Here is a 72,089-nt window from a genome sequence, read left to right as displayed (position 1 = left end):
TCTAAAAATTCATTGCATAACCTTCTTGATTATGTCTACTTGCAGGGAAATCGATATTTCCGTAAATCAGTATTTAGAAAAATCACATATTTTCGTTCACAGGAAATGAGGATGATTTTGATGTCTTTGCCAACTGTGTTGGGCCGACCCCGACCGATAGACTCTTTGTGCAAGGCTGTTCTTTTTCATACTCTAGGCAGCCGACATATGTGCAGTCACAAAGCTGCTCACCTTCATAGGAAGCATAGATGACTCAGAAAGTTTCAGTGTTGAGGTCCGATTGAAAAGGCTCCGTATTGGCACACCTGATACTGATATGCGCTTCTTCTTCTTTGGTCTTCAGCTGAACTCGGGTATTCTAAGCAAGGAGGCAACCTAAACTTCGTAAAGATGAGTTTTAAAGAACTATTACCTCTGTTTTAAAATGTAGCATTTTAAAAAGGCTTATATTTTTAAACTGAGGTAGTACTTCAGAAGGTCATCCCAAACATCACTGGATTTCCTATTTTTTTATGTGTTATTCAAAGGGTCAACATAGAAAGAACGGTCAATTTCGGAATTCCAAGCTGACAGGTGTGCGCACACAAGTGAAGGCTAAATATCTCGGAACAACAGTTAAGAACTGGGAATGAGAAATAGAAGAAAATAAATACATGTGAAGTCCAATGCTAGGTAGGACATTTTTAAAAGTACATTTTTAAAAATATAAACCTACTGGAACTCACAAGTGTAGAAACCAAACTATCACACGTAAAGAAACCAAACTATCAGTTATCCCATATATCACGCAACAATTTCCACACTTATTAGATTGTACAGTTCGCCATGTTAAGAAACTTAAGAAGTCATACATTTCAAGCACGAGTTTCTAGACTTGATTGCAAAGCTCGCCATGTTAGAAAACATAAGAACTGGTACATTGGAGGCCATGGATTGTGCTAAACCCAGAACACAACGCACAATTGGCCAGCTGGAGGTCTAGAGGAGGACAATGGGATGACACGCTAAGATAATTTTCCTGGTACATTATTTGTCTTGGTAAGCATCAGCATCATGTTCGTCGTCTTCATATTTGGAGGAGAGCAGATTACCTCCTTCCCTTAGACGGAGGAGCTGCCTTTGTGGTGGCAATAGATTGGGTCGACTTGATCGACTCTTCAATGGCGCAGTTGATGCGCGCCTTTTCTTCTGACACTTCGCCATGAGCTCCACCTGCTTGGTTTCTATCTATAAAAAAAAGAATAGCCTCGTGTAAAAGTTGGTATCTATATAAAAAAAATATAGGCTCGTCTGAGATGGTGGCGGAGTGTATTGTGCAGAACACAAGAAAGAACATTATCTGGGATACACTAAAATACACATTTGTCATCTAAGCAGAGAACATGAAAACTTGAGCATAAAACAATGCACATCACACTTAGCGTCATATAAAAAAAAGATAGAAAATTAAGATGCAAGTATTTTAATTTTCTCGTGTGTTTTTCTCATGTTAACTATAGCTAAGATAAAATAGAAAACCTGAAAACAGATGCGAAGGCTTTAAGAAGGAAAGGTGACAATTCTCGTAGAATACAAACTTGGCAGAATCAAAGAGTCCTAAGTTGGCATTCCATTTCTGTTATAAGGTTAGATAGATGTGTCTTTCTAATTAAAAAGTATTTCCTCTGTCTATCTATTCTCTGCAGGCTTTACTGAAAATAAAGTCAATTTTTATACGGATGCAGATGCAAGCATAGAGGTAGAGCACCAAGAATCTGATGGTATGCTATATTGCACCCCATCACAGCACTTAGAACTCTTCAATAACAAATTTGAGGAGGGATAAGAGCATATCATTGCCTTGGACACTGCTTTCAACAAAACCACAAAACCAAGTGTTTAGAATTCTTCATTAGAAACTCTGATTGATAACAACATATAATTGTATTGTACACTGCCTACAACATGCGTATACTATTCAAGTATGGACCATGCTCTGCCCTTCTTAAGATCTTTGCTCTAACATATTTAACAAATAGAACCATGGAAGTTGGTAAAGCATCTGGGTATATCAAATTTCAATGAGAAACTGATATATAGCAGGAAGTGAAGTGTCCTATGGAAATAACAACAGTAGCCATCCTCAACTCTGAAAGGTTCTGGTGAAACCCACATCATACATTCAAATCCTTTTGAGGTGCACTGTATATTCAATAACTAAGGATGAATTAATAGAGTAATGCTTGAAGAAAGAAGCACCGTGCGCCCTTGATGGTGTATTTTTTGGTGTATATAGTTAAATATAAATTCCACATCGACTTAAGACTTCTACATGCTGAAATAAAAGGACAAAAGAAAGGACAAAACAAAGAAAGGGGGCGAACCAGGGAGAAGAGTAGCAGTAGAGGCCTCCCTAGAATTGGAACATAGACCAGTTTCAGATCCTGCGCCGTGGGAGCTGCAAGAATAGGTGAGATCAGGACAATAAGGAGCCAGAGAGAGGGTACTCTAGGTTTACAAAGGAAAAAAATGGTCGCACAAAATAGTAGAAAAAACTGGGCGAACTTGATGGGCCTCATACTTAGTTGTAACCGGCCGGTTAGTGGGTTGAGTTCATAGATTCAGATCAAGTACAACACTGGCTTACATCTATTTTTTCATCACCACTCAAAAAATGTTTCTCCTATCATTTTTTCTACTCTTCTTTATGTTGTTCCAGTGCTTTCTCTGTTGAAATCATTTTCTGTCGCAAATGGAGGCGATGTGAGGTGATAGAGCTTCTTCCAACCATCTTGTTCTGATCAATCGCTATGTTCCTTCGTCTTCTCCATTATTCTGGGTACTATAGGAGATGTCAATAGTGAGTAGGCAAGATTGGGAGGGTGATAATGACGGGTGTGGAGGGGATCTGTTGCAGATGGAGAGAATTTATATGGAGAGCATGGTTGTACAGGCCGCTGGGACAGCGACCTTGATGGCGTAGGTGAAGCGCCGGTACTCGGCTCCACCAAGAAGAGACAGTAGGCGACGCAGCGGGTGATGGCAATGCAAATCTACTGCTGCAGATTGTGGACACGCAGGCGTCCTCTTGGTCAACATCACTTATCATCGCATATGTTAGGTAAACATGCTCTGGAATATTATGTATAGAATAACTGAGATAATTAGCAATAAATTGAATAGATGTGTAATACTGACTGCCCCCTTATTCATATAACTGCGCAGTTGGATAAATTCAGAACCGTGAAAATTTCTAATCAAACAGGATCAAAATGTAGAGGGCAGTGGCATTTTATTTGCTAAGGCTTATACACATTAAAAGCACAAAGAACAACATTGTTCACAGGTAGCATAAAAGTAATACACTACTATTCAATACACGGCTGCCAGCTTATAGCAAAGTCCACAGAACATAACTCAGCTCCATCAAAGGGAAAACAGAACACTGTTATGCCACATAAAAGTTCAGGTTATTGCATAACAGATACAAACTAAGCACTGCACTGTCTGTATTATTAGGTAAATGAACGGTAACCATCGATCAGTCAAAAAAGAATAGCATGAATAGTCAGCATTAAGTAGGTAGCAACATCATATCAAACCAAATCCATATGTTCTAGATGTAACGACATGTACATACATGAGATGCACAAGTGAAACTACTGACCATAGCATAATATGAAACCAGCTACTGATGAAAAGTACAGGTAATATAGCTTTACTACCATTATAGTGTTTTCTGAAGACACATCAACTCATGTGGGTAGCTTAAGCACTCAATGGTTGCAGATGCTATCTGTAGATATATGAACTTAGCTGTCTTAGCATTACCTTGCTCCTCCAAGTAGTCACGAATAGTCAGTTCATGGTTTGTCTGAATTATAGTCTTGACCCTACTGTCAATTTCACATAATCAATCCTTATTACTCTGTACATACCAATGGCAATCGTTGCATCAATCAATATACATAAACTTACCATAGCAGTAGTTAGGGAGAAAACGTGGCGTCTGGAATAACCTTAACCTAGGAAAAAATAATAATGAATAGAAATCTCACCATGGAAAAACGTACGCTCTGTTGGTGCAAGTAGGAGGCGGAGTCACAACTTTGGCAAGCATCAGCGATACCATTGCATTACTGGCTACTGACATCTCTCTAAATTTGGTGGAGATGTGCCCAGCATCAACAGATGGCTAAGGCCCTTCCCTCGGCGATTTTGTTGGACCTGCACGCGGACCTCTACCATAGTGCAGATAAGCCCGAGAGATAATGCCAGAAACAGAGGAGATCGTACCTGCGCTGATGCCGGCCTTCCGGCACCCCTTCTGATCGATGTTGAAGAAGCTTTCCGGGAAGGGCTTGATAGTGTCGATCGAGACCTCGTCCGCTAGCCATGTTGTTGTTCTTCTTGCCCCCTCCTCCTGCTCCTCCACCGGGCTCTCGACGCGAGGCGGTCCATGGCCGCGGGCATCGCGTGTTCCTCTTTCGGTGCCGAGGCCGCTTGTGTCGGAGTGCGCTGGCGCGGCGACGATGTCGGAGGAAGACTGATCCCAGGGCAAGGCTGCCGGTCACGAAGAAGCTCGTCCGAGATGAGAAAGGGGAGAGCTCACCCGGGTAATAGATCAGGTAGACGGGTCCACGGTCCTCGCGGCGTCGCAGCTGCATCAGCCATCGATGCAGAGCGTGCTCCACCTCTACCCACCGCCCCCCTCGCCTGCGCTCCTCCACAATTCTTCTCCTCTAGCGCTACTACTACTCCCCTTTGCTACCATGGCAGCCGGTGCTCGACGCGGATGTCCGTGACCACGTCGGCTTGCCCTGGCCAACATCTGGTTGACATCGACATGGACCGCAATTCCAACCCGCATCTACCTTGCCGTCCAAGCGGAAGTACGTCTGGGCCTAATACCTGTAAAAAGCAAACTAAGAAAATCAAGTACTCCGTACTTTGGATTCAGTTTGGGGGATTTAGAAATTGAAGAGGAACAAAAAATTTGTGGCTTCTCCATAGATGGGACTTGGAAGAGAAAGAGTTCGAGGCAGAGCGCCTACGAAGAGGAGAGGAGGCAGGCAGCAGCAGCGCCGGGCGAGGATATCTAGTAGCAAGCACTCACCATCTTCTTGCCGGAGTCAAACGCCAGGGTGGCGGCCGGGTCGTCGATGGGGAGGCGCCGGAGCCGCGGCACCGTGCGGTGGCACTGGGCGTGGCCAGGCCGCCAGGGAGAGGGTTGCGGGGCAGCGCTCCGGCCATGAAGCAGCAAGGCGGAATGCAAACTGGATGGTCGGTGTCGATGAACAGCGGAGCTTTGGATTATTCACCGTCGGAACCTGCACACCGCTTTGACTGCTTTTGGCAACGCTACAGCCACACGCCAAAACACCAAAAGCAGCCCACATTGAAGTAGTATGAAGAAAGGTAGAGAGATGAAGTTTTACAGAGCACTGAACGTGTACACGGAAAGAAATCAACCCAATTAGTATAACAGGTGTCGCAACCGCGTTAATTCTCAAGGAGGCCCAAAATTCTGTAAAATATCGAGGCTGTTCACGAATTAGTATAGTATTATTTGTTTCTATCTGCATGTACTGGTTAGGATCATGTAGTTACTTCAGCCGGTGTGCAGGGTGAGATGCCTATAGGCCGTGCGAAGCGGTGAGAATGGCGAGATGCCGAGCAGTGGCGAGAAGCTGCTGTACATGCCAGCGATGACTAACTGCATGTTCATGCATGCTAGCCGGCGAATGCCTTTCCTGGAGCGAATCTAGGAAGAGCAGGTGAGCTGTTAGTGCAGTACGTGTATGAGTTAGTGGGTTCAGAGTTAGTGGAGTAGTGGGTGAGTGTGTGCATCCTATCGTGTAGTGTGTGAGTCTATTTAATCATCTGTAAGCATGTTTACTTAGAGCCACACCAGAGAAATAGAGAAAGGAAAAAAGGTCAGGCTGCGTCACACTGCTGACACCAAAAACATTTCTTGTGTTCTTTCTTCTCTTCGTGAGTTAGCTGTGAGAGATAGCTGAGAGGTAGAAGAAGAGGGGCTGCAATGCAGCCCCAACAATGTGTTTGTAGTAGAAAAAACAACTTCAGATTGTTTCAGGAGATGTAACTATTTTCCTTTCAGTCTGCTTCTATCTTTTACAATATATCACGGTTTATATTTATACATTTAAAGTTAGCCAGAATTCTACAAGTGATTGTGAGTGTACTTGCATGACCAAGCAGTTATGTATGCTCCTACAGTTAATTATGGCACATGAACCATTCATGTAAGTTTCTCCATAACAGGAACATTTCTTAGGCTTAGGTCAGATTTCTTTAACTGTTGTCGAGCAGACATGTCTATATCACTATCCCTTTCGTTTGAGACATCAGCAGGTTTACAAACAAATGGTAAAGGACGGCCTTCATTATTCATGTAGTAAGGATGGCCCTTGGTACTAAAGGAAACCGTACCTTTTCAATTAATATCATACACAGACTTCATTTGTTGGAAAAATGTCATGGAACTTCACAAATGAATTAGTTACTACAATTGTTTCATCGGTTTGACAAGCCTCATGTGTCGCTCAGTTTCTGTATTTATAGTTTGTAGAACTAACGCAATCTGGAATAATCAATTGAGTATGGCAGTTACTTCACGACACAGCCTAAATTTTTATTGACAAGCCTTCTTCTTATACATTTGCAAAAGCTCAACAATGCCATAATTAGAGGTCAAATTATTTGTGACATTTTTGCTATTATCTTTTATTTGTCATTTAACAGTGCAGCTCAACACTTTGAAGTGTTTGGCTTTAATATCCCGCAGCAACGCGCGGGGTGTTGTCTAGTATGTATAGTTAGTGGTTACACAATTCTACTCATACCTATACCCACGGTTTATATATTTTAGCCACACCCATACCCGACGATACCCGTACCTATTTGGTACCTAGCGGGTAGATCAAAAAATACACAAGTCATTCACAATTTCACATTCATCAATACCATACTTTACAAAAGAAAATTTTAACTATCTCAACTCAATAATTAGTTGTCAACATGACAGTTATTAAAATTTAAAATCACAATCTCATACTCAGAACTCATAAGACATTAAAAGTAGACGAGTTACAATGCAAATTGACATTTGATGACAATTGATGGTCGTTTTGTCTATATATTGGATCTCTATGGGTATTGTATATATGTCAATATAAATGGGTATGTATGGGTACACCCACGGCTACAAGGCTATATTTGTGCCCCTACCATGACTTAGCGGGTAGGGTATGATGAGTTCAATCCACGGAAATAAAAGTGTGTTCATATCGTGTTTATATCTTTTATCTCTAAATAGGAACACCACACTATCTGATTTCTCTGAGCTAGCTGTGGTGAGTCCATGTCACCCATTTTACTTACCCAGTCGGTTGTGACCTTGTCATCCTCCGTGCAGCGGTACAGTAGGTTCAACGTTCCAGGCTTGCGACATGACCTTAACATTAGGCAGAGCTTTAGTCCATCCGCTGTTGGTTAAGAGCATCTCCAACAGACGCGCGCATCTTTGACGCGCTAATTTTTTTTATACATGGCCGGTTTTTGCTCTTTTTGGGCGCGGATGCGTCTGTGGGTTTTCCAGAAGCACGAAAAAATACAGCGCGGAAATAGCGTTTTATCATACGTGCTAACATACAACATCAGAAACTAGTTTTGCATCTATATTGATTAAAAATAAGGGTCAAACATACTACTAAAATAGGTTTATAAAACAATGACAAGAACGACAATTAAACGTATACAATAGAAACATCTAATCGAAGAAGTCGTAGTCCGATTCCGACGACTTCGGCGGCTCGCTCAAGAACATATCCATCCAACGGTCGTCGTTGTCGTCGATCATCGACGGGCTGGCTTCCTGCGCCTCGATGAACCGCTTGCGCGCTTGAATGGTGTCCTTCTTCATCCTCTGCTCTGCTTTCTTCTACGCGTAGAAGACGCGCTTGTCGAGGACATCCTGCGGGAAGGCGACAGCCCACGACTCCATGGCGCGCTCATCTGACTGCGCAATGGCGAGGCGGTGTTGAAGCTGTTGGAGCGCATTTTTCAGCGCCGGCGCACTAAACTCGCGGTTTTACCGGTGCCTTTTAGGGCATCTGTTGAAAATGCTCTAATCTATTCGTCAGTTCATCTTCCTGCTGCCATTTCCTCACAATTTCCGACTGCTCCGTTCCTCTTCCTCATCGCCTCTTAACTGCAGCCAAAACACTCTACAAGAAGTTGATCTGAAATCGAATTAGGGAGTCGACCAGTCCACGATCTCCACTAAAAAGGTAGCTGATCAGCCTTATTTTCCCTTTTAAAGACCCAGGCGAGAGGCGAGACACCACAACACTGCCGCAGATCTTCGTCTCGCTCCCTTCCCCCTTGATCTAGATCCGGTCGGCAAGGACCAGCAAGTCCAGTCCTCAAACCGGCGAGGTGTCACCGCGCCACAAACAGAGAGCCTGGCCGGCAAGCTCCGTCACTATACGCACGCCCGGCGCACACCATGAGACTGACTCACGTTACGTGATCAGAGCATGATTGTTCGTTGGAGGGGCATCCGTTCTCTACTACTGCAGTGGAATGGTCATCGGTTATGACTTATGCATCTGGAGGCCCGTGTTTATACTATTTTTTTTATTTCACCTCATATGAGTTGTCTATGTGTGGAGATCTCGTGCTTGATTTCAACATTTCAAGTTCTGATTCTGAGTCAACTTTGTTTATTCTGAAGTGCAGATTCAATCTTGACCTCACATCGGTGAAAATTTTGTGTACATGTCCTCTGCTAAGTACTTTAATTATCAATCTTGGTATCACAAAATTTCAGTAGATAAGTAACACCGTCAGGCTTCATACTCGAGACATGGCCGTCATTATGAATAACCCAAGGTGCTCCAGTAGTCCAATCTCCCCATTTGCTCTTTTTTTCATGAAGCATAAGCGCATATTGCAGTGTGTTGTTGCAGCCACCTCTGGTAATTTCAACATTCCTACTGTATTCTATGAATTAGAAGAAACCATTCTGCATGTCAATCCCCTAATCAGGTATCAACCATGTTCTTCTATTTCTATTGCATTCCATTATCTACTTAATCTGGAATCACATGTTTTATGAATAACATGCAGGTGTAACTATTAGTATGTCAAATCCAGATTGTCAAACTGTCCCGTTAATTTCTATTCTTTCCTATTATGACCAAATCCCAATTGGTAGATCTGAGTACCGCAAGTTGTACAGACTAAACCCTCCAGGCTCAACTCTCATTACAGTTATCGCACGCCGTGAGCATCGCTTCATGTTCGGGTTTGCAAATACAATGGGTTGTTTTCTTCAGGTGACGATTCTAGCTGAAACAAGGTGTGCTTTCCTTTCTTATTGTTCCTCCTAGATAAAGAACTGGAAAACACCAACTTTAATTTATATTCCTGTAATATGTGCTGCTACTTAACTTCTGTTACCACATACGCATTTCTCACAAATATTATTTGTTGAAATCCGAGTGATAAGTTACTACTGATCAACTATTGTTCATGTTCGCTATAACAATGACTGTTTCAATTGCTCACACTTACATTTGATACTTTGTTCACCCTGTAAAATCTCGTACCGCTTTATTTTCAGTAGTCATCGTAATGCATCTCATGATCTAGTGTTATTTATTTGAAGATGCTCTTTGGCTCTTTCATGAAATCAATCTAGAAATGACTCCTCCGTTGGTTTCATAAATGACTGGAAGTCTGGAACAGCATCCGACCTCTTTGGCTCCACATTATGATTCCTTTTTAATCAATTGCAATAAAAAAGGTGCCATTTAGGTGAAGACTAAAAGGAGATGGTGCCAATATAGGACAACCAAAATGAAGTCGTGCGTGTAACTATGCATCTCCGAAGTTTCATTTTTTCTTCTACAAGTGTATAGAGTGTAATTGGTGAAGGCGCCCATGAAAGTAATATAGTGAAATTCCAACGATATGTATCATGATGTTTGTTCCTTTTTTCATTTTTTAAATCATGAAAACTTCAGAATTTTTTGCTACGTCATCACATTTTTTTAAACTTATATCTAGTCCTGCGGGATATTATCTAGTAAAAGTAACGTACGTACCCACAAATATCCATATCTATGAGTAAAATTGCCATCTTTATATGCACGGGTGTCACGCGCATTACGCTGAACTAATCTTTCCAAAGGATGCTCTTCGTGTAGTTGTACCCGTCGTGCCCTCAACAAAAAACAAATTTTTTTTCCTAAAAATATAAAAGGTGTCGGGCTGTAGCATGACTTCAGCGAGAGGAGCAAGTCTGCGCATGTTCAGGAACACGGACACATTGATTTGAGGGCATAATGATTCGCCTTTTTGTTGATTGAACTGTCAAAGCTCAATGGACATTTCCCTGAGACACAGCCGTCAGAGTTTAAGAAAGCAGCGTTGAAGTATGGAGTTAACTAGCTGTATGTAATTTGGTATTCTATCAGTTTCAGCTGGTTTGACAGGGGTACAGGAGAAATGGATTTCCTACGCCAAAGGTCGGCCGGATAGAGTACAACTTTTTGGGTCCATTCATGTCTCTCTAATCTACTGTGTAGCAATCATGTAGAACAGACTGTCATCAGCTGGAAAAAAAGAAAGACAACGACTCTCATCGCAACCTCTAGTTTTTGTAACAATTTTATTTTGTCGAAATTGTATCTTATAATTCGAGTTTAAATACACATGCACTTCTAAGTAAACTGTGATATAGATTTGATCTCCAGGGGATCCCCAAATTTTTGCCACAAAAGACCACATGACTCAATGAATTGTCAAAAAAGACCACCTACGAGTGTGAATGCCAAAAAAGACCACCATGCTGCCACAAGCTCCGGCGGCATGGTGCGCCGTGTCACCTGGGGGCCGTGCTGCCACGACGCTGGTGATCTTTTTTGGCATTCAGGTGGTCTTTTCTGCTAATTCACTGAGCCATGTGATCGTTTGTGGCAAAAATTCGGGATCCCCTATATTTTGACTCCTTTGGAAGTGGAGAGACACAGAATTTGCAGTGAAAGCGAGGGAGAAGACAGAAGACAGTGGATTCTCTTCTCCAGCAGCTTCACTAAAATTTGCTCCATTAAAGTTTTTGTTGTCTACAACCATACAACATTGAAATACTTCATGCACCTAAACAGTATTAATTTCGTGGTTACAAATTGGATGAGAATAACAATAGTACCCAATCCATGTCGTAGGGCAAATTTCCTTCTCGAGAGAATATCTTTGTGATCTTTTTCATCTTCAACCTAGTTGCAGCTACCATGATCTTGTGATTACAGGAAATATCCGCCAAATGAAAATCTATTTGCATATTTTCTTCTTCAGATCTATTTTTATCTTCTTCGACCTTCTCCATCGCTTCCTCTATCTTCTGAGTTGCCTCGCGAGATCTAGCTCTAGCTTCTCTTCGACCTGCTTCTTATCATTGATTATGCAGTTCAGATCTTTGAAAATAAACTTTTTTCTTTGACTCAAAATATTTATACTCTTCTTTCACACCCCGAATATCGCATTCACACGTCGATTCCTAGAACACGATGCGTAAATCAAATCCAATTTGAATAATGTGGCAAAACAAAAAATTGTGCAAACTCTGTGAATTACACATCGCCATACTCGGAAGTGGTGTTTCTGACACCTTCCAGGGGATCGTCGTCCCTGTCGTAAGACTACGAGAGCGGCGACCTGACGAAGATAACGACAGAGAGCGGCGATTCAGCGAAATTGCCTATCGGGGAGTAGGCGCGGCAGAGAGAAAGGGAGTCGTAGAAGAGAGCAGATCGGGCATGGGGCGGGTTCGGTACAGACGAGGAAGGGTGGAAGAGCCAGGTGGTGGAGGCGTATGTGATTGTGGAGGAGAGAGAGCTTGGTGGTTGTGGAAATGGGGGCATGGCTCGATGGGGGTCTTCGGTGGAAATTGAGTATGGGAGGGGAGATAGTGGCTTGGGGGAGTGGCCTATCAGCTCGGTGGAGGCGGACGTGGCAGTAGTGTAGGCCGTCGGTGGCGGGAGTCGAGTAACTCGGTAGTTTTCAGCATTGCTTTGGCCTCCCACTTGTACCAAGAAAAAATAGGGTGTATCTTTTGGAGTACTTATTTGAAGGTGGTGTTTTTAGGAACACTAATAATGAGGGCCGTTTAGGGATTTTATTGAGTTTTTTTCATGATTTTGCTAATTATAAATCGAATATAAATTAAGTTAGAGCTCAGTTGACTCCTTAGGGTTGGTGAGGGTTGGATCTAAATCACGATTTGTGCTGTCATGTGAGTTATACTAGTGGGTTGCAACTGAGATATGCTTGGTTCCAACTGAGCTTTTCCTAGCTACTTAGTTAGGATGATGCTATTTAACTAAAAATGTTAATAATTTGCCAAGCCAAATTTAGCTGCCATAGTTTATTTGGCATGTGTTTGGTTTTTTCCACATTTTAGCTTGCCACACTTTATTGCATATATAGTTTATTTTTCATAGACTCAACTTTTTTGCCATTTTTTTATCAAAGTTTGGCTTCAATATTTTAAGTCACATTTTTTGGGCTAGCCACAAAGTAAATTATGGCTAGAAAGCAAACATGCCCTAATTGTCAACTGAAAAACTCATCGTTTTCTTTTTTCTTTTAAAATTTGTTCAAGGAGCGGTGACGGCCTTATAGGAATTGTGAGTAGATTTAGGTGCTCATGATCCACTAGTTAGTTGGCGAATTTAATTTGGATGGAAAGTTAAAATACGTGTACAGTCATCCATACACGAATCAAACCAAACTTGCTAGTATCTCTATCTGGATGCAGTAGTTAATCAGGAGCGACATATATAATCGATGGTGCCAGCTAGATAGGTGAATGACAGTTTTGTTACCCAACCTGCAGTTCTGTCAGCAAACAAAAGCTGAAAAGCACCGGGACATGAAATTCCCAGAACAAGTACCAAGTACATACGTACTTGATCGATGAATGTAATCGGTCACTAGCGCTAGATGACCTCTTCAACGATACTATGTTTGTTTGTTGCCTCACTTGCTTCTGTACTGGTGCCAACTGCCGCAACTACCTAGCCCCCTTGACTGAGCAAGCAAGCTAAGGTCTCTCACTGCATTTCATTCCAATATATGCATCAACAAAAGCTGGGCTACTTCTACTTCTCTAGCTACGACGGAGCTCACGCCTGATGCCAAATGGTCCCTTATTCGTTAACTAGCATTCCGACCTCCAAATGGCCGACTCTGAATTGGAGATAAACTAAAGAACGTATGTAGAATAAGCGCTGTACGTGCATGTAAACATCGATCCATATATAGACAAGAGACAGAGCAACGCAATCGCAAAGACTTAACTGTATCCCAGCCATTTGGGCCATCTGCATACATGCTAGTTCTGCAATACTGAACCCAGATCGCCAACGAGAATGGCTGCTCTCTTGTCTCCGGAGCGCCACCGAGCTGCTGCCATCCTGCCATTCCTACGCACACTGTACGAAGAGTTCCCTCTCGATCGACCAAATTCCTGTTGCTCCTTAATAACTCATTTGGGGTTTGATGCATGATCATGATGCGCCTATTGTTTGCAGAGGAGATGACGGTGCATCTGCAAGGAAGAGGCCGACGGCGAGCTCCTCCTCCTCCTCAAAGAGCGGCAAGAAGAAGAAGCTGGCGATCACCTTGGCGCTCTTCGTCTCCTCCACCTTGCTCATGCTGGCCATCCTCAAGACCAGGACCCTTCTTTACGGCCGGATACTGAAGCTTCACCATCGTCCAGCTCCTAGGATTACTGTTCCCAACGCCCCCTACGCCACACATCGGCACGTCCACTGGGGCAGCGTCGCCGCTTCCCTGTCAGACACGACGAGAACGGCAGCGGCGTCGGTGGCTCTGCTCAACTTCAGTCCGTCGGAGGTGAAGCGGTGGAGGAAGCTGAAGCTGACCGGCGGTTCATCGGCAGTTCGAGCGGTGCGTTTGCAGCCTGTGGACACCAGCGTCGTCACCTGGGCCTCACTGTACCCCGAGTGGATCGACGAGAGCACCAACAGCAGCAGCACGTGCCCCACCCTCCCCGACCCCGAACATCTAGGAGGCCAGCGCTTCGACCTCGTCGCCGTCAACCTCCCCTGCGAAAACACTAGCAGCAGCACCAGGGACGTGGCCAGGCTGCATCTACAGCTCGCCGCCGCCAAGCTCGCCGTGGAGGTGCATTCCTCGCAGGTCCTCGTCGTTTCCGACTGCACCCCTCTCCCCAACCTCTTCCCCTGCAAGCACCTCCTCCGCCGCCGTGGCCACGCATCGCTCTACGCGACCCGCCCCGCATACCTCCGCCGCCGCGTCCGCCTCCCCGTCGGCTCGTGCGGCCTCGCCGTACGCCTTCCCACTCCCGACGAACACCGTGATCAGACGTCGAAGCGGCGTCGAGAGGCTTACGCGACGGTGCTGCACTCGTCGGACGCGTACGTGTGCGGCGCCATCGCGCTGGCGCAGAGCATCCGGCAGCAGTCCGGCACGAGCAGGGACCTGGTGGCGCTGGTGGACTACAGCAGCGTGGGTCCCGAGCAGAGGGCCGGCCTGGCGGCGGCCGGGTGGCAGGTGCGGGCCATGGAGCGCATCCGCAACCCGCGCGCCGTGCCCGGCTCGTACAACGAGTGGAACTACAGCAAGCTCCGGCTGTGGCAGCAGCTCACCGACTACCGCAGGGTGGTCTTCGTGGACGCCGACCAGCTCGTGCTCCGCAGCGTCGACTTCCTCTTCGACGCGCCGGAGGTGAGCGCCACGGCCAACTGCCGGACGCTCTTCAACTCGGGCGTCATGGTGCTGGAGCCCTGCAACTGCACCTTCGACATGCTCATGGCGCGCGTCGACGACGTCCGCTCCTACAACGGCGGCGACCAGGGGTTCCTCAACGAGGTCTTCACCTGGTGGCACCGCCTGCCGCGCGCCGTCAACGTCCTCAAGTACTACCACCACCAACGAGACGGCCATGACGCCGCCTCGCCGCCATCGGCAACGTCGGAGGAGGAGGAGAAGCCGTACGTGATGCACTACCTGGGTATCAAGCCGTGGCTGTGCTTCCGCGACTACGACTGCAACTGGAACGTGCCGTGGCTGCAGCGGTTCGCCAGCGACGAGGCGCACGCTCGGTGGTGGGCGGTGCACGACCGGATCGAGCCCAAGGAGCTGGCCACCAGATTCTGCGCCCTGGAGGCGAGGCAACGGGAGGCGCTGGAGTCTGACCGGAGGCAGGCGGAGATGGCCAACGCCAGTGACATGCACTGGAACCGCACCATCACCGACCCAAGGAAACTCTCTCCTTTCACAATGACATTGGCACCCACCGCTTAAGTAATACTACTTGCATGCTTGCTTGGATGCACGGCACGGTGGTACTTGTAAATTTTATGTATTCTAAAAATTATAGCTCTTGCTTTCAAATTTTAGTTCCCTTTGAACAGCCTTCAACTTTAGTGGTTAGGAGGGGGAGAGGGAGAAGCCAAAACACACCTCAAAAATTATGTATATAGGTCGATCAAGCCTATGCACGGAGTTACACAAACGTGACCACCCAGTGAAATTCTCCAAACTCTGTCCGACAGATGCACAGCTATACACCTTAAGACATGAGATCGATGAAATGAGACATCTATTTGGCACACAACCGACCCCTGTGTCCTCCTTCACGTGGGCGACACGGGGAACCCAACTTTCGACGGGGCGTCCTTGTTTCCTTTTTTGCTTGCCCTAGCAACTTCTCCTATCTCCACTCCAATCTCGATATGGTATGCTAGTCGTCCGAGAGAACCTGACCACCACGACCATGGCGCCAATCCCTGCGTGGACCATGGCATTCGGCGACAATTAGGTAAGGCACACGCCCTCCAACCATGGTTGTCCTTATTGACAAAAGCGAGGGGCGTGATGCCTACCGTGGCCGTCCAAAGATGTTTCTCATTTGGTCGTGAGTCCCCCGATCAAGCTCTTCGGCTCTGCGCACGGTTGTGTGCAAGGGGGGTCACCATGACGAGGTTCCACTGATGGCGCCACCGCATCGCAATATCCACTATGTGCATCAAGCGCCTCGCCTCGTCTGGCAAGGTTTCACCATGGTACTAATGGAGGTGGCCATGTAAAGGTGGATCGAAGGCCAGAGGATCTCCACGCTCATATTGAGTGAGATCTCTAGGTGATGGGGGTGAGGTAACAAGAACACTACATTGGCTTGATCGGGGAAGTATGTGCATTAGTCAATCGGCGGGTTGCAGGATTGATCTCGACGAGTGGGGCGACGACACTAGCATATTTTCACTAGTACAAACTCGCTACTTAGAGACTGCCCAGGTGACTCGGTTTTGTCCCAAGTTATTAAAAGCCGACTATGCGATACACCCTCAGACAGTCGTCCAGGATCAAACCACTCTAAAACTTTTAAAGACCCTGATAAACTCTGCCCGCATGAAAGAAGTGGGGCAATTGAGACGGACAATAAAAGTGACCGTCTAACATATCTGTCTTAGGCTGTTATTAAAATTATTCGCCTCAAAGAAGCGGGGAATAGAGACGGACAATAAAGGCGATCGACTAACACATCTGCCTTAGGAGGTTATTAAATTGAACCGCCTCAAAGAGAATCGCATACACGGCTTTGACTAACAATCGCCTGGGCGACAAATCTAAAAATGTACGCCCGCCAGTTCCAGCGACGACGGCACTACGATAACCTCCGCCAGTTCATCCTCTTGGTTTTCTCCAATCATTCGTCGATTACTCGTACTCGTACGCTTAAGTACAATGTTCATCTACATTTCGTTCAATCTAGTTTTTTTGCCACATTGATTTGAGATATTTTCCCTCTACATTTTCCCCATTTCGGATAGGGTTTTCTCAGTTCATGTTTTTCTGATTTTCTTCTCAATCTTCTTCTGGTACAACTTCTTCTTGTATTTCAACGATGGAGATTTGTCGCGTCCGCAACCAGTCATAGGAGAACTGATTCCGTCAAAGAGGGATGTAGAATCGTTCATCATCGTCATCAACTCCGTGCAATTTGAGAACATTGTGGTGAGTTATTTTTAGCCTCAATCAGAAAAATAATGATTTATTCTAGATCATGAGATTAGTAGTGACATCCTACGTCTCAGTAATATAAGTTAGTTTCGCGTATGTTTATCTCCGTGAAGAATTTTTTTAAGATTTCAGGAGTTGTTATCACCAGATTTTGGCCAAATCAGGAGATAGGCCGTAAGGGAGATGGGCTTAGAAGATATACGCGTGGAGGATCTCTGAAGCGGCCTTGCACGAGACTTTGGGCTAAATTGCCCGTGTATTTGTATTATAGTAGATCGCATCTTAGTTTGGAAGTTAGAGTTTAACCCGTGCACGGTTTGGTGCACGCCTGAATTAGAAAGTCCCCAGGACTATAAATATGTATCTAGGGTTTATGAAATAAACAACAATCATCGTTCACAACAAACACAAACCAGGCGCATCGCCACCCCTTCTTCGAGGGTTTCCTTCCGGGTAAGCATCATGCTGCCTAGATCGCATCTTGCGATCTAGGCGATACACGTTTATTCGTCTACCTTGTGTTACTCGTCGCTGAAGCGTTGTTGATGGCGAGTAGCACTACTTATCTTAGGTGTTTTGGGGCTTGCATTGATGCTTTTCTTATGCATATCTGCTTAGCAATGCCGTCCCTTGACACCTAGCTGCCCTTACGCCTCTCTGGGCGTAAGGGAAGCATCTTGCTTGTTCGATATTTAGTAGATCCGATCTGTTATAGTTGCTCCTTGTTCTGCAAGGATTAGTTTAATATCCGCATGATTAGGCCTTATGCTGGGGTTGGAGGATCCGGTAGTGCGCTAGGTGCTGTTTACCGTTCCTAGAAGGGATGTTCCGGGAATTAACGTAATATTGGTTTTTAGGCCTCTTCTAGGGATAGTTTGCATCATCTTTCGTATCTGCTAGGCCCAACTACGCGTAGGACGTTCCGGTTATGCGGTGAAAACCCTAAACTGTCGTAGATTGGTTTAGCTTTGTTTTGGTCAAGCGGGATCCCCATGTCATTGCAAATCCAACATGAACCATGGGGCGATCGGCTCTTTGAGCCGATCCACAGGGCAACCTGAGAGCCGATAGGGCTCGTATTTAATGTTTACGTGTCTACCATGCAGGAACAATCGAAGCGATCTAACACCTTCCTGATCGGGTCTAGGTCAGGTGGCACGCCCTTGCAACCGCCAGGGACGTGTGCAGGAAACTTGCGGGACGACGCGAGGTGCCGGGGTCCACTAAGCGGCCTTGGGAGCCTCCCGGCTCTTCGTGTTGCTTAACCACTGCTCGCCGGTGAGTTTTGGCAGGCAACACATTCTGGCACGCCCAGTGGGACCATCTTCGACAACATCCACGTCAACACCTGCGTCCGAGATGGCGGACGAACCGATCAAGTACGAGGATCTCCCTGTGGAGCACAAGAAGAAATACGATGAGCTAAAGGCCATCTGTGAAGCCGAACTCATCGGCTCCTTTGAGAAGACCCGTTCACACGACATCAGGGTCAAAGGAGACACACGTCCGTTTCCTGGCATCAACATGGTGGATCTTAGCCACTCCATAAGGTGCGAGCCAGGGTTCTCTTTTAGTGTCAACATGGCAGGGCTTGTGAGCTGCCATGGCGAAGATAAAGCAGAGAGCAGCCACTCCCATGGCAAGGATAAAGAGGAGGCCGGTTCACGCGACCGGCCCCATGATGATGATAGACGGTACCTAACCGAAGAGGAGGTGAGAAGCGTGCGGTATCAACGTCCACTCTCCGCACATCTCCTTAACAAATATGAACAGCAGTATGACCGACGTCGGCGCTACGACGTAGATGATGAGAGACATCGTCGGTCTGATGTTGAGGACAGGAGGTATCGTCGGCATGACAGAAACAACAACGGGCACGAGCTTCACGCTAGAGGGAGGTCAAGGGAGCAAGATAACATGGATAGGCATTGGGACTGTCCTTTCTTTAAATATTGCTGGGACTCAGGAATGAGCCGATTGCCAACAATCGAGAGCCGCCGGAATGCGGACAGCAAAGGAAGAGGACAAACGAGGTTTCGGTGTTCAAGCGTCTAGGGCCTCTCCCACCTCCGAACAAGCAAGCTGAGTCATCTCAAGAAGAAGACTTTGAGGAGTCAGATGGTGAAGAAGATAGGTATCACCGGCCAAGGTGGTGCCTCGATGGACTCAGCCATTCTCAGAAGCGTAGGGTGCAGCGGCTACGAAACACTGGAGGAAGCCGAGGCACGATGCACGTACACGTTGAGAAAAGCACGGCCCGATCTGGCCGTAAAAATTCAGCAAACATTAGAGATGAAGACGCGCCTGCCAAAGAAAGTGTGGCGCCCTAAACAGACAAAAGCCGATGCAGAGGCATCGGCTGATACAAACATGGTGTTCGTACTCCCGTCAGAGTTTCGTGCCCCAAACGACGAGGAAGTATCGGTGGCTCAACTCGACTGCGGTCCACGGCCAATTATCTTTGAGAAGCCACGGGATAGAAGCTACAGACATTTGAAGGCCCTATACCTGAGGGGTTATATCAATGGGCAGCCTGTCAACAAGATGTTGGTTGACACCGGAGCGGCAGTCAACATGATGCCGTATTCCATGCTACGACGTTTGGGACACTCCAATGATGATCTGATCAAGACCAACGTCACATTAAGCGATTTCAACGGCCAAGCATCGGAGGCAAAAGGTGTTACGAATGTAGATCTTACTTGTAGGCCGGAAAACCATACCTACCGCGTTCTTCATCGTCGACCGGCAAAAGCAATTACGCTCGTCTGCTAGGAAGGGATTGGATTCACGCTAAGCTGTTGCATTCCATCCACAATGCACCAATGCATCATACGGTGGGATGGAGATGAAGTGGAGGTCGTTCGAGCGGATGACTCAATCGAGATATCACTAGGCTGCCATGAATATTTGGGAGGCGAGATGACCAAGAGCCGCTCTCGGGAATCAGTTTGGAAGGCTGTGAGCGCATCGAAGCTTCTAGAAATGTGGTGAGGCTGGTCTTATCTACCGGCCTGACGGAGTAGCAAGGTCCAAGACAATGGACGTACGTGGCAAGGCCGATCCCAGCGATCGGCCCCAAAAAATGGAAAGCAAAAAATTTCATCTTAAGCATGCCACGTAGCTACAGTAAGAAATCAAGACATGGTAAAGCTTCACTAAGCATTGCACATGAAGAAGGAGGTCGTTTCTAGCAATCGACCAAAATTATCCTCACCATACATTCTGCCTGGGTTCAGCATTGATCTAACAGGGAATACCTGAAGAGCCGATACCCTCAATTACTTGAAAGAATCGGCTTGGGGGGCACCTAGGTGGATAAAACACGAGGATATGAAGTTGAAGTGGCTTTCAAATGCCCAGCAGCCCAAGATATTCTTTGATGATGGGTATTGAAGTATGGGGGCCGATACATAAATCGGCCGTAAAAAATTCAGAAAATTTTAAGCGCAGCCGATGCGCAGACATCGACTTAAGGATAGAAAGCCGATGCATGGCCATCGACTCAAGAGGTACAACTGTTATAAGCAGAGGCTCAATGGAGCAGGTGTCGGGTTACGAGGATAGGCTCTACTGGATGAACTCCTAAATGGAATTGTTTGGTGACTCAGATCCTCTCTTCAAGAACCTCCAACTTCTTTTTGCAAGTATTCGAGTCCGCAATATCAGTCTGGGGCAAGTTTGAGGGATCACAACCCCGACCAACAACAAGAACAGCATGGACGTACGAGATCAGGTTAAGGATGGGTTGCATCAATCCGCCAAAGGTAAGGATCCGATCCGATCGGCAAGACGCAAGAAGTGAAGCTGGAAAAGCTCGGGGGCAGCTCACCCTGCGGGTTCTCCGCTGCTGGGAGCCGATTTTGTTGAAATCGGCTGGCTCTGCATTATGACTTGGAAGCCGATGGTTGTACATTTGGTTGGCTCACTGCTGTTCTCGCCTTGGTTGAGGCTCGGGAGGCAACTGACCGCGTAGATATTCTGTTCTTAAGAAGCCGATTGAGATTTCATCGGCTGGCCCTCCATCATAATCTTCTTCAAGGGGATTGAGCAGGGTTGAAGAATATCACTGAGGAGATTTGCGAGCAGGTGACATCTGTTCTCCAGAAGTATCGGCTTCAGCGTCAAGTCGTTTCAGCAGCGGTTCTGGGGCTCTCTTAAAGGCGTTGGTCTTCCACATTGTCCACCAGAACTCAAGGGCATCGGTCGAAGAAATGAAGGACTGATGCGTTAACATCGGCTTATTGGACATTGACCAAGTTCACGGTCACTCCTTAGTCGAAAAGGTGAAGGGCGGATTATGAGGGACCGATGCGTTGCCATCGGCTCATTGAACATTGACTGAGTTGACAATCAGTAAAATTAGTACGAGGGGAAATCGGCTAAATTAGCATAAAAGGAAATCGGCAAAATCAAATTGGGGAAATTCTTCATTGATAAACGAGATTTCTTACATAAGGAGTTGGTTGCTCTCAAAAGGAATTACTAGAGGATACATTGCCCCATCTACTACTGGCCCTATGCTAAAGATCCTATCTAGGGGCCGTTGCTGCCCTCGTCGTCGCCGCTGTCGGCGCTGCTCCCGGCCGGCTCGTCGTCGCTGCTGTAGCGGCCACCGGCAGGACCCTCGTTGTCCTCGTCCTCCTCTTCAGCGTTGTCGTCGTCGCTGTCGAAGTCGCTGAGGTTCCCGGGCCAGGGGCAGAAGCGCTTGGTCGGCGGCTCGTCGGAGGAGCTGTCGTCCGCCTTCTCCTCCTCCTCCTTCTCCTCCTCCTCGGAGGAGGTGGGGCCGTCCCAGGGGAGGCGATCGTCATCGCTCTCCTCCTCCGATTCCCCGTTGGCGAGGAAGCGGAGGTCACTCTCCCCGTCGGTCAAGGACTTGTCGTCCTCAGACCAGACGGAGAAGTCGTGGCTCGACTCGTCCCCGGCCTCGATGGCGCGGCGGGTGTTGGCCACGTGGGCCTCCACCGGGTTCCACTCCAGCGTCGGCTCGCGGGAGGAGGAGGACTCGATGGAAAGACCCGATGAGGCGGAAGAAGAAGAAGACATGGTGTAATGCGAAGGGGATGAAGAGGAGAACTGTTAGATGCGGTTAAATAAAAGGAGATGGAGTGAAGATTTAATGATCGAGCAGTTCTCGAGGGCGTGGTGCCAAAACTGTCAAATCGTGCAGAGAAGTTGGGAAGGCGAGTCGTCATGATGAAAAATACTGCGACGGTTCTGCTCTGCCACGACATGACCCCTCGAAGGAAAAACAGAGTGGTTTTGAAATTATCATTACCAAAACCAGGGGGGCATGTGTTATCACCAGATTTTGGCCAAATCAGGAGATAGGCCGTAAGGGAGATGGGCTTAGAAGATATACGCGTGGAGGATCTCTGAAGCGGCCTTGCACGAGACTTTGGGCTAAATTGCCCGTGTATCTGTATTATAGTAGATCGCATCTTAGTTTGGAAGTTAGAGTTTAACCCGTGCACGGTTTGGTGCACGCCTGAATTAGAAAGTCCCCAGGACTATAAATATGTATCTAGGGTTTATGAAATAAACAACAATCATCGTTCACAACAAACACAAACCAGGCGCATCGCCACCCCTTCTTCGAGGGTTTCCTTCCGGGTAAGCATCATGCTGCCTAGATCGCATCTTGCGATCTAGGCGATACACGTTTATTCGTCTACCTTGTGTTACTCGTGCTTGAAGCGTTGTTGATGGCGAGTAGCACTACTTATCTTAGGTGTTTTGGGGCTTGCATTGATGCTTTTCTTATGCATATCCGCTTAGCAATGCCGTCCCTTGACACCTAGCTGCCTTACGCCTCTGCGGGCGTAAGGGCAGCATCTTGCTTGTTCGATACTTAGTAGATCCGATCTGTTATAGTTGCTCCTTGTTACGCAAGGATTAGTTTAATATCCGCATGATTAGGCCTTATCTTCGGGGTTGGAGGATCCGGTAGTGCGCTAGGTGCTTGTTTACCGTTCCTAGAAGGGATGTTCGGGAATTAACGTAATGTTGGTTTTTAGGCCTCTTCTAGGGATAGTTTGCATCATCTTTCGTATCTGCTAGGCCCAACTACGCGTAGGACGTTCCGGTTATGCGGTGAAAACCCTAAACTGTCGTAGATTGGTTTAGCTTTGTTTTGGTCAAGCAGGATCCCCATGTCATTGCAAATCCAACATGAACCATGGGGCGATCGGCTCTTTGAGCCGATCCACAAGGCAACCTGAGAGCCGATAGGGCTCGTATTTAATGTTTATGTGTCTACCATGCGGGAACAATCGAAGTGATCTAACACCTTCTCGATCGGGTCTAGGTCGGGTGGCACGCCCTTGCAACCGCCAGGACGTGTGCAGGAAACTTGCGGGACGACGCGAGGTGCCAGGGTCCACTAAGCGGCCTTGGGAGCCTCCCGGCTCTTCGTGTTGCTTAACCACTGCTCGCCGGTGAGTTTTGGCAGGCAACAGGAGTATACTATATCACTTTAGAATCATTTCAAATATAAGTTAGTTTCGATTTGTACCATCCATTCTCCCTTGTCATCATCTCTATTCATCAAGAAATGGTAAAATAAAATTTGCTAAGAAATAGCATAAGTAACTGAATTTGTTAAGAAATAACTCATATGTATTTTCATATATTTTATAAAATAATATAACAAGAGTTTCTGGAAAGCCAAGGCATATTTTGATACCACGTTTATTATCTGTGTTAGTGTAAAATAAGCTAAAGCTTCCCAATATCACATTTGTTGAACTAGGTGAAAGTGCATAGAGCCCCCATGTGTGGTTTTGGTAACTAATGAAAATTTCTATGGACTAATGGTTGCATTGAGTTATATGTGTAGGAGTTGTCCATAGGAAATTCTTGAACCATAAGTTGGCGTCAAGGTTGCAATACGAAGAAATGAGGTGCAAGTTCAAGATGGCGTCAAGGTTGCAATACGAAGAAATGAGGTGCAAGTACAAGATGAGTCAACTTGAAGAGCTCACATGCTTGAAGCTTGTCATTCATATGTGTCCATGGATCACTACTAGGAAAAGGCTTATTGCCGGCGCACCAAAATGGGCTATTGCCGGCGCACTACAGCCCGCCGGTGGGAACAGGCCGGTGATAATAGCTTATTGCCGGCGCACCAGTCGGTGCGCCGGCGGTATCTCGCGTTATCCCCGGCGCACCTATCTAGTTCGCCGGCGGTAAGTTATACAAGAAAACAAAAAAAAATTCAAATCTAGATCCAGATCTAGATCTAGATCTAGCTAGTCAACCGTGGTTGTCGTCTATGCGCCAGTGTAGGAGGTGCATGATGTGCATGAGGATGCTGGAAGCTCCCAAGATTGGCGGGCCGGTGTAGGAGGAGGAGGAGTAGGCCAGAGGAGGAGGAGTAGGCCGGAGGTGGAGGAGCCCGGAGGAGGTGGAGGAGGCCGACGGTGATGGGGGAGGCCGGAGATGTTGGAGGAGGCCGGAGGACATCGAGGAGTCCGGAGGACGTCGAGGAGGCTGGAGGTGGTGGAGGAGGTCGGAGGACGTCGTGGCCGTCGGTGGAGGAGGAGGATGAGTAGGTCGCCGGAGTAGCTCGCCGCCGCAGAAGCTCGGTATAGAGAAGGAGGAGCAGGAGATGGAGGAGGAGGAGGAGGAGGAGGAAAAGAGAAGGGGAAGGGAGCACCGCGGGTTGAGTTGTGCCTATATAGCACTCCTTACCACCGGCGCACCAAGTAGGATGGTGCGCCGGGGCTATTTTTTTCTTTTTTTCACCCAAATCTTAAATCTGAAAAAAGTCCTGTTTCTGTTTTGAATTTGACGAATCCATTTTTTCTCCAAACGGCCTGAATTCGAATAGGAAATTTCGAGTAGATCGATTTTGATATAAAAAAGTTTTTCATCGGAGGTCGTATGCAACCAGAAATCCCGTTTTACCGAAAGATGACACCATTTTGCATAATACATCGAAATTCAAATTTTCAAATTTTCACTAAAACTAGATCACATATTACATGGGAATTTCAAAGGATTTTATTTTTTGAATTTTCTATCATTTTCTATTATTTTTTCGAAAACTGAAAAGGTGATTCCCGGGGGGGGGGGGTGGAGAGAAAAATCACCACCGGCGCACCACCATAGAGGTGCGCCGGGGGTAAGGTGCCCAGAATTTTTGCTTCCGGCCAGATCTCTTCGAATTTTATCCCCGGCGCACTAATTTTTTTTGTGCGCCGGCAGTATAGGTCCATCGCCGGCGCGGCGGAAAAGGGGTGCGCCGGCAACACTTTCCACCGGCGCACGTGCAAGGTGGTGCGCCGGCACATATTTCCTCCACCTATAGGCTTTTTCCTAGTAGTGGATATGTGAAGTTGCACCGAAGAAGAAGCTCATCCATAGTGGAGTATGGGGGAGCAATCCGCAAGACCTCATCTTCATCGAGCAAGCACAATAAAGAACGGCGTTTTATCTTGTTGCGATCAAGATCATCATCATCGAGCTAAAGTGGAAGGCACAATGTTAAGGTTTGCTCTTGATAGAGTTTCTTTCTTACCGATCTCGTGGTTTTGTTGGGAGACCGTTGATAGGATAGTGGTCGTACTATCAAGGGGCTCTCGAGTGAGTAACTCGATCATATCGTTCGGAGTGCGGTCAAACCTTTGCATCCTTGCATTATCTTTATTGGTTGTATTTGGATCTTATCCATGTGGTTTTTTAGAGCTTGTGGTTATTTCCATGACAAGCTCTAGTTCATCGAAAATGGATTTCGGGTCTATCACTTGTTGCGTTTTCGATATCGGTGATTTTCCCGGTTTCTCGTATTGAGAGGTTTCACTCTAAAAATAATATAAAATCATCCCCAACTAGTTTCCATATTTTCACTCTTTGTTGGGGTAGCTCTTGTCGTCCTCTTTCCAACAAAATTGCTTTCATGTCGAACGGAGTTTCCAAACTCTAGTTATTGATTTTCTAAGTTTGCCCAAAGAGAGGAGTTTGGGCTGGCCGGTAGTACCGCCCGAGCACGACCGGTAGTACCGCCCGTGCACGGCCGGTAGTACCGCTCGAGGTACCGCCCAGGGTACCAGAAATATGGCCAAACTTACAGTACCCTCGCGACCGCGGGCGGTACCACGGGCGGTACCGCGGCCGGTAGTACCGGCGGGTCGCGATTTTGGCCCCAACGGGCAGAAATCTGAGACCCCTTTTAAGTCCTTCTTCCTCCTCTCTCTCCCCACGTTTTTTGGCCTTCTTCTTCCTCTCTCTCAAGCCTCTATCTCCACCATTTTTGTTTATATTTGAGCTTGAGATCTTTCTCCCCATCCCATGATTCTTGCATCTATTTGAGAGAAAGATTGAGAAGATCTAGATCCACACTTTCACCAAACCAAATCATCTCTTTGTGAGTAAAACTTTGGGATCTAGATCTTGGAGAATTTTGTGTTCTCCTCTTTGTTCTTCCTCTCTTATTCCCCCAATAGCTTTAGTAGCTTTGTTGGAATTTGAGAGTGAAGAATTGGATCATCTTTGTGGTGTTCTAGCCATTGCATTTGGTGCATCGGTTTGACTTCTCCGCGGTGATACGTGGAGGTGAAAGTTCGTGAGATATTCACTTCGGGAGCTTGTTCCCGGAGCTTGTTCCCGGAGCTTGTTCCCGGAGCTTGTTCCTCTTGGGTCTTTGGACCCTAGACGGCTTAGTGGTCTTTGTGGTCTTTGTGGTGTTCTTGGGGACTCCAATTAAGTTGTGGAGATTCTTCAAGGACAAGGCTTTTGTGGCGATTTATTGGGAGTCTCCAATTAAGTTGTGGAGATAGCCCCAAGCTTTGTGCGGGTTCGGTGACCACCCTAAGGTTCCATAGTGGATCGAGGACATCCCTTTTGGTGGGAATTCTCGAGGAGAATACGGTGGCCTTCGCGCATTTGGAGTGACTTGTCCTCCACACCGCTCCAACGGAGAGTAGCACTCGCAAGAGTGTGAACTTCGGGATACATCGTTGTCTCCGCATCACTTTGGTTATTCCTATATCCGAGCTCTTTACTTATGCACTTTACATTGTGATAGCCTTCGTGCTTGAAGTTATATATCTTGCTATCACATAGTTACTTGTATTGTTTAGCATAAGTCGTTGGTGCACATAGGTAAACCCTAGTTATATAGGTTTTGTGCTTGACAAATTAAACGCTAGTTTTATTCCGCATTTGTTAAGCCATATTCGTAAAAGTTTTAAACCGCCTATTCACCCCCCTCTAGGCGGCATCTGTGTCCTTTCACTAGGACAATTGACCCAATGTTTGTAAGATAACCCAGTTCACCTAATGTATTTTGTTCTCGGGCTATTCCTTGCGAATTCAAGGCAAGAGTCAACTATTTTGCCGATAAGTGGCTATCTCATGTGTCCTCAGGACGTAGGTTTGAGCTTTTCTTGGTGAAAAGAGAAGAGGCTACATACATAAAAGGACCATTTTGGAATTTCTTCTGTAGGTCACAAAACATTGATCTTCTTGATGTTGTGACCTTCACATTAATCAGATGAGCCAGAGCAGGAGTTGAGAAAGATGAAGATGAGGACGGATTGGAGGCAGGAGCTGATTAGGAAGATGTGCTACAAGATGAGATTCTGAACAGACCTGAGCATGTGTTTAAAATGACAGCACGTGCCCCTAATGGTGACATCAAAGAATTCACTTATATTTATGGTGGTATGTGCTTTCCCGTCAAAAAAAAAGTACATGTATATGTATTTTCTGTCCATCTGAAATCCTTTTAACGTTGTTAATTGCAATTTACATGACTGGCTTTGCTAGGTGTGAATCCCAACACGAGAGAGGTTTTTTATAGCAGTGTCTTCACATATATGCATTTCTTTACTATTTCAGACATGTCTGCCATCACTTTTAAGATGATGAAGAAAATAAACAAGTGGAGATTGCTTGATGAGGATCACTTGTACCATCTGTTTGAATCCAGTACTATGTTACAGTGCTCCATGAAAATTATCAAGCTAACAACGTCTTCATGAGTTTTTATAGCTCAACCATTTTGTGAGTGTTACTTGTGTGTTTACTAGTTCATGTGTTATAATTAATTTTTCATTCCAGGTCATGCCATCAAGCTTTGCACATAGTTACAAGATCCCACACACATGCAGAGATCTATTCCTGGCTTATGGCATGGATGCACCTATTTAGGGGGATTACATAATGTGTCATGAAAATCTCAACGAGATATAATTACATAATCTTTCATGAAAACCTCAACGAGATATAATTCAGCAATGAATGGACCGACTTCTGCGACATGAACCAACTTATAATTGGTCACTGGTTGCTATGAGGGTGGAACTGAGGGAAGAATGCATTGGCTTGTTTATGGCGAAGATTCGTTGAATAGACTTATGATGAAAAAATTAGAAAATATGTGCCACAGTAGCTTTATTATTTTGCGGGGAGTATGCCACACTAAATATGCAAATATGCTTTATGTTGGGCAATATGTGCGTCGTAGGTGGTCGTGGATGGTCGGGGGTTTTCTTTTAGAGCATCTCTAGCAGATCCCCCATCCGATCCCCATCCGCATAATAACCTCCGATTTCCAGTTCGGAGGGCAGAAAACGCGCCGTTCAGATCCCGCATCGGACACCCATTTTCAAAAAAAGAAAAATCCGGGCCACCCCGATTCGTGCCGCACGACCCCCAAGTTCCCGAGTCGAAGGGGCTGTGCGAGGCCGGCCTCCATCCATTTCCGCCCCTTGGCGCGAAGGAAATTTCAGCTCTCCCCTTCCCCTCTTCCTCCCGCCAACCACCGCCGCCGCGCGCCGCCGTAGATCCCGGCCTTCCCCGCCCTTCCCCACTGATTCTGATCGGTAGAAGTACGCGCGCGGGCCCGCCGCGTCAACTCCGCCCGCCGGTGCGCGCGAATCGGGCACCAATCGGCCGAAATCGACGCCGCTGCGCATGCCTCCTTAGTAAGCTTTTTCCCAAGCTCGTCCCACCCACGCACGCTGTTTTTGTTGGAGGATTCGTCCTCGTCCAACGACTCAGACTTGGAGGAGCTGCTCGACGACGACCTCGAGCAGACGGCGGTGATACTCGCGGCGGCGGCCATGGACGTGTGGCCGAAGAAGCGGAAGGGCTCGACCATGGGGCGGTTGTGCATCATGTGGAACCGCGCCCTCGGCCACACCTTGCTCATGCGCGACTATTTCACCAAGGAACCGATATACCCACCCCATTTTTTCGCCACCGGTACCGAATGCGGCGATCTTTGTTCAACAAAATCGTCGCAATGTGTGAGGACAACACGCGCTGCTTCAAGCGCAAAAGGAATGCCGCCGGGCTCTTTGGATTTAGCGTGCACTAGAAAATATCTGCCGTCATGCGCACTGATACGTCTCCGACGTATCGATAATTTCTTATGTTCCATGCCACATTATTGATAATATCTACATGTTATATGCACATTTTATGTCATATTCGTGCATTTTCTGGAACTAACCTATTAACAAGATGCCGAAGTGCCAGTTGCTGTTTTCTGCTGTTTTTGGTTTCAGAAATCCTAGTAACGAAATATTTTCGGAATCGGACGAAATCAAGACCGAAGGCCTTATAATTCCCGGAAGCTTCCGGAGCACCGGAGAAAAGTCAGAGGGGTGCCAGGGGGGCCCCACACCACAGGTTGGCGTGGCCCAAGGGGGGCGCGCCCCCCTATGGTGGCGCCACCCCGTGGCCCCTCCGACTCCGATTCTCGGCCTATATAATCGTCCCTGACCTAAAAACATCGACAGAAAAGACGGAAACAGAGAAAGCCATCCAAAGCCGCCGCCATCGCGAAAGTCCAATTCGGGGGACAGAACTCTTTGTTCCGGCACCCTGCCGGGGCGGGGAATTGCCCCCGAAGTCATCTCCACCGCCGTCTCCACCGCCATCTTCACCGCCATCGCTGTCTCCATGATGAGGAGGGAGTAATCCACCCACGGGGCTGAGGGCTCTACCGTAGCTATGTGGTTAATCTCTGTCTCTGTACTCCAATACAATGATCTCGTGAATTGCTTTGCATGATTGAGATCCATATGATGAGCTTTGTATCGCTACTAGTTTATGTGCTATTCATGTGATGTTATTAAAGTAGTCTATTCCTCATGCGTGGTGTAAAGGTGACTAGTGTGTGCACCGTGTGGTTCTTGTCGTAGGCTATGATCATGATCTCTTGTAGATTGTGGAGTAATTATCATTATGATAGTATTGATGTGATCTATTCCTCCTTCATAGTGTAATGTGGACAGTGTGTGCACTATGTTAGTTCTTGGTTTATTTTGCAATGATCTATTATGCTCTAAGGTTATTTAAATATGAACATTGAATTGTGGAGCTTGTTAACTCCGGCATTGAGGGTTCGTGTAATCCTACGCAATGTGTTCATCATCCAACAAAAGAGTGTATGTAGCACATAAGAGAAAGAGTTATTTATTATGCGATCAATGTTGAGAGTGTCCACTAGTGAAAGTATGATCCCTAGGCCTTGTTTCCAAACATCGAATCTCCGTTTATTTCTTGTTCAGTTGCATGTTTACTCGCTGCCATATTTTATTCAGATTGCTATTACCACTCATATACATCCATACTACTTGTATTTCACTATCTCTTCGCCGAACTAGTGCACCTATACATCCGACAAGTGTATTAGGTGTGTTGGGGACACAAGAGACTTCTTGTATCGTGATTGCGGGGTTGCTTGAGAGGGATATCTTTGACCTCTTCCTCCCTGAGATCGATAAACCTTGGGTGATCCACTTAAGGGAAACTTGCTGCTGTTCTACAAACCTCTGCTCTTGGAGGCCCAACACTGTCTACAAGAATAGAAGCTCCCGTAGACATCAAGCAATTTTCTGGCGCCGTTGCCGGGGAGGAAAGGTAAAAGGTACTCACACTCCGGATCTCGGCTACTAAGCTATTTTCGCCGTTGTAAGTACTCGAAGCTATTTCCTTTAGATCCTACAATTGCATCTTTTTGTTTCTTGTTTACACTAGTTTGGCATAATGAACAACAATGAGCTTCTTATTCTATTTCCTGATTTAAGACATGGATGGTTTGATGCGAAAATTAAAAAACCTATGGAATCTTATTTGCATGCTGGTAGTAATATTAGTATGAACGCTTTGAACACCATTGTTGATAATGATATAGAAAGTTCTAAGCTTGGGGAAGCTGGTTTTCATGATCTTTTTAGTCCCCCAAGCATTGATGAGAAAATTTACTTTGATGATACTTTGCCTCCCATATCTGATGATTATAATGATAGTAGTCTTTTGGTACCGCCTGTTATGGAGGATAAATTTGATTATGATTACTATATGCCTCCTATATTTGATGATGAGAATAATAATGATAGCTACTTTGTTGAATTTGCTCCCACTATTACTAATAAAATTGACTATGCCTATGTGGAGAGTAATAATGTTATGCATGAGACTCATGATAAGAATGCTTTATGTGATAGTTATATTGTTGAGTTTGCTCATGATGCTACTGAAAGTTATTATGAGAGAGGAAAATATGGTTGTAGAAATTTTCATGTTACTAAAATGCCTCTCTATGTGCTGAAATTTTTGAAGCTACACTTGTTTTATCTTTCTATGCTTGTTGCATTATGCTTCATGAACTTGTTTATTTACAAGATTCCTTTTCATAGGAAGCATGTTAGGCTTAAATGTGTTTTGAATTTGCCTCTTGATGCTCTCTTTTGCTTCAAATACTATCTCTTGCGAGTGCATCATTAAAACTGCTGAGCCCATCTTAATGGCTATAAAGAAAGAACTTCTTGGGAGATAACTCATGTGTTATTTTGCTACAGTATTTTGTTTTATATTTGTGTTTTGTAAGTTGTTACTACTGTAGCAACCTCTCCTTATCTTAGTTTTGTGTTTTGTTGTGCCAAGTAAAGTCGTTGATAGCAAGGTTGATACTAGATTTGGATTACTGCACAGAAACAGATTTCTTTGCTGTCACGAATCTGGGAAAAATTCTCTGTAGGTAACTCAGAAAATTATGCCAATTTACGTGAGTGATCCTCAGATATGTACGCAACTTTCATTCAATTTGAGCATTTTCATTTGAGCAAGTCTGGTGCCTCAATAAAATTCGTCTTTACGGACTGTTCTGTTTTGACAGATTCTGCCTTTTATTTCGCATTGCTCATTTTGCTATGTTGGATGGATTTCTTTGTTCCATTGACTTCCAGTAGCTTTGGGCAATGTCCAGAAGTGTTAAGAATGATTGTGTCACCTCCGAACATGTGAGTTTTTGATTATGCACTAACCCTCTAATGAGTTTGTTTCGAGTTTGGTGTGAAGGAAGTTTTCAAGGGTCAAGAGAGGAGGATGATATACTATGATCAAGGAGAGTGAAAAGTCTAAGCTTGGGGATGCCCCGGTGGTTCATCCCTGCATATTTCAAGAAGACTCAAGCATCTAAGCTTGGGGATGCCCAAGGCATCCCCTTCTTCATCGACAAATTATCAGGTTCCTTCTCTTGAAACTATATTTTTATTCGGTCACATCTTATGTACTTTACTTGGAGCGTCTGTTTGTTTTTGTTTTTGTTTGAATAAATGCTTGTATGGGAGAGAGACACGCTCCGCTGGTTCATATGAACACATGTGTTCTTAGCTCATAATATTCATGGCGAAGTTTCTTCTTCGTTAAATTGTTATATGGTTGGAAACGGGAAATGCTACATGTAGTAATTCTAAAATGTCTTGGATAATGTGATACTTGGCAATTGTTGTGCTCATGTTTAAGCTCTAGCATCATATACTTTGCACCCATTAATGAAGAAACACCTAGAGCTTGATAATTTGGTTTGCATATTTGGTCTCTCTAAAGTCTAGATAATTTCTAGTATTGAGTTTTGAACAACAAGGAAGACGGTGTAGAGTCTTATAATGTTTACAATATGTCTTTTATGTGAGTTTTGCTGCACCGGTTCATCCTTGTGTTTGTTTCAAATAACCTTGCTAGCCTAAAACTTGTATCGAGAGGGAATACTTCTCATGCATCCAAAATCCTTGAGCCAACCACTATGCCATTTGTGTCCACCATACCTACCTACTACATGGTATTTCTCCGCCATTCCAAAGTAAATTGCTTGAGTGCTACCTTTAAATAATTCAAAATTTATCACCTCTTATTTGTGTCAATGTTTTATAGCTCATGAGGAAGTATGTGGTGTTTTATCTTTCGATCTTGTCATTTACTTTTGACAGACTTTCACAATGGACTAGTGGCACATCCGCTTATCCAATAATTTTGCAAAAAGAGTCGGCAATGGGGTTCCCAGCTCCGATTAATTAACTTGCATTAATAATTCTCTTCACATGTTTTGCTCCGATTCATCGAGTAAGCAACTTAATTTTGCAAATAGACACTCCTTCATGGTATGTGATTGTTGGAAGGCACCCGAGGATTCGGTTAGCCATGGCTTGTGTAAGCAAAAGGTTGGGAGGAGTGTCATCCATAAATAAAGAAAAACTAAACTAAAGTACATGTGTAAACAAAAGAGAAGAGGGATGATCTACCTTGTTGGTAGAGATAACGTCCTTCATGGGAGCCGCTCTTGAAAGTCTGGTTGATAAGGTAGTTAGAGTACCCACTACCATTCGTTGACAACAACAAACACCTCTCAAAACTTTACTTTTATGCTCTCTTTATGTTTTCAAAATAAAAGCTCTAGCACAAATATAGCAATCGATGCTTTCCTCTGCGAAGGACCATTCTTTTACTTTTAATGTTGAGTCAGTTCACCTATCTCTCTCCACCTCAAGAAGCAAACACGTGTGTGAACTGTGCATTGATTCTTACATACTTGCATATTGCACTTGTTATATTGCTTTGCATTGACAACTATCCATGAGATATACATGTTACAAGTTGAAAGCAACCGCTGAAACTTAATCTTCCTTTGTGTTGCTTCAATACCTTTACTTTGATTTATTGCTTTATGAGTTAACTCTTATGCAAGACTTATTGATGCTCGTCTTGAAAGTGCTATTCATGAAAAGTCATTGCTTTATGATTCAGTTGTTTACTCATGTCATTACCATTGTTTTGATCGCTGCATTCATTACATATGTTTACAATATGATCAAGTTTATGATGGCATGTCACTTCAGAAATTATCTTTGTTATCGTTTACCTGCTCGGGACGAGCAGAAACTAAGCTTGGGGATGCTGATACGTCCCCGACGTATCGATAATTTCTTATGTTCCATGCCACATTATTGATGATATCTACATGTTATATGCACATTTTATGTCATATTCGTGCATTTTCTGGAACTAACCTATTAACAAGATGCCGAAGTGCCGATTCTTTGTTCTACGCTGTTTTCGGTTTCAGAAATCCTAGTAACGAAATATTTTCGGAATCGGACGAAATCAAGACCGAAGGCCTTATAATTCCCGGAAGCTTCCGGAGCACCGGAGAAAAGTCAGAGGGGTGCCAGGGGGGCCCCACACCACAGGGCGGCGCGGCCCAAGGGGGGCGCGCCCCCCTATGGTGGCGCCACCCCGTGGCCCCTCCGACTCCGATTCTCGGCCTATATAATCGTCCCTGACCTAAAAACATCGATAGAAAAGACGGAAACAGAGAAAACCATCCAGAGCCGCCGCCATCGCGAAAGTCCAGTTTGGGGGACAGAACTCTCTGTTCCGGCACCCTGCCGGGGCGGGGAATTGCCCCCGGAGTCATCTCCACCGCCGTCTCCACCGCCATCTTCACCGCCATCGCTGTCTCCATGATGAGGAGGGAGTAATCCACCCCCAGGGCTGAGGGCTCTACCGTAGCTATGTGGTTAATCTCTCTCTCGTACTCCAATACAATGATCTCGTGAATTGCTTTGCATGATTGAGATCCATATGATGAGCTTTGTATCGCTACTAGTTTATGTGCTATTCATGTGATGTTATTAAAGTAGTCTATTCCTCTCGCGTGGTGTAAAGGTGACTAGTGTGTGCACCGTGTGGTTCTTGTCGTAGGCTATGATCATGATCTCTTGTAGATTGTGGAGTAATTATCATTATGATAGTATTGATGTGATCTATTCCTCCTTCATAGTGTAATGTGGACGAGTGTGTGCACTATGTTAGTTCTTGGTTTATTTTGCAATGATCTATTATGCTCTAAGGTTATTTAAATATGAACATTGAATTGTGGAGCTTGTTAACTCCGGCATTGAGGGTTCGTGTAATCCTACGCAATGTGTTCATCATCCAACAAAAGAGTGTATGTAGCACATAAGAGAAAGAGTTATTTATTATGCGATCAATGTTGAGAGTGTCCACTAGTGAAAGTATGATCCCTAGGCCTTGTTTCCAAACATCGAATCTCCGTTTATTTATCGTTACGTTGCATGTTTACTCGCTGCCATATTTTATTCAGATTGCTATTACCACTCATATACATCCATACTACTTGTATTTCACTATCTCTTCGCCGAACTAGTGCACCTATACATCTGACAAGTGTATTAGGTGTGTTGGGGACACAAGAGACTTCTTGTATCGTGATTGCAGGGTTGCTTGAGAGGGATATCTTTGACCTCTTCCTCCCTGAGATCGATAAACCTTGGGTGATCCACTTAAGGGAAACTTGCTGCTGTTCTACAAACCTCTGCTCTTGGAGGCCCAACACTGTCTACAAGAATAGAAGCTCCCGTAGACATCAAGCGCCTTTGCATACGGCATTCCGGCGGACTATGCCGACGAGTATCTTCGCATAGGCGAGGATACGACGTTGGAGTCCGTCCGATGTTTTTGCAAGGTTATGATGCACGTGTATGAGCCGATATATCTTCGAGCTCCTAATGACGAAGATACCGCAAGATTAATTGCATAGAACGAACAACGGGGGTGGCCGGGCATGCTAGGAAGCATAGATTGTATAAATTGGACATGGAAAAATTATCCAAAAGCTTGGCAAGGTTTGTATTGTGGCCGGAGAGGCGACCCAACAATCGTTCTTGATGCCGTTGCATCACAGGATCTTTGGATTTGGCACCCGGTTGAGTCAATGATATCAATGTCTTGCATCGATCCCATCTTCTTGCCCGGCTTGCTAAAGGTGATGCCCCGGCTTGCAACTACACCGTCAACGGGAGGGAGTACACAATGGGGTACTACCTTGCCGACGGTATATACCCGGATTGGGCCACATTTGTGTAAACCATCCGAGAGCCAGGGAACAAAGTTGAAGCTGAGTTTGCAAAAGCACAAGAAGCAGCTTGAAAAGATATAGAACGAGCTTTCGGTGTTTTGCAAGCTAGATTTGCAATAGTCCGAGGACCTATCCGATTTTGGGATATGGACACACTCAAGGACATCATGACCACATGTGTCATTCTACATAATATGATCATTGAGGATGAGAGGGGTTTGAACTTATCATTTTTCTTTGATAATGTTGGCACCCGGGTCAAACCTGCAAGAAATCCAGATATTGTGCAAGCATTCCTTGAAACATAGTGTCAAATTGAGAAAGATAAGGATGCAGCACAGCTCCAGGAAGATCTTGTTCGCCACTATTGGCAAAGGCACGACAACTAGGATTTATTTGTGTTCCAATTTGTTGTTTGCTTCATTTGTTGTTGTACCATTTGATTCATATTGTTCGAAAACATTTGTTCCAATTTGTATTGTTTGTAATGTATGACGGTAAACATTCGCGTAATAACTTGGATTATTGTTGTATTTGTCGTATCAATTTGTGTAATAATTTAGATTGTGTTATTTTGCAAAACCATTTGCATTCGGTTTTGTTTGCGGGTCGAAAAACAGCCGCGCAGTCCAGAGGCGCCAAACGCGGCCCGCATAACTGCATATTCGGAGTATGCTATTATGCGGGACGCGTTTGTCGCGTCTGGACTGCGCGGCTATTTTTCGACCCTCAAAACGCGTTTGGGGTGGCCTGGATAGGCGGATATGGGGTTTGCGGTTTGGGGATCTGCTAGATATGCTCTTAGAGCATCTCCAGTCGCGTCCCCCAAAGGGCGCCGGATCGACCGCTTGGGGGACGAGTTTTGTTCGTGCCACGTTTGGGGGATGTCGCTCCCCAGCCGTGTCCCCCAAACGCCGTCCCCAATTAGAAATTCAAATAGTTTGCATTCAAAAGAGATCGTTCCCGCCGAAGTCGTCGCGATCAGAGTAGCAGCGATAAAATTATTGGGCGCGCGATCATATTACAGAACGATGGTGCAAGCTAAATTAGAAGAAGGGGTTGGGCGAGGCCGACTCATCCTGAGTCGACGTAGGCCCGTCGATCACGATAAACTCGTCGTGATCTACCAGTGTGCAAGCTCCGTCGCTGATGCCGAGGCAGAGGCCGACGCATGTGTACTAGCATATGATGTCGCAGACGCGTCTGCCGGCTCTTGCTCTGGGGTTGGGGTTGTCGCCGCTGCCGCTGCCTGGGACGCCGCTGATACGTCTCCGACGTATCGATAATTTCTTATGTTCCATGCCACATTATTGATGATATCTACATGTTTTATGCATACTTTATGTCATATTTATGCATTTTCCGGCACAAACCTATTAACGAGATGCCGAAGAGCCGATTCGTTGTTTCTGCTGTTTTTGGTTTCAGAAATCCTAGTAAGGAAATATTCTCGGAATTGGACGAAATCAACGCCCAGGGGCCTATTTTTACACGAAGCTTCCAGAAGACCGGAGGACTTACGAAGTGGGGCCACGAGGCGCCGCCACAACAGGGCGGCGCGGCCCAGGTGCTGGCCGCGCGGCCCTGGTGTGTGGGCCCCTCATGATGCCCCTTTACCTTCCCTTCCGCCTACATATAGTCTTCGTCGCGAAACCCCCAGTACTGAGAGTCACGATACGGAAAACCTTCCAGAGACGCCGCCGCCGCCAATCCCATCTCGGGGGATTCAGGAGATCGCCTCCGGCACCCTGCCGAAGAGGGGAATCATCTCCCGGATGACTCTTCACCGCCATGGTCGCCTCCGGAGTGATGAGTGAGTAGTTCACCCCTGGACTATGGGTCCATAGCAGTAGCTAGATGGTCGTCTTCTCCTCATGTGCTTCATTGTCGGATCTTGTGAGCTGCCTAACATGATCAAGATCATCTATCCGTAATGTTATATGTTGTGTTTGTTGGGATCCGATGGATAGAGAATACTATGTTATGTTGATTATCAATCTATTACCTATGTGTTGTTTATGATCTTGCATGCTCTCCGTTATTAGTAGAGGCTCCGGCCAAGTTTTTGCTCTTAACTCCAAGAGGGAGTATTTATGCTCGATAGTGGGTTCATGCCTCCATTAAATGCTGGGAGAGTGACGAGAAAGTTCTAAGGTTGTGGATGTCTTGTCGCCACTAGGGATAAAACATTGATGCTATGTCCGAGGATGTAGTTATTGATTACATTACGCACCATACTTAATGCAATTGTACATTGTTTGCAACTTAATACCGGAAGGGGTTCGGATGATAACCTGAAGGTGGACTTTTTAGGCATAGATGCATGCTGGATAGCGGTCTATGTACTTTGTCGTAATGCCCAATTAAATCTCACAATACTCATCATATCAAGTATGTGCATGGTCATGCCCTCTCTATTTGTCAATTGCCCAACTGTAATTGTTCACCCAACATGCTATTTATCTTATGTGGGAGACACCTCTAGTGAACTGTGGACCCCGGTCCATTCTTTTACATCGAATACAATCTACTGCAATACTTGTTCTACTGTTTTCTGCAAACAATCATCATCCACACTATACATCTAATTCTTTGTTACAGCAAGCCGGTGAGATTGACAACCTCACTCGTTTCGTTGGGGCAAAGTACTTTGGTTGTGTTGTGCAGGTTCCACGTTGGCGCCGGAATCCCTGGTGTTGCGCCGCACTACATCCCGCCGCCATCAACCTTCGACGTGCTTCTTGACTCCTACTTGGTTCGATAAACCTTGGTTTCTTGCCGAGGGAAACTTGCTGCTCGTACGCATCACACCTTCCACTTGGGGTTCCCAACGGGCGTGTGCTTTACGCGTCATGAAGCTAAATTTACGGCGCCGTTGCCGGGGAGATCAAGACACGCTGCAAGGGGAGTCTCCACAATCCAATCTCTTTACTTTGTTTTGTCTTGCTTTATTTTATTTACTTTCTTGTTTGCTGCATTATATCAAAACACAAATAAATTAGTTGCTAGCTTTACTTTATTTACTGTCTTGCACTATATATATCAAAAAAAAACACAAAAAAATTAGTTACTTGCATTTTACTTTTGTTACCATGTCTAGTTCTGCACCTGTTACTTCATCACCTGAGGAATTAGTCTTCACTTTTGAACAAGGGGATGAGGAGAGTTTTAAAGATGCTTGGTCCAGAATTTTTTACTTCTTATCGTAAAGCTGAACCTCAAATGACTCTAAGTTTGCTCCTTAGTAATTTTTATTTTGGTCTTATGATTCGCTACAGATATGCCTTGGATGCTGTAGTGGGAGGAGATTTCCTTCATTGCAATGGGGATCAAGCTTTTAATGCCATAAAGAAGTTGGTTGCATCACATGATTCAGCTAATAACTTTGATTCAGCTCTTATTAGCATTTATAATAGATTAAACACTCTTGAGACAAGTGCATCTCGCCTGAATGAAAATTATAGATATGTTCGTAACCGTCTTGATCAAGTTTTAGTGAACTCTGAACCTTCATTATGGGATCCTACTATTAAAATTGTCATCGGTGACCAAACTCTTCATGCCAATTGTGATATTATGTCTGAATTTTGCCTAATGCCTAAGAGTATTCATGAATCTTTGAAACTTTGGGGATTCGTTGAAGGGGGAGAAGGAATAACTCTTATTGATAACTCTGTTATAATTCCTAAAGGAATAGCTGCGGGTGTGCATACAACCGTTCTTGGGAGAACAATATCCATTGATTATCTTGTTACTGAATGTGCAGGAACAGGGACAAATCACACTCGGAAGATCCCTACCGAAACTATTGGGAGCGAGTCATAGATATGGGAGAAGACACTCTAAAATTCACCTCTACACCGGGGGGTAGACATATATTCCCTAAATCAAAGAGTAAGAAAAAGAACAAGAAAGGTAAGGGTAAAGCCCAAGGTAATGTTGATACTACATCTCTTGATAATACTTGATATACACTTTCTGCGCCAAGCTGAAAGGCGTTAAAGAAAAGCGCTTATGGGAGACAACCCATGTTTTTACTACGGTACTTTTATTTTATATTTGAGTCTTGGAAGTTTTTTACTACTGTAGCAACCTCTCCTTATCTTAGTTTTGTGCATTGTTGTGCCAAGTAAAGTCGTTGATAGTAAGGTTCATACTAGATTTGGATTACTGCGCAGAAACAGATTTCTTTGCTGTCACGAATTTCGACCTGCCTCTCTGTAGATAGCTCAGAAAAATATGCCAATTTACGTGCGTGATCCTCAGATATGTACGCAACTTTCATTCAATTTGAGCATTTTCATTTGAGCAAGTATGGTGCCTCAATAAAATCCGTCTTTACGGACTGTTCTGTTTTGACAGATTCTGCCTTTTATTTCGCATTGCCTCTTTTGCTATGATGGATGAATTTCTTTGTTCCATTAATGTCGAGTAGCTTTGTGCAATGTCCAGAAGTGTTAAGAATGATTATGTCACCTCTGAACATGTGAATTTTTATTATGCACTAACCCTCTAATGAGTTGTTTCGAGTTTGGTGTGGAGGAAGTTTTCAAGGATCAAGAGAGGAGGATGATACAATATGATCAAGGAGAGTGAAAGCTCTAAGCTTGGGGATGCCCCGGTGGTTCACCCCTGCATATTTTAAGAAGACTCAAGCGTCTAAGCTTGGGGATGCCCAAGGCATCCCCTTCTTCATCGACAACATTATCGGGTTCCTCCCCGAAACTATATTTTTATTCCATCACATCTTATGTGCTTTGCTTGGAGCGTTGGTTTGTTTTTGTTTTTGTTTTTGTTTGAATAAAATGGATCCTAGCATTCATTGTGTGGGAGAGAGACACGCTCCATCTGTTGCATATGGACAAATATGTCCTTAGGCTTTACTCATAGTATTCATGACGAAGGTTGAATCTTCTTCGTTAAATTGTTATATGGTTGGAATCGGGAAATGCTACATGTAGTAATTCTAAAATGTCTTGAATAATTTGATACTTGGCAATTGTTGTGCTCATGTTTAAGCTCTTGCATCATATACTTTGCACCCATTAATGAAGAAATACAAAGAGCTTGCTAAAATTTGGTTTGCATATTTGGTCTCTCTAAAGTCTAGATAATTTCTAGTATTGAGTTTTGAACAACAAGGAAGACGGTGTAGAGTCTTATAATGTTTACAATGTGTCTTTTATGTGAGTATTGCTGCACCGGTTCATCCTTGTGTTTGTTTCAAATAACCTTGCTAGCCTAAACCTTGTATCGAGAGGGAATACTTCTCATGCATCCAAAATCCTTGAGCCAACCACTATGCCATTTGTGTCCACCATACCTACCTACTACATGGTATTTATCCGCCATTCCAAAATAAATTGCTTGAGTGCTACCTTTAAAATTTCCATTCTTTACCTTTGCAATATATAGCTCATGGGACAAATAGCTTAAAAACTATTGTGGTATTGAATATGTACTTATGCACTTTATCTCTTATTAAGTTGCTTGTTGTGCGATAACCATGTTCCCGGGGACGCCATCAACTACTCTTTGTTGAATATCATGTGAGTTGCTATGCATGTTCGTCTTGTCCGAAGTAAGGGAGATTCACCACTCATTTAATGGTTAGAGCATGCATAATGTTAGAGAAGAACATTGGGCCGCTAACTAAAGCCATGAATCATGGTGGAAGTTTCAGTTTTGGACATATATCCTCAATCTCATATGAGAACATTAATTTTTGCTACATGCTTATGCATTAAAGAGGAGTCCATTATCTGTTGTCTATGTTGTCCCGGTATGGATGTCTAAGTTGAGAATAATCAAAAGCGAGAAATCCAATGCGAACTTTCTCCTTAGACCTTTGTACGAGCGGCATAGAGGTACCCCTTTGTGACACTTGGTTAAAACATGTGTATTGCGATGATAATCCCGGTAATCCAAGCTAATTAGGACAAGGTGCGGGCACTATTAGTATACTATGCATGAGGCTTGCAACTTCTAAGATATAATTTACATAACACATATGCTTTATTACTACCGTTGACAAAATTGTTTCTTGTTTTCAAAACCAAAGCTCTAGCACAAATATAGCAATCAATGCTTCCCTCTGCGAAGGGCCCTTTCTTTTACTTTTATGTTGAGTCAGTTCACCTATCTCTCTCCACCTCAAGAAGCAAACACTTGTGTGAACTGTGCATTGATTCCTACATACTTGCATATTGCACTTGTTATATTACTTTACATTGACAATATCCATGAGATATACATGTTACAAGTTGAAAGCAACCGCTGAAACTTAATCTTCCTTTGTGTTGCTTCAATACCTTTACTTTGATTTATTGCTTTATGAGTTAACTCTTATGCAAGACTTATTGATGCTTGTCTTGAAAGTACTATTCATGAAAAGTCTTTGCTTTATGATTCATTTGTTTACTCATGTCATTACCATTGTTTTGATCGCTGCATTCATTACATATGCTTACAATAGTATGATCAAGGTTATGATGGCATGCCACTCAAGAAATTATCTTTGTTATCGTTTACCTGCTCGGGACGAGCAAGAACTAAGCTTGGGGATGCTGATACGTCTCCGACGTATCGATAATTTCTTATGTTCCATGCCACATTATTGATGATATCTACATGTTTTATGCATACTTTATGTCATATTTATGCATTTTCCGGCACTAACCTATTAACGAGATGCCGAAGAGCCGATTCTGTTGTTCTGCTGTTTTTGGTTTCAGAAATCCTAGTAAGGAAATATTCTCGGAATTGGACGAAATCGACGCCCAGGGGCCTATTTTTACACGAAGCTTCCAGAAGACCGGAGGACTTACGAAGTGGGGCCACGAGGCGCCGCCACAATAGGGCGGCGCGGCCCAGGTGCTGGCCGCGCGGCCCTGGTGTGTAGGCCCCTCGTGACGCCCCTTTACCTGCCCTTTCGCCTACATATAGTCTTCGTCGCGAAACCCCAAGTACTGAGAGCCACGATACGGAAAACCTTCCAGAGACGCCGCCGCCGCCAACCCCATCTCGGGGGATTCAGGAGATCGCCTCCGGCACCCTGCCGGAGGGGAATCATCTCCCGGAGGACTCTTCACCGCCATGGTTGCCTCCGGAGTGATGAGTGAGTAGTTCACCCCTGGACTATGGGTCCATATCAGTAGCTAGATGGTCATCTTCTCCTCATGTGCTTCATTGTCGGATCTTGTGAGCTGTCTAACATGATCAAGATCATCTATCTGTAATGCTATATGTTGTGTTTGTTGGGATCCGATGGATAGAGAATACTATGTTATGTTGATTATCAATCTATTACCTATGTGTTGTTTATGATCTTGCATGCTCTCCATTATTAGTAGAGGCTCTGGCCAAATTTTTGCTCTTAACTCCAAGAGGAAGTATTTATGCTCGATAGTGGGTTCATGCCTCCATTAAATCTGGGAGAGTGACGGAAAGTTCTAAGGTTGTGGATGTCTCTGTCGCCACTAGGGATAAAACATTGATGCTATGTCCGAGGATGTAGTTATTGATTACATTACGCACCATACTTAATGCAATTGTCCAGTTGTTTGCAACTTAATACTGGAAGGGGTTCGGATGATAACCTGAAGGTGGACTTTTTAGGCATAGATGCATGCTGGATAGCGGTCTATGTACTTTGTCGTAATGCCCAATTAAATCTCACAATACTCATCATATCATGTATGTGCATGGTCATGCCATCTCTATTTGTCAATTGCCCAACTGTAATTTGTTCACCCAACATGCTATTTATCTTATGGGAGAGACACCTCTAGTGAACTGTGGATCCCGGTCTATTCTTTTACATCGAATACAATCTACTGCAATACTTGTTCTACTGTTTTCTGCAAACAATCATCATCCACACTATACATCTAATCCTTTGTTACAGCAAGCCGGTGAGATTGACAACCTCACTATTTTGTTGGGGGAAAGTATTTTGGTTGTGTTGTGCAGGTTCCACGTTGGCGCCGGAATCCCTGGTGTTGCGCCGCACTACATCCCGCCGCCATCAACCTTCGACGTGCTTCTTGACTCCTACTGGTTCGATAAACCTTGGTTTCTTACTGAGGGAAACTTGCTGCTGTACGCATCACACCTTCCACTTGGGGTTCCAAACGGGCGTGTGCTTTACGCGTCATCAGCCGCCTCGGCCGCCGCCATTTTGGCTTCGATGTCGTCGAGGATCTGGCATTTGAAGAAGTTGTGCGCCACCCGCGTCCGGTGAGACATTCCTTCTGTCGACGCTCTCGCTGCGCCGTCCGCGCCGGGTCCTGGCTCGTACGCCGGGAAGTATAAGACGGAGTTGGGGTTGAAGCCGCCATGCGGCAGCGTATCCTGGTAGTGCGACGACAAGTTTCACGTCACGCACCCGGGAGTGGCGGAGGGGCCATCGTTGTAGAACCCGGATGTCGACGGAGAGACCACTTCCAAAACGTACACCGACGTCGACATACTCTATGGGCTCGCGTTGGTGGCAACGATACACCCGGCCAGCGCGTGCTGGTGCGCGCGCGCCGCCAACGCTTTCTTCTCCTGCTGCGCGCCCTCCGTCCTTTCCGCTCCGCCGTCGACATCTTCTGGCGCAGACAGTCTTGATGCTACTGATCATCGGTCCAGCCTTCCGGCTTCTTCTTCGGAGCCGGCGCCTTCCGCGGCTTCCCGAAAGGCGCCTTCGCCCCTTTCGTCTCATTGCCCGGCGGCTTCTTGGCCATTTTTTTGGGGACTGTCGGCGGTGCCATGGATGGGGAGTGGGTAGCGGCAGCGGGAGGAACAAAGTAGCGACGACAGGAGGGAGAAATGAATCGGCGCGATAGATCTAATGTGTTGGGACGGCAGAAATGCGCGGCGGGAGAGGCGCGATGTGGCGGGAGAGGCACGTTTGCGGGAGAGGGGGAAGAATTTTTCCTGTGCCGCTGACGCGTCGGTCCCGTCACTCCCCGCCTCGCTTTTCATTGTATCCGGCGTGCCCGGAACGTCCCCTGTGGGGCGGGGATGGGCTCGGGCCGCCGAACACCGTATCGGAACGCGTCGGACAAAAAGAAGCTTTGAGGGACGTGGCTGGAAACTTTTTTTTATCCGGCGGCGTCCCAAATTCCGTTGGGAGACGGTTTGGGGACGTGATTGCAGATGCTCTTAGTGGGTTCCTCCGAGGCTTTGACCAGTGGGGTTTGATTTGGACTGGATCTCCGGAGGCCGTTGCGGCGACGCACGGCTCGCCGGAGGGGGTGCACGACGGCATCACTTGAGAGACGGGGCAAAGGGAAACAAATCAGTGGCTCATCCTGATGGGAGAAGGTGCTCGGCAAGGTTCGGGATGGCCGGACGACGAATCCGCAGCGACGGCCGAAGCACGGGAAGACGAACTTGATTCGTTCGGTTAGGGCTTGAGCTGACAGTCCACTTGGCGCAGAGGACGCAGACGACACGATGAGGATGATGCCTTCAACGGCGCGTCTCGCCGCGGCCTCCTTCAGCAATTTCGGTATCTGAATGAATTCGTTGTTCGTCGGCTAGTATTGAGGTCCTGCTGGTTGTCCGGGATGCGTTTATCCCACTTTTGGTTTGATCTATCAGTGCATTCCCACCCATATCGATAACTAGCATGAATCACCTCCTCAAGCGCATCTTGCAGGTGCAACTGTTTGTGATGCGACATGGTTCCTGCAGTGGATGGTAACTGAAGATTAGCTAAAATGTGTGCCTCTAATTTTTCTGTTTGCAGGAAAGGATCTTGACAAGAGGAAGGACCGTTTGCAGAAAAACTTGCGTAGCACAGGTTTTTCTGCTTAAACTCCAGAAGGTTCTTTGTTCATCTCCATAATATTATTTGTTTCTGGTCGGTTGGGCATATATGCCTATATTAGGTTGTGAATTGCATCATATGAAAATAATTGGCAAACGCTCAAGGCACGGGCACTCATCTGAAAATAATTTGATTCTAGATAGCATATCCTTATGTGGAACTTTTATTTTTGCAGGCTCAAGGCATGGGCACTCATCTCTGAAGATGCTTCTCAAAATTGTCCAAAAAAGGTGGTTTATCATTTCTTTTTCCTACCTCTGCTATCAAAAAATATTCAGCTGACCCACACACCTGCACTCCTTCCCACCCTCACAGGCCTCCACCTAGCAACCATCTGGTGCAGCAGCCGCACCAAGTCGGCATGTGTGTTCGGGGTCGATGGCTTGGAAAACGCAAATGTGTAGGAGCAGAAGCAGTGCAAGGAAGTGTGGGAGCAGAAGCAGTATAAGATCGTCGCTTCGGGCTGCTATGCAATGCTTAGCCACCTCGCTCACCTGCACCATTCCTGAGCAATGAAGAACCAAGGTGATATGGTATAATGATTTGTTCTTTCTAATGCAATGCCTGTTGGCATCTCCTCAAGAGAAAGTACGCATATGTGTATTTGACCGATGATATCATTTGTCATCTCGGATTGTGATGTCTTTGTTTTACATTGATGATTGTTTCATGCTTGAATTTTATTGATCTCTCATACCACCATCATAATGTTGGAAATTTTGCACTAAGCTATACCTTATGGTTTCACTGTGTAGACATTCGAGGACTATTATGTATTGACAACAAAAAAGTGTTAACACTGACCCTGAGGACATGGAGCCGCACCAGGTGGCGCAACGTGAAAGGCGTGCACGCAAGGAGAGCTCCCGATTCCCTGCGAAGGACTGGGCCCGCTGATGACTTGGCGGACGAGGATTGGTCACCTATATAAAGACCACGTCGACAGAAGGAAAGGATAGGAAAAGTAGTGATTGGCTTCGGCCTGGCCAGTTGGCCTGTAACTCTCTCTCTCTCTCGCTGTTCTTCCAAATTCGAATTCGAACTCGCTGTAACCTTGGCTACAATTCCTGTGAATCTAGCAACAATCATGCGTGTGATCTTAACAATTGGTATCTAGAGCCTACCCACCACTCAAATCCGCCGGAAATTTTTCTTCCCTCTCGCAAGCAACGGATCGCGCTGGAGACTCGAGCTCGCCGCGCCGCAGATCTCGCTCGGCAACAGATCATGGAGTCGCTGACGCCGGAAGGCCGCGCGATCTACGACACGCTCACCGCGGCCTCAGCGGTGCAGCAGGAGCAGCGGAAGAAGGACATCGACGACTTGATCACCAAGGCCGTCAACACCGCCGTGGAATCGGCCGTGCGCTCCTCCATCGACAAGGCGGTGAGCACCATGCAGCTGTACGCCGATGGAGTCGAGAACACACTTCAGCAGCACATCTCTGAGCTGCGGGAGCAAGTGGGTCTCGCCGCCAACCAGGACGATCCGGATCAGGCCATCAGGACGCTTGGGGGCGACGCGGAGACCGGCCCGGAGGGGCGCCGCGCTTCATCAGCGACACGGAGGTCGGGTGTTGGGGCTGCTGGCCCTTACATACCACCTCCGGCAAGAGGTATCCGTCCGCATCGCAATTCAGATCCTGCTCCTCGTTCATTTGATCTCCGAGATGAGCGTACTGATTCACCGCCGCGGGGGCGTGTTCCTCGCGTGGATTTCCCTAAGTTCGATGGGGAAAATCCTCAGCTGTGGCAGATTCGTTGTGAGGATTACTTTGATCTGTTTGACACTTCGTCACATCTATGGGTCAAGCTTGCTTCCATGCAGTTCACTGGCCCAGCTGCTCGTTGGCTAAATTCCATTAAAACATCAATTAGGAAGTTCACGTGGTCTGAATTTTGCCAGGAAGTTCTTCTACGCTTTGGTAGGAATCAACACCAGTCTCTGATTAGACGCTTGTATAAGCTAGTTCAGACAGGAACCGTAGAAGAGTATGTTAACCAATTTGCTGAATTAGTTGATCAACTTGCTGCGTATGAAAATCAACCTGATCCGCTCCACTATGTCACACGCTTCTTAGAGGGCCTTAAACCTGCAGTTCGCCTGTTAGTAGCAATTCAGCTTCCTCAAGACTTGGATACTGCGTATACTATTGCTTTGGTGCAGGAGGAAGTTGGTGATGGCATAACAGCGTTGAATTCTTCAGTCATGACCACAGCTCGAAGAATTCCTGCAACTGCCCCTGTGTATAGCCGTCCTCTGGATGATCGTCCTCAAACTCGATCTACAGAAATGTCCAGGACAACGGACGACAAGATTGCAGCTCTGAGAAATTATCGCCGTGCTAAGAATCTGTGCTTCACATGTGGTGAAAAATACTCACGTGAGCACAAATGTCAGTCCACAGTTCAGTTACATGTTGTGCAGGAACTGGTGGACTTTTTCCAGTAGCCAGATAGTTATCAATGGGAGAGTGCAGATTCAGTAACAGATATGGAATTGATGCAATTAGCAGATGTGTCCTTTACTGATGAACCTCCTGAGCAGTCTATTGTGCTCCACTGCACTGTTCAAGGACATCCTGCTGTGTTTCTGTTGGATTCTGGTAGCAACAATTCCTTTGTGAATGCATCTCTGGCTGCCAAACTGACTGGACATGTTCCATTACCTACTCCTCGTCGAGTTAAGGTTGCTGGTGGTGGTATCCTCACTTGTGACACATATATTCCTCAGTGTGAATGGGCTTGTGACAAGCTATCTTTTACTTCTTGTTTCAAAATATTGCCACTCAAGAGCTATGATGGAATTGTGGGCATGGACTGGCTTTCTTCTCATAGCCCTCAGCTTATCGATTGGCAACAGAAATGGATTGCATTTCAGCACAAGGAGGCATGGGTGTGTTTGCAAGGAAATCCAGCTGATACCTTTGCTTGTACTGTGATAGAACTACATGTTGTACAAGCTGACGACAGTGTCAAATCTGTGGTGCCTCCTGAAGTTCAGTCTATCCTTGATAAATTTGCTTCCATATTTGCTGAACCTGAAGAGCTCCCACCACACAGGGCAGTATCTCACTCTATTCCCTTGATAGAAGGAGCTCGGCCTGTCCAAATCAGACCCTACCGCTTGGCTCCTGAACTGAAGAATGAAGAGGAAAAACAGATTGCAGAAATGTTGCAGTCGGGAGTTATTCGTCCTAGTGCCAGCAATTTTGCTTCACCTCTGATCATGGTCAAGAAGAAGGATCAGACATGGCGACCTTGTATTGATTTTCGCCACTTGAATGCTTTAACAGTCAAGAGCAAATATCCCTTACCTGTCATTGATGAACTTTTGGATGAATTACATGGAGCTTGTTGGTTCTCCAAGTTGGACCTGCGTGCTGGATATCACCAGATTAGACTGACAGAAGGTGATGAACATAAAACAGCATTTCATACACATCATGGCCATTATGAGTTTACTGTTATGGCCTTCGGGTTAACTGGTGCACCAGCAACTTTTCAAGCAGAAATGAACAGGACATTAGCTCCAGTTCTTCGTAAATTTGCTGTCGTTTTCTTTGATGATATCCTGGTATATAGTAATGATTATCAGGAGCATCTACAGCACCTCCAGTCTGTACTTCAGCTATTACAGGATAATCAATGGAAGGTCAAATTGTCAAAGTGCTCGTTCGCCCAGCCAAGTATACACTATCTGGGACATGTGATCTCGGCTTCTGGTGTGGCCACTGACGAAGCAAAAATTGAAACAGTCAAGGAATGGCCTACACCTCTGGATGTCAAGCAGCTTCGTAGCTTCTTAGGCCTGGCTGGCTATTATCGAAAATTTGTGCAAGGTTATGGATCTATTAGCCAGCCATTGACAGTTTTACTCAGGAAAAATGTTCCTTTCATATGGACAACTGAAACTGAACTTGCATTCCAGTCACTGAAGAAAGCTCTTGATGAGGACATCCCTACCTCACTACTACCTCCGTCATTAGTAAATGAAGATGAACCTGCTGTGAAGCTCAAGTCCAATGAAGTTCGGATTGGACCAATTACAAGAGCTCGTGCGAAGCTACTTAAACAACAGGTGAACTTGTTCCTAAACGATACTTTGATTGATGAGAACTTTATACTGCCTAAGTCCTATTATTTATGTATCATCAGGTATCAAGAGGAGACAAGCATCGCACGAGGAGAGGAGCAGCTGGACATGAAGACGGACGTTAAGAGGGCCGTGAAGCTGGACATGGAGCTGGACATGAAGATATCTCATGGACGCGCGAGGGAGGAGCGGGAGGCATGCGCGAGAGGAGAAGAAGAAGTCCAGGCCGGTCCAGAACCCGGTCAGACCGGCCTCCAGACCGGGCAGCCCGGTCCCTGGCCCGGTCGACCGGTCGACAACCGGCCGCCAACCGGAGGAAATTTATCGTACCGGGGCGAAACCGGAAACTTCGCAGTTTCCCGGTTTCCGACCGGTTGACCGGACCACAGACCGGCCCGCCCGGTCCACAGCCCGGTCGACCGGATCCCAGACCGGACCAGTCCGAGTCTGTCTCGACCAGATCTATTCTGGGTCGGTTTTATTTGTATTTTTCGACCAGAACTCGTCCCGGACGCCTATATAAGTGCCTTGGACGACCCCCTAGCTGCTTTAGACCACGTTTAAGATAAACCCTAGTTCATAGTTGTTTGCTAAGCAAAACTATTGTTCCCCAACTCTCCAATTCGTTGCGATCCGGAGTTTTATGCTACCGAAAGTTTGTGTGATCTCGTTGTTCCATTGGGGATTAGAAGATTGCAATCTACCGCTTCGTGGTCGGCGGCTACGTGCGCAAGTGTGTGGAGTTGCGAATATCTTGCGGGGTTGAGAGCTGTTGCATTGGCATCAGGAATCAATCGAGAGACTTCGTCGGCGTCATACAAGTTATCCTCCTCATCATCATCGATTTCATCCGCTGCTACCATCACGTGTTCATCAACACCCGTCGCTTACTGAGAAGATCGGGCAACCCCATATCATCTTGGTATCAGATTTCCAGTTTTCCTCGGTAAGCCATCCACAATCCACCCCATAGTTGAGTTGTGAGTGTTTTCCTATCCAGAAAAAGCCATAAAAAGTTAGGGTTAGGGTTTGCCATAGCCTTAGATTGCACTAATTTCGAGTTTTAGTTGCTTATCGTAGTTGTTTTTGCGTCTCTTTCTCTTTCACCTAGTAGAATTGTTAGGGTTTGTATTTACTCTATCATCTTGTGTTACTATATCTAGTGGTGTCAGTTTTTGTTATTCCGAGTCCATATAGCTTACAGTGTGCTTGTTCCCAACCATAGACACAGCCTATCGATATAAAGTGACTAGGAACTTCCCCAGAAGAGACTAGTTTTACCGCTCGACAGGCTGCTCGTTAGGTTATCGGTGCTTTGCATTTTCTGTTGGCCGTGTTATCAAGGAGTTGTGTCAAAAAATCAAAAAAAAAAAAAGAAAATTGAAAAGAAGCAAAAAGAGCTACATAGCTGCGTGTGTTATACAAAAAGAAAAATCCAAAAAGAAAAGTGTTGTGCTAGTTGAATCAAGTGAAGGCCTAAGTTTACTTTACTGCACCCGTAGTTGAGCAATCTTGTGCCTGTCTCGTTGAGCTTTGCTAGCGTCTCTCTAGTGCATTGCAACTTTTCCCACATATAGTTGCATTGCCCCATTATATCGCCTTGTGTGAGTATCATTGGTTGTCTACGGTCAGCGCTAGAGCTTGTTATTGGTGCAAATAGGTAGCCCACCTACAGCCCCACATATATCCTGCTTTGTCGTGTGATTGTTCTTATACCCTTGATATTCGCTTCGCTACATCCGTGCACTAGTCCGTCAATCCAAGTTGGTAAGCAATACTAATTCACTTTGGAGCGGTAAGATTTACCTTTCTTATCAGTTTTGAGTGAGTTGTGAGAGTACCACCAAAGATTTTTGTTTAGTGCACTAACCTACTAATCATGTCTTCTACCGAGAATGTTGATGTGATGCAGAAAAAGGATCCAGCAGCGACAGTTACTTGGCTGGAGTATGAGGCACTACGTGATCACCTACAACGTGAAATCCGTGTTGCCAATGAAGCGTTGGACAAGGATATTCAGAGTGTTCACTTGAAGGTCGATGAGACTACTACAGCGGTTCATACCGTTCAAACATCGGTGACGACTCTTCAAGCATCTATACAAGCTTTGACAACCGCCGTTGGTGAGATACGTACAATGGTGCAACAACAACCACCACTTGATGAAGATGGCAGTGTGCAAGGTGACAATGCCGAAGCTGCTCATGCTCAAGGGCGTGGTGTTGGTCGTGGTCTTGGACGTGGCGTTGGTGATGCGTTCCGTGGTCGTGGTTTTGTCCCCGTCGGAGCCCAACGTGTTCTACAACAACAAGACGATGGTTTGGGTAAGCCCAAGTTCTCAATTCCCGCATTTGAAGGAGGTACTGATGTTGAAGAATATCTTACATGGGAGCTCGAAGATTGAGAGATTATGGCGTTTACATCCCGACTATACTGAAGATAGGAAGATCAAGCTTGCTTCCTCTGAATTTGATGGCTATGCATTGCGTTGGTGGGATGGACTTGTGAGTGCTCGAGAAGAAGATGGTGAGCTGCCTATTATCACATGGCGTGCTATGAAGGCGGCAATGAGAGCTCGTTTTGTGCCCACCAATTACTTGCGTTCCGTCTTTGACAAGTTGACCCAATTGAAACAAGGTGTGTTGACAGTTGATGCTTATTACATGGAGATGGAGATGCTTATGCAGCGTGCCCGTGTCCGAGAATCCCTTGAGATGACACTACAGCGATTTCTGAATGGTCTCAGATTTAACATCAAGGGTATTGTGCGTCATCACACTTATGCTACTATGAATGAGTTGCTACATCATGCAAGAGAAGCTGAGTCACACTTGGCTGAAGAACCGCAAATGAAGGGCCGTGCTACGGTGCGCTGGGCGTTACACACCCCGTGCGCCGCCCTCCATGGCGCCATCTACGCGCCCTGCGGATGTTCCTTCTTCGTCTAGCAAGCCGGTCTCTAGTGTCGCCAACACAAAGAAGCCCGCTCCTGCAGCAAGTGGAACTAGTTCTAACATGTCGACAGCGCGCAACCGTGATATGGTTTGTCATACATGTGGTGGCAAGGGTCACTTCAAGAAGGATTGTCCTAACCGCAAAGTTATGATCATTAATGAGGACAATGAGTATGAAACTGGAGATGATGTTGATCCAAATGCTCCAGATGAGGATGATTATGATAGCGATGGTTATGATGCTTTTCCTTCGAAGCTCAAACTATTGTTGTCTCACGAGCGTGTTCTTAATGTGCGGTCAAGTGCATCTACACAGCGCTGTAATTTGTTCCAAACAAAGGCACTAGTTGGTCCTGATAAAGCTTGCAAGGTCATTATTGATGGCGGGAGTTGTCGCAATCTAGCAAGCAAAGAGTTATGTGCCAAGCTGAAACTTAAGTATCTACCGCACCCGCATCCATATTATATTCAGTGGTTGAGCAATAATGGTGAGATGAAGGTGAGCCACATGGTGCGAGTTGATTTTGAGATTGGACCGTATAAGGATTCCATTGACTTTGATGTGGTTCCTATGACGGTTTGTCACCTGTTGTTGGGCCGGCCATGGCTCTATGACCGTTCTGTGCAACACAATGGCCGCGCCAATACATATCACTTGGAGTTCAAGGGCAAGAAAATTAACTTACAGCCTATGTCACCACAGCAAGTTGTCAATGAGTCTCGTCAGAAGATTGAAGTGAACTTGGAGGATGCATCCATAGATAGGCGAGAGAATTGTAATGCCGTGAGTGATATAACGAAAAGTGAGAGAGTGAATTCTTTAGTCTCATTAGCCACCAAACAAGACATGAGAGAATTTAGTGAGGATCCTACAGCCATGCCTCTTGTGCTCATGTACGGGGGTACGGTTTTGGTTTCTAACGACATGACCCCTCTTCCTCTTGGTGTTTCTAATGTTTTGCAGGAATTCAGCGACGTGTTTCCGGAAGAGGTACCCGCAGGACTTCCACCATTGCGAGGTATTGAGCATCAAATTGACTTGATCCCCGGAGCATCGCTGCCCAATAGGGCGCCATATAGAACGAATCCCGAAGAGACGAAGGAGATACGGAAGCAAGTACAAGCGCTACTCGACAAAGGTTATATCCGCATAAGCCTTAGTCCTTGTGCTTGTTCCTGTTATTCTTGTTCCTAAGAAAGATGGTACATGGCGTATGTGCGTAGATTGTAGAGCGATAAACAACATTACTATTCGATATCGTCATCCTATTCCCCGTTTAGAGGATATGCTAGATGAATTGAGTGGTGTTGCTTGTTTTCACTAAAATTGATTTGCGTAGTGGTTATCATCAAATTAGGATGAAAGAAGGGGATGAGTGGAAAACCGCCTTTAAAACAAAATTTGGTTTATATGAGTGGTTAGTAATGCCTTTTGGTTTGACTAATGCACCTAGCACTTTCATGAGGCTGATGAACCATGTTTTGCGTGATTTTATTGGCAAGTTTGTGGTTGTGTATTTTGATGACATATTAATCTACAGCCGCAATGAATCTGATCATATTATACATATTCGACATGTTTTGCAAGTGTTGCGTGATAGTAAACTCTATGGTAATCTTGAGAAGTGCACATTTTGCAAAGATAAGGTCATATTTACAGGTTATGTTGTCTCTAAGCATGGAGTAGAAGTAGATGTGTCTAAAATTGAAGCTATTCAAAATTGGCCTACTCCCATGAATGTGAGTCAAGTTAGAAGTTTTCATGGTCTAGCTGGGTTTTATCGCCGTTTTGTGCCCAATTTTTCTACTATTGCTGCACCTTTGAATGAATTGACTAAAAAGGGTGTTGTTTTTGAGTGGGGCGTTGCCCAAGATCATGCTTTTGATGAACTGAAACGATTGTTAACTTACGCACCGTTGCTTGCACTTCCCGATTTCAATAAGCAATTTGAGATTGAATGTGATGCTAGTGGTATTGGAATTGGTGGTGTGTTGATGCAAGAGGGTCGCCCAATTGCATATTTTTCCGAGAAACTTTCTCGGTGCTAAGTTGAACTATCCTATATATGATAAAGAATTGTATGCTTTAATTAGAGTTCTTGAGGTTTGGCAACATTACTTGTGGCCAAAAGAATTTCTCATACATTCGATCATGAAGCTTTGAAATATCCGAAAGCCCAATCTACTTTGCATAGGCGTCTTGCTAAGTGGGTTGAGTTTATTGAGTCTTTTCCGTACATTCTTAAGCATAAGAAGGGAAAAGATAATATTGTTGCTTGATGCTCTATCTAGGAAGACTATGCTATTAACCCATCTTGATGTTAAAATTCCTGGATTAGAGGTGTTATGTGATTTATATGCGATCGATCATGATTTTGCTGAACCGTACCGCTTGTGTGTTATGGGTAAAGCATGGGAAAAATATCACATACACGATGGGTTCTTGTTTAGAGCTAACAAACTATGTGTTCCGGAATCGTCCGTGCGTTTGCTCTTATTGCGGGAATCACATGCTTGGAGGTTTGATGGGTCACTTTGGGCGTGAGAAGACGCTACTCATGCTCGCTGATCATTTTTATTGGCCAAAGATGAGGCGGGACGTGGACGGGTATGTAAAGAGGTGCATTACTTGCAACAAGTCCAAGTCCAAGCTGAAGCCTCACGGTTTGTATACTCCGTTACCGGCACCTACTACACCTTGGGAAGATATTAGTATGGATTTTGTGTTGGGTTTGCCGCGTACTAAGAGAGGCCATGATTCTATATTTGTGGTAGTGGACAGATTTTCTAAAATGTCACACTTTATTGCACTCCACAAAAGCGACGATGCGTCGCATATTGCTAACCTGTTTTTCGGGGAGATTGTTCGACTACATGGAGTCCCGAAGACTATTGTTTCGATCGTGATGTGAAGTTCATGAGCTACTTCGGAAGACACTTTGGGGAAAGCCGGGGACAAAGCTACTTTTCGGTACCACTTGTCATCCCCAAACCGATGGTCAAGCTGAAGTGGTGAATCGAACCTTGTCACAATTGTTGAGATCCATGATCAAGAAGAACACTGAAGGAGTGGGAAGAGTGTTTGCCGCATGTGGAGTTTGCTTACAACAGGGCGGTACACTCTACCACGGAGCTGTGTCCTTTTGAGGTGGTGTATGGTTTCAAACCCATTACTCCACTTGACTTGTTGCCTTTGCCCATACATGAGAGAGTTAATATGGAGGCATCCAAGAGGGCAGATTTTGTGCGTAAGATCCATGTGAAGACTAAAGAGTTGATCGAGAAGAAAGGCAAGAGCAATGCTGCAAGGATGAACAAGAAGCGCAAAGAGATGTTGTTCAAGCCTGGTGATATGGTGCAGGTACATTTTCGCAAGGATAGGTTCCCGAAGCTGCGGAAGTCTAAGTTGAAGCCTCGTGGTGCTGATCCTTACAAAGTGCTTGCCAAGATCAATGATAATGCATACTCGATAGATCTTCCGAGTTGATGAGTTTGGTGTCAGTAATTCTTTCAATGTTGCTGATTTGACACCATATGACGGAGAAGACCTTGGAGCGTCGGGGTCGACGCTTTTTGAAGGGGGGGGAGATGATGAGGACATCCCTACCTCACTACTACCTCCGTCATTAGTAAATGAAGATGAACCTGCTGTGAAGCTCAAGTCCAATGAAGTTCGGATTGGACCAATTACAAGAGCTCGTGCGAAGCTACTTAAACAACAGGTGAACTTGTTCCTAAACGATACTTTGATTGATGAGAACTTTATACTTGCCTAAGTCCTATTATTTATGTATCATCGGGTATCAAGAGGAGACAAGCATCGCACGAGGAGAGGAGCAGCTGGACATGAAGACGGACGTTAAGAGGGCCGTGAAGGCTGGACATGGAGCTGGACATGAAGATATCTCATGGACGCGCGAGGGAGGAGCGGGAGGAATGCGCGAGAGGAGAAGAAGAAGTCCGGGCCGGTCCGGAACCCGGTCGGACCGGCCTCCGGACCGGGCAGCCCGGTCCCGGCCCGGTCGACCGGTCGACAACCGGCCGCCAACCGGAGGAAATTTATCGTACGGGGCGAAACCGGAAACTTCGCAGTTTCCGGTTTCCGACCGGTTGACCGGACCACGGACCGGCCCGCCCGGTCCACGGCCCGGTCGACCGGATCCCGAACCGGACCAGGTCCGAGTCCGTCTCGACCAGATCTATTCTGGGTCGGTTTTATTTGTATTTTTCGACTAGAACTCGTCCCGGACGCCTATATAAGTGCCTTGGACGACCCCCTAGCTGCTTTAGACCACGTTTAAGATAAACCCTAGTTCATAGTTGTTTGCTAAGCAAAACTATTGTTCCCCAACTCTCCAATTCGTTGCGATCCGGAGTTTTATGCTACCGAAAGTTTGTGTGATCTCGTTGTTCCATTGGGGATTAGAAGATTGCAATCTACCGCTTCGTGGTCGGCGGCTACGTGCGCAAGTGTGTGGAGTTGCGAATATCTTGCGGGGTTGAGAGCTGTTGCATTGGCATCAGGAATCAATCGAGAGACTTCGTCGGCGTCATACAAGTTATCCTCCTCATCATCATCGATTTCATCCGCTGCTACCATCACGTGTTCATCAACACCCGTCGCTTACTGAGAAGATCGGGCAACCCCATATCAGCTCTCATTGCAGCTCCTGTCTTGGCATTGCCTGATTTCTCTGCTGTATTTGTTGTGGAAACTGACGCCTGTGACACTGGCATTGGAGCTGTTCTCATGCAGAAGGATCATCCTCTGGCTTTTGTCAGCAAAGCTTTAGGTCCTCGCTCCAAAGGATTGTCCACGTATGAAAAGGAATATATGGCCATATTATTAGCGATCCGACGAGTGGAGAGCATACTTGCAGCATAAGGAGTTCATTATTCGAACTGACCATGCTAGCCTTACTCATCTCACTGACCAAAGATTACATACACCTTGGCAACATAAGGTTTTGTCCAAGTTAATGGGCATGCAGTACAGAATTGTGTATAAAAAGGGATTGGAAAACAGAGTTGCAGATGCCTTATCAAGGAGGCCACATCCTGAACTTGAAGCGCAGGCCATTTCTTGCTGTCAACCAGCTTGGATTATGGCAGTTCTTGACGCTTATCAACAGAATGCTCAAGCCAAAGCTCTCCTACAACGATTGTCGATCGCTAAGGAACCAGACGATCAGTTTTCCTTGCATGGAGGTGTTATCAGGAAACAAGGGAGAATATGGTTACCTCCTGATTCAGCAATGCAAGAACAACTAATTAAGGAATTCCATGCGAGCCCTATGGGAGGTCACTCTGGCATTCCAGTTACCCTAAGACGCTTGAAACAGTTATTTGTCTGGCAAGGGATGGCAGCGTCAGTCCAGCAGTTTGTGAAGACCTGTTCTGTCTGCCAGCAAGCCAAAGCTGATCGATCCAAGTATCCAGGCCTATTACAACCCCTACCAGTGCCTGACTCTGCATTCCAGGTAGTTTCCATGGATTTCATCGAAGGATTGCCTCGATCGGGTCGTTTTAACTGCATTATGGTTGTGGTTGACAAGTTCAGTCGTTTTGCTCACTTCATTCCTTTAGCACATCCATTTTCGGCTGCCACAGTTGCTTCAGCGTTCATGGATAATATTTACAAGTTGCATAGTGCTCCAGAGCAAATCATTTCTCACAGAGACAAAATTTTCACCAGTACCTTTTGGCAACAGCTGTTTGCTCTGACTGGAACTACATTAGCAATGAGTTCATCCTATCACCCTGAAACTGACGGCCAAACTGAAAGGGTTAATCAGTGCCTGGAAGCATATCTTCGTTGCTTCACGCATGCTTGCCCTACCAAGTGGGTCCAGTGGTTAACCTTAGCAGAATTCTGGTATAACACTAGCCCACACTCTGCTTTGGGAAGATCTCCCTTTGAAGTACTGTATGGTCGCTCTCCTCGCCATTTGGGCATTGTGCCGCAACATTTGTGTGCTGTTCCTGATCTGCAGACATGGCTCGATGAGCGTCAGTTAATGCAGGGTCTTCTCTAGCAGCACCTAGAGCGTGCTCGCATGCGTATGAAGCATCAGGCGGATAAGAACAGAACTGAAAGAACATTTGCTGTGGGAGATAGTGTTTATCTGAAATTACAACCCTATGTTCAATCGTCTGTCGCGCCGAGAGCAAATCATAAGTTGTGGTTCAAGTACTATGGACCATATTCAGTTCTTGAGCGGGTGGGCGAAGTTGCTTATCGTTTGGCCTTACCAGCAACCAGCCGTATCCATCCGGTGATTCATGTTTCTCAACTCAAAAAGGCTATTGGACCTCAGGTTCAGGTACAAACACACCTTCCTTCTCCTCTGGATCAGTTGTTGGTTCCAGCTCGTGTGTTGCAGCGGCGCCTTCGTCAGCAAGGACCTGTTGCAGTAGCTCAAGTTTTGGTGCAATGGTCTGGTCAACCGGAGTCGTTGGCTACCTGGGAAGATCATGATGATCTGAAGCGTCGTTTTCCCAAGGCACCGGCTTGGGGACAAGCCGGCCATCAAGGGAGGGAGAATGTTAACACTGACCCTGAGGACATGGAGCCGCACCAGGTGGCGCAACGTGAAAGGCGTGCACGCAAGGAGAGCTCCCGATTCCCTGCGAAGGACTGGGCCCGCTGATGACTTGGCGGACGAGGATTGGTCACCTATATAAAGACCACGTCGACAGAAGGAAAGGATAGGAAAAGTAGTGATTGGCTTCGGCCTGGCCAGTTGGCCTGTAACTCTCTCTCTCTCGCTGTTCTTCCAAATTCGAATTCGAACTCGCTGTAACCTTGGCTACAATTCCTGTGAATCTAGCAACAATCCTGCGTGTGATCTTAACAAAAAGATTGTAGCATCTACTTCATTGTCCACTCTATACATTAGTGAGGATACACTAAAATTGTTCCGATGCATGATGCATCGTCCCTCCTTGAGATGCAGATTAGTGATTTCTGATTTATGTACACTTTTTGTGTAGTGATTCTTAGGGTTAAGACTCGGTTAAGGAACATGATATATTGTATTTTTCAGGCGCTCCGTTCCCATCAAGGCCTTCGCCTTCAGGAGGGCTCCCGGACAGCTGTGAGGAGCGCGGCGCACCTGGTCGACCATTGGATCAGTGCAGTTCGGTTCATGGTAGAATGCTCCTAGAGTTTTGATCTCCTCTGCGCCGCTACCGTGAATCTCTCCAGGTAGTGTCTCCTTCTTTCCCACCCTTCCAGCTTGCTGAGCGCACTCCGGCGCGCCCTTTTTTGTCCGTCAGATGGTAGCTATGAACGAACAGGATCATCAGTTCGGGTAGATAGAAGCAAATTACTGTTATGTTATATGTAATTCCATGACTAGCATCTTGGCCCCGCTTTAAGCATAGTTGCTGGGTAAAGTGCATCCGGTAAAAACGGCACCCAATCTCTCCCGCATCGGCACATGAGGAGAAACTTAACCTCTACATCGTATACTTCACTGGTTATTCCTATTCCTTGCAATCTGTGCCTCCTATTTTTCAAATTGTCTGCAGCTACATCAGGCAAATTTAGAAAACTGGGAATTTGGAAGGTTCAGTTTTAGTGCAACTTATGTGCACTACGTTTCTTACAGATCATAGTAATCTATTTACTGAAGTCAGTCCCAGCAGATTTGAGGTAAATCGTAGAATGGACGTGTTCTAAAAAAAGAGAAAGTTGAATGGCGTAGTAGTCTAGAAATAAAGAGTTCGAGATTTTTCGGGTAACATGAGGTAATATATATCTGCATAATGAATTGGATTTTGAGAAATGGAGGTGAAGGCCATGTTCTGGCAGGTACTTCTTTATCTTTACATACATTTCTTGTGCAGTATCTCTTATACAAAATGTTCAGAGCCGACAAAAACATAGAGGACTATCCATCTTTAGGAGAAAAAAAACTATTTCATGATTGGCTCTACATGCATGTATATTTTTACCGGGATATTCTAATTTTGACTAGAAATTCAATGCATCTTCGTGTCTTAATGTATAAGTTTTGAGTAACAACGGCGGCCTGGGAGCCGGAGTTTGTCGTTAACTGTTGTAAGCATATTGGCTAATTCTAATGTAGTGGTTTCTAAAAGAAAGTGAATGTGTGTCGAGTCTATTCTTCATATCATTGCGGACAAGTGATACATTAGCATGAGCACCAGATTTATAGATTTCGAATATTAAATCTTTTTTCGTTAAAACAAAATTTACTGGAAATCAGTTCATCAGTACAAAATAATGACACTGCCATTAGGAATATGAAAGTGGGATGTACTGGCTGGTCATTGGGCCACTTTGGGATCAAATGCTTCAGCAGAAATAAGCCAGAAATATTGCATTCTGGCACTAAACTTTGTGGTGTTTATGTTCTGTTCCAAGCCACTGTAAACAGTAACTGTTGGTAAACCAGTATGAAATAATCAGCTCACCGCTTTCTGCTGCATGATGTACACACACAAATGTCTACATTGAGAAAATAGTAGATAGTGACCCCACTTATTGCGCCTGTCGCAACTATCACCGATGTTTCTATAATTGGAAATAATCATTCAGTAAAATTCGTTTGTATGTAATGTATTTTATTTCTGACAATGCTATACAATTAGAAAAGAATGTCTCTTAATTTTCAAATTTGGTGTTAAATGCTCGGCAGGAATCATCAACATTCACTTCTACCATGGATTTATGTCTCCTGTAGTATTATCTTCTTAATATTACGACAACACACATACGCCTCTGATGTAGGCTATTCGATCACAATGGTGCTTTATATCTTGAAATATCTGTTTCTACAAGTGGTAGAAAAACAAGCCTCGCTGAAAAAGCACATGATAGTATTAAGACTTTGGCATGAAATGGGTGCATTGCCCCATGACTCTTTAGAGTAGCCTAATATATGATCGTTTCACCTCTTGGTGCTTAAATTGGGGGTAGTTAATTATATCTTATTTCTAATTTGTAGTTTTGCCTGAAATCACCAAAAGTGTACAATTATGCCAGCTTGCCTTTATTGAATCGAGAATTTCATAGATCATCCTAGAACTGTTTTGCTCACTACGAAATTCAGAAAACAAGGTGTATGTGATAACTGAAGATGAAACCCCCACGGGCTTTCAGCTCCTCAAATAGTAGAATCCTTACAACAGCGATGCATCTGAAAGATGAAAACGTGAAAATCCAGCGAGCCTACCGCACGATGCCCGAACACATTTTAGGCGGCGCGGCGAGCGCGCTTGCCTCTCTAGTTGTATATTATTATCTGCGCCCATCTCGGTCTAGAATTGTCCACAAGCTCGCGGAGTGAATTCTCACACATGGTAGGACAAGTTTGGCGTGTTCCGTGTGCCACGGGCTTAAGCGTTCGTGCATCGCATGATTCTTAAAGCAGCCCAAAAATTTGATCATTGAGGCACACTCGATTCCAGCGTTCTTGCTTGTGCAGGAGCTGGCGAGCGCAAAAGTGGGCCCTTCATGGCTCTGCGCGTGCATAGTTTGTAAGTAGCCTTGCTCTAATCTACGAGTGTGGCTTGGTTGGATTGCGCACCGCCTCTACGAGTGTGCTCGTCAACGGAGTCGCTGACGACGCGTTCCGGCATGGTCGAGGGCTGCGGCAGGGAGACCCAATCTCACCTTTGCTTTTCGTCATCGCCATGGAGGTGCTCCCGGCCATTTTTTCTACCGCGGTGCGGGCAGGGCTGCTGTCGGATCTTGCTGCGGTGGGCCTCAGGCACCGCATCTCCCTCTACGCCGACGACGTGGTGGTGTTCGCCAAGCCTGGCCGCCGCGAGCTCGCGACTGTTTGGGGGGTGCTCCGATCCTTCGGGGCCACATCCGGGCTCCTGGTAAACTACCAGAAGAGCTCCGCCGCGCATATCTGTTGCTCGCAACAGGAAGTACTGGAGTTGTCGGCGACGCTGCCTTGCCCCATCTCTCACCTCCTGTGCACCTACCTCGGTCTTCCCCTGTCGCTGCGGAAGCCACGGAAGGAGGACCTCCAGGCGGTCCTTGATAAGCTGGCGGCCAAGCTGCCGTTTTGGAAGGCAAGGCTCATGTCGCGGGAGGGGCGAGCCATCTACGTGCAGGCGGTTATGACATCCTCTTTGGTGTACCACCTCCTTGCGCTGGACCTCGACCCCTGGTTTTTCCGCGCGGTCGACAAGATGAGAAGGGGTTTCCTTTGGCTGGGCAATGACGACGCCAAGGGCGGTTGCTGTCAGGTGGCTTGGCGTCTCGTTTGTCAGCCCAAGTCATTGGGTGGGCTCGGGCTGCTAGACCTGCGTCGCATGAACACGGCGCTGCGCTCGCGTTGGATCTGGTTTCAGAAGACGGAGGCATCCAAACCATGGGCTGGCCTGGACCTACACGTTGGTCCGGACTCCTGGGCCCTCTTCAATGCGTCTGTCGAGGTTGTTGTGGGCAACGGTAGGGCTTCCCTCTTCTGGGAGGATCCCTGGTTGGCCGGCCTCACCGCTGGGGCCATCGCGCCCGCGCAGATGAAGCTCATCAAGCCGGCGTTTCGCAAGCGGCGATCTATCCGGGAGGGCCTCGCAAACAACGCGTGGGTGCTCGATATCGCCGGCGAGCTATCCGTGGACGCCACCGTGCAATACCTACGGCTATGGGATGCGGTACGCGCGGCGGCTATTGTCTGCGACGAAAGCTTCGGTAGTGATGTCTTCAGATGGAAGTGGAGCGGAGATGGTTCTTTCTCCTCTCGCTCTGCCTACAGGATGCTCTTCCACGACACCACCGGGATCACGGCGGCGCCCTTGATCTGGGCTTCCTTCACCCCGCTCAAGCACCGGTTCCATGCTTGGCTTGCGCTAAGACGACGGTGTTGGACTGCTGACCGGCGGCTCAGACGGGGCCTCCCATCCCACATCTTATGCCCGCTCTGCGACGTCGCCGACGAGACTATCGACCATATCAACTGTTGTAAGCATATTGGCTAATTCTAATGTAGTGGTTTCTAAAAGAAAGTGAATGTGTGTCGAGTCTATTCTTCATATCATTGCGGACAAGTGATACATTAGCATGAGCACCAGATTTATAGATTTCGAATATTAAATCTTTTTTCGTTAAAACAAAATTTACTGGAAATCAGTTCATCAGTACAAAATAATGACACTGCCATTAGGAATATGAAAGTGGGATGTACTGGCTGGTCATTGGGCCACTTTGGGATCAAATGCTTCAGCAGAAATAAGCCAGAAATATTGCATTCTGGCACTAAACTTTGTGGTGTTTATGTTCTGTTCCAAGCCACTGTAAACAGTAACTGTTGGTAAACCAGTATGAAATAATCAGCTCACCGCTTTCTGCTGCATGATGTACACACACAAATGTCTACATTGAGAAAATAGTAGATAGTGACCCCACTTATTGCGCCTGTCGCAACTATCACCGATGTTTCTATAATTGGAAATAATCATTCAGTAAAATTCGTTTGTATGTAATGTATTTTATTTCTGACAATGCTATACAATTAGAAAAGAATGTCTCTTAATTTTCAAATTTGGTGTTAAATGCTCGGCAGGAATCATCAACATTCACTTCTACCATGGATTTATGTCTCCTGTAGTATTATCTTCTTAATATTACGACAACACACATACGCCTCTGATGTAGGCTATTCGATCACAATGGTGCTTTATATCTTGAAATATCTGTTTCTACAAGTGGTAGAAAAACAAGCCTCGCTGAAAAAGCACATGATAGTATTAAGACTTTGGCATGAAATGGGTGCATTGCCCCATGACTCTTTAGAGTAGCCTAATATATGATCGTTTCACCTCTTGGTGCTTAAATTGGGGGTAGTTAATTATATCTTATTTCTAATTTGTAGTTTTGCCTGAAATCACCAAAAGTGTACAATTATGCCAGCTTGCCTTTATTGAATCGAGAATTTCATAGATCATCCTAGAACTGTTTTGCTCACTACGAAATTCAGAAAACAAGGTGTATGTGATAACTGAAGATGAAACCCCCACGGGCTTTCAGCTCCTCAAATAGTAGAATCCTTACAACAGCGATGCATCTGAAAGATGAAAACGTGAAAATCCAGCGAGCCTACCGCACGATGCCCGAACACATTTTAGGCGGCGCGGCGAAGCGCGCTTGCCTCTCTAGTTGTATATTATTATCTGCGCCCATCTCGGTCTAGAATTGTCCACAAGCTCGCGGAGTGAATTCTCACACATGGTAGGACAAGTTTGGCGTGTTCCGTGTGCCACGGGCTTAAGCGTTCGTGCATCGCATGATTCTTAAAGCAGCCCAAAAATTTGATCATTGAGGCACACTCGATTCCAGCGTTCTTGCTTGTGCAGGAGCTGGCGAGCGCAAAAGTGGGCCCTTCATGGCTCTGCGCGTGCATAGTTTGTAAGTAGCCTTGCTCTAATCTACGAGTGTGGCTTGGTTGGATTGCGCACCGCCTCTACGAGTGTGCTCGTCAACGGAGTCGCTGACGACGCGTTCCGGCATGGTCGAGGGCTGCGGCAGGGAGACCCAATCTCACCTTTGCTTTTCGTCATCGCCATGGAGGTGCTCCCGGCCATTTTTTCTACCGCGGTGCGGGCAGGGCTGCTGTCGGATCTTGCTGCGGTGGGCCTCAGGCACCGCATCTCCCTCTACGCCGACGACGTGGTGGTGTTCGCCAAGCCTGGCCGCCGCGAGCTCGCGACTGTTTGGGGGGTGCTCCGATCCTTCGGGGCCACATCCGGGCTCCTGGTAAACTACCGGAAGAGCTCCGCCGCGCATATCTGTTGCTCGCAACAGGAAGTACTGGAGTTGTCGGCGACGCTGCCTTGCCCCATCTCTCACCTCCTGTGCACCTACCTCGGTCTTCCCCTGTCGCTGCGGAAGCCACGGAAGGAGGACCTCCAGGCGGTCCTTGATAAGCTGGCGGCCAAGCTGCCGTTTTGGAAGGCAAGGCTCATGTCGCGGGAGGGGCGAGCCATCTACGTGCAGGCGGTTATGACATCCTCTTTGGTGTACCACCTCCTTGCGCTGGACCTCGACCCCTGGTTTTTCCGCGCGGTCGACAAGATGAGAAGGGGTTTCCTTTGGCTGGGCAATGACGACGCCAAGGGCGGTTGCTGTCAGGTGGCTTGGCGTCTCGTTTGTCAGCCCAAGTCATTGGGTGGGCTCGGGCTGCTAGACCTGCGTCGCATGAACACGGCGCTGCGCTCGCGTTGGATCTGGTTTCAGAAGACGGAGGCATCCAAACCATGGGCTGGCCTGGACCTACACGTTGGTCCGGACTCCTGGGCCCTCTTCAATGCGTCTCGTCGAGGTTGTTGTGGGCAACGGTAGGGCTTCCCTCTTCTGGGAGGATCCCTGGTTGGCCGGCCTCACCGCTGGGGCCATCGCGCCCGCGCAGATGAAGCTCATCAAGCCGGCGTTTCGCAAGCGGCGATCTATCCGGGAGGGCCTCGCAAACAACGCGTGGGTGCTCGATATCGCCGGCGAGCTATCCGTGGACGCCACCGTGCAATACCTACGGCTATGGGATGCGGTACGCGCGGCGGCTATTGTCTGCGACGAAAGCTTCGGTAGTGATGTCTTCAGATGGAAGTGGAGCGGAGATGGTTCTTTCTCCTCTCGCTCTGCCTACAGGATGCTCTTCCACGACACCACCGGGATCACGGCGGCGCCCTTGATCTGGGCTTCCTTCACCCCGCTCAAGCACCGGTTCCATGCTTGGCTTGCGCTAAGACGACGGTGTTGGACTGCTGACCGGCGGCTCAGACGGGGCCTCCCATCCCACATCTTATGCCCGCTCTGCGACGTCGCCGACGAGACTATCGACCATATCAACTGTTGTAAGCATATTGGCTAATTCTAATGTAGTGGTTTCTAAAAGAAAGTGAATGTGTGTCGAGTCTATTCTTCATATCATTGCGGACAAGTGATACATTAGCATGAGCACCAGATTTATAGATTTCGAATATTAAATCTTTTTTCGTTAAAACAAAATTTACTGGAAATCAGTTCATCAGTACAAAATAATGACACTGCCATTAGGAATATGAAAGTGGGATGTACTGGCTGGTCATTGGGCCACTTTGGGATCAAATGCTTCAGCAGAAATAAGCCAGAAATATTGCATTCTGGCACTAAACTTTGTGGTGTTTATGTTCTGTTCCAAGCCACTGTAAACAGTAACTGTTGGTAAACCAGTATGAAATAATCAGCTCACCGCTTTCTGCTGCATGATGTACACACACAAATGTCTACATTGAGAAAATAGTAGATAGTGACCCCACTTATTGCGCCTGTCGCAACTATCACCGATGTTTCTATAATTGGAAATAATCATTCAGTAAAATTCGTTTGTATGTAATGTATTTTATTTCTGACAATGCTATACAATTAGAAAAGAATGTCTCTTAATTTTCAAATTTGGTGTTAAATGCTCGGCAGGAATCATCAACATTCACTTCTACCATGGATTTATGTCTCCTGTAGTATTATCTTCTTAATATTACGACAACACACATACGCCTCTGATGTAGGCTATTCGATCACAATGGTGCTTTATATCTTGAAATATCTGTTTCTACAAGTGGTAGAAAAACAAGCCTCGCTGAAAAAGCACATGATAGTATTAAGACTTTGGCATGAAATGGGTGCATTGCCCCATGACTCTTTAGAGTAGCCTAATATATGATCGTTTCACCTCTTGGTGCTTAAATTGGGGGTAGTTAATTATATCTTATTTCTAATTTGTAGTTTTGCCTGAAATCACCAAAAGTGTACAATTATGCCAGCTTGCCTTTATTGAATCGAGAATTTCATAGATCATCCTAGAACTGTTTTGCTCACTACGAAATTCAGAAAACAAGGTGTATGTGATAACTGAAGATGAAACCCCCACAGGCTTTCAGCTCCTCAAATAGTAGAATCCTTACAACAGCGATGCATCTGAAAGATGAAAACGTGAAAATCCAGCGAGCCTACCGCACGATGCCCGAACACATTTTAGGCGGCGCGGCGAAGCGCGCTTGCCTCTCTAGTTGTATATTATTATCTGCGCCCATCTCGGTCTAGAATTGTCCACAAGCTCGCGGAGTGAATTCTCACACATGGTAGGACAAGTTTGGCGTGTTCCGTGTGCCACGGGCTTAAGCGTTCGTGCATCGCATGATTCTTAAAGCAGCCCAAAAATTTGATCATTGAGGCACACTCGATTCCAGCGTTCTTGCTTGTGCAGGAGCTGGCGAGCGCAAAAGTGGGCCCTTCATGGCTCTGCGCGTGCATAGTTTGTAAGTAACCTTGCTCTAATCTACGAGTGTGGCTTGGTTGGATTGCGCACCGCCTCTACGAGTGTGCTCGTCAACGGAGTCGCTGACGACGCGTTCCGGCATGGTCGAGGGCTGCGGCAGGGAGACCCAATCTCGCCTTTGCTTTTCGTCATCGCCATGGAGGTGCTCCCGGCCATTTTTTCTACCGCGGTGCAGGCAGGGCTGCTGTCGGATCTTGCTGCGGTGGGCCTCAGGCACCGCATCTCCCTCTACGCCGACAACGTGGTGGTGTTCGCCAAGCCTGGCCGCCGCGAGCTCGCGACTGTTTGGGGGGTGCTCCGATCCTTCGGGGCCACATCCGGGCTCCTGGTAAACTACCAGAAGAGCTCCGCCGCGCATATCTGTTGCTCGCAACAGGAAGTACTGGAGTTGTCGGCGACGCTGCCTTGCCCCATCTCTCACCTCCTGTGCACCTACCTCGGTCTTCCCCTGTCGCTGCGGAAGCCACGGAAGGAGGACCTCCAGGCGGTCCTTGATAAGCTGGCGGCCAAGCTGCCGTTTTGGAAGGCAAGGCTCATGTCGCGGGAGGGGCGAGCCATCTACGTGCAGGCGGTTATGACATCCTCTTTGGTGTACCACCTCCTTGCGGCTGGACCTCGACCCCTGGTTTTCCGCGCGGTCGACAAGATGAGAAGGGGTTTCCTTTGGCTGGTCAATGACGACGCCAAGGGCGGTTGCTGTCAGGTGGCTTGGCGTCTCGTTTGTCAGCCCAAGTCATTGGGTGGGCTCGGGCTGCTAGACCTGCGTCGCATGAACACGGCGCTGCGCTCGCGTTGGATCTGGTTTCGAGAAGACGGAGGCATCCAAACCATGGGCTGGCCTGGACCTACACGTTGGTCCGGACTCCTGGGCCCTCTTCAATGCGTCTGTCGAGGTTGTTGTGGGCAACGGTAGGGCTTCCCTCTTCGGGAGGATCCCTGGTTGGCCGGCCTCACCGCTGGGGCCATCGCGCCCGCGGCTGATGAAGCTCATCAAGCCGGCGTTTCGCAAGCGGCGATCTATCCGGGAGGGCCTCGCAAACAACGCGTGGGTGCTCGATATCGCCGGCGAGCTATCCGTGGACGCCACCGTGCAATACCTACGGCTATGGGATGCGGTACGCGCGGCGGCTATTGTCCGCGACGAAAGCTTCGATAGTGATGTCTTCGGATGGAAGTGGAGCGGAGATGGTTCTTTCTCCTCTCGCTCCGCCTACAGGATGCTCTTCCATGACACCACCGGGATCACGGCGGCGCCCTTGATCCGGGCTTCCTTCACCCCGCTCAAGCACCGGTTCCATGCTTGGCTTGCGCTAAGACGACGGTGTTGGACTGCTGACCGGCGGCTCAGACGGGGCCTCCCATCCCACATCTTATGCCCGCTCTGCGACGTCGCCGACGAGACTATCGACCATATCTCCCTGCACTGCAGCTATGCGCAGGGCATATGGCGAGGGTTAGTGCAGCGCCTCACCCTCCCCGATATCGTGCGGGGGGCAACCTGGGTTTAGGTGACTGGTAGGTTCAGGTTGCCTCCCGTTTTGGTGCAGGAAGAAGGCGAGAAGCAAACTCGCTAATCATGCTCGCCATAAGGGCCCTCTGGTTGGAGCGCAATGCGCGTGTCTTCGAAAACAAGCACTTGCCCCTGACGTCCACCCTATCCCTTATGTTAGACGAGTCTTGGTTGGTTAACCGCGGCGGGTCAGCGAGAGAGATAGAGTAGCTTTCGCAAGCCAGTGGTGATTTGGCAGGGTGTGTGTCGTGTCCCCTCTTGGGTTGTACAATGAACCATCCTTGTCTCGGGCTTTCTTTCGTCCGCTCTAAACCTTAATACAATGACGCGCAGATCTCCTGCGGGTTCTCTAAAAAAAAACCTTGCTCTAATCTGGTGCATCTGTTATCACCAGAATTTGACCGGATCAGAGGTGGGCCGCGATAAAGATGGGCTTGAAGAATATATATGGAAGAAATACATGAATCGGCCTTGTATACAAAGTTTGGGCTAGTTTGCCCGTGTATCTGTAAATATAGTAGGATACGTGTCGGTTAGATAGAATTTGGCTCGTGCACGGTTGGGATTACTCCCACGTTAGAAAGTCTACGGACTATATATATGTATATAGGGTTTCTGAAATAAACAACAATCACGTTCACCACAAACCAATCCAGGCGCATCGCCAACTCCCTTGTTTCGAGGGTTTCTTCCGGGTAAGCATCATGCTGCCTAGATCGCATCTTGCGATCTAGGCAGTACACGTTTATATGCTGGTCATGCGTTGCTCGTGCTGAAGCCTTGTTGATGGCGAGCAACGTAGTTATCATAGACGTGTTAGGGTTAGCATTGCTTCATCGTATCATATGCTTTCGTCCGTGCAACCCTTAGACGTCTAGCCGCCCTTACATCTATCTTAGGTGTAAGGGCGGCACCTCGCTTGATCATTATTTAGTAGATCCGATCCGTTATGATTGCTCCTTGTTCTTCAAGGATTAGTTTAATATCTGCATAGTTAGGCCTTACAAACGGGTTGAAGGATCCAGTGGCACGTAGAGTGTAGTTTGCTAGCCCTAGACAAGATGTTCCGGGGATCAACTTCACGTTGGTTTTTAGGCCTTGTCTAGGGTCGGTTTACGATCACCGTGCGTGGCCGCCAGGCTCAATCACGCGTAGGATGTTCCGATTATGTGGTGAAAACCCCAAATCGTCGTAGGTCGTTTTAGCTTTATACCGATCAAGCAGGACCACCATATGATCGTACACCTCGTACGAATCATGGGTGGATCGGCTCCTTGAGCCGATCCACGGGACAACCTCGGGAGCCGATCGAGGCTCGTATTTAATGTTTACGTGTATGCCATGCGAGAAACTAAGCGAAGCAAATCCATCACCTTCCTGCCCAGGTATAGGTCAGGTGGCACGCCCTTGCACCAGCATCGGACGTGCGTGCCGAGGCTTTGCGGGCCGTCGCTCGAGGGACCAGGGCCAGCCGCAGTCCTGGGCTTTGATTCAAGATGATCTCTACATGAAAAAAGATGTGACTCGATGTTGCGAATACATTTCCACCACCAGTTAGAGTTTCATCGAGTTTTTGAATGTCAATTTCGTGTTCCCTTTAGAGATTTTCTGATCGAATTTTGTCAAGTTAGAGGGACTCGTTCGACTGTTTGAAAATTTCTTGGAGGAGTAAGTTCATCTCGCTGTTTTACAGAACTTTAGTGTTTATAGTTTTTTGTTTTGACATTGGTAGATGAAAACTATTAAACGATCAAGTGAATGGAATCACAGTGCTTTTTTTTTCATTTACGCTTTATCTCGAATCGAAACATGGTTATGCAGATTAGTAAAAGTGCCTGTGCCTTGCACCGAAAGAAATAAAATGCTTAAACGCTCTATTAAACAATCTGTATTGACACTTCTCCTATTTTTCACCATGTTGATGGTGGCCAAGTTTTCTACTATTCAAGATGTGCATAATCATATTAACTTTCATATCTACACAATTAGTACCTTTGTTTCGACGAATAAGATATACACACGTTTTAAGATGAAGTTTGATCAACCTGTGCCTTGCACCGAAAGAAATAAAATGCTTAAACGCTCTATTAAACAATCTGTATTGACACTTCTCCTATTTTTCACCATGTTGATGGTGGCCAAGTTTTCTACTATTCAAGAT

The 72,089-nt window shown here is 46.3% G+C and overlaps 2 protein-coding genes and 1 long non-coding RNA gene across 15 annotated transcripts in view; 2 read left to right on the top strand and 1 right to left on the bottom strand.

Annotated features, from left to right (window-relative positions):
- The window catches only part of LOC124672579, a 6,008-nt gene extending 919 nt beyond the window's left edge, over window positions 1–5,089 (bottom strand). The window contains exons 1-5 of one of the 13 annotated variants that reach the window (XM_047208787.1): window positions 4,038–5,089; window positions 3,811–3,875; window positions 2,364–2,437; window positions 1,092–1,227; window positions 807–1,018 (exon numbers count right to left, since the gene is read on the bottom strand). In XM_047208787.1, coding sequence (XP_047064743.1) covers window positions 1,005–1,018; window positions 1,092–1,227; window positions 2,364–2,437; window positions 3,811–3,875; window positions 4,038–4,132 — 384 coding nt within the window. In that variant the 5' untranslated portion in view covers window positions 4,133–5,089 and the 3' untranslated portion in view covers window positions 807–1,004. The other 12 variants (XM_047208788.1, XM_047208789.1, XM_047208784.1 and 9 more) reach the window with 12 other exon arrangements.
- An 8,350-nt stretch (window positions 5,090–13,439) lies between these two features.
- On the top strand, window positions 13,440–15,360 carry LOC124672225 (UDP-glucuronate:xylan alpha-glucuronosyltransferase 1-like). Its single transcript, XM_047208494.1, has 2 exons — window positions 13,440–13,504; window positions 13,602–15,360. The coding sequence occupies exons 1-2, from the start codon at window positions 13,440–13,442 to the stop codon at window positions 15,358–15,360; spliced, it is 1,824 nt and encodes a 607-aa protein (XP_047064450.1).
- A 30,705-nt stretch (window positions 15,361–46,065) lies between these two features.
- On the top strand, window positions 46,066–60,826 carry LOC124678081. Its single transcript, XR_006994323.1, has 3 exons — window positions 46,066–46,303; window positions 46,389–46,598; window positions 60,169–60,826. It is a non-coding gene; the product is annotated as an uncharacterized LOC124678081 (long non-coding RNA).
- Window positions 60,827–72,089: the final 11,263 nt, after the last annotated feature.

The sequence above is a fragment of the Lolium rigidum genome, chromosome 7, assembly GCF_022539505.1.
Source record: "Lolium rigidum isolate FL_2022 chromosome 7, APGP_CSIRO_Lrig_0.1, whole genome shotgun sequence".
Taxonomy (NCBI): domain Eukaryota; kingdom Viridiplantae; phylum Streptophyta; class Magnoliopsida; order Poales; family Poaceae; genus Lolium; species Lolium rigidum.
This window is presented reverse-complemented; position numbering and strand designations above follow the sequence as displayed.

Coding starts and splice junctions, on each gene's coding strand:
- LOC124672225 (XM_047208494.1), top strand. CDS start 13,440: ATGGCTGCTCTCTTGTCTCCGGAGCGCCACCGAGCTGCTGCCATCCTG. Junction 13,505..13,601: donor CTGCCATTCCTACGCACACT/GTACGAAGAGTT, acceptor TATTGTTTGCAG/AGGAGATGACGGTGCATCTG.